The following is a 72089-nucleotide window of genomic DNA, read 5'->3' as shown; positions in this document are numbered from 1 at the left end:
CCCTTCCCCTCTCTAAAAATAAATAAATAAAATCTTTTTTAAAAGACTCATACCTTTCTTTCACACTACTTCCCATGGTTCATAATAGAATATTTGATCAATCTCTGTCAATTCCATGAGAGCAGAAAGAGCATTGGTTTTCCCATCACCATTGTAGCCCCAGAACCTAGAACAGGAATTGGCACAAAGTAGATGCTGAATAAATAAACATGTCGGTAATAGGGTTTTACTGTTCAAGGCAGTCAATAAGAAGTAAAGAAAGATATTAATTCTGTGCCTTGCATAATATAAATTTAAAAAGGCTCAGGGGAGAAAAAATCAATATGAATAAAATTTCCAGCAACATATTTATGAACGTTTTAGCAACTGAACCAAACGGTGGTTGGGAGAGGATATATAATTCTATGCCATGTCCTTTGCTGTGCTGTCAGACTTAATCTGAAAATATTAAAAGATCTCCTAATAATAGATTATATAATAAAAGTGGGAAAAAGGAAATAAGAGAAGAATACCAGTTTACATTAAAATGCTATATTTTTAACTGAATTGTCCTTGGATTTCTCTGTAAAATAGATCTCTTTTCCTCCTACCCAAAATACCTAGAAAAAATATTTTCAAAAATAATTAATCACAAAGTAGAAAGGTCTGATTAGACTGACAGAAAACAGAAAGTAGAAAACCATCATCCATATCATGTGCAGAAAACTTCTCTATAAATACAGTTTCAGATAAACTCTAAGCCAGGAATACAATTTCTGTTATAAGCCACATAACAGTTTTGATATTAGGCTTAGTGAGTTATGCAGTCTCTGTAGCAATTACTCAACTCTGTCATTGAAGAATAAGAGCAGTCAGAGGTAAGTAAATGAATGAACATGGCTGTGTTCCAATAAAACTTTATTTACAAAAACAGGTGTGTGGGGGGGGGGGCCTGAGAGCCATAGTTTTGTGACCCCTGCCCCGAGCTCAAGGTCCGCAAATACAGTGAAGCACAATTGGCAAGATTACAAAAGACAACAGTAAAAAAGAGTTAGACCAGAGGAGAACCTCCCCTTTCAGCATGGTTTTCCCTACTCCATATTGAGCAGGGTGCAGCAGTACAATATCCCAAGTCCTATAGAATCATGACATGTTCAAAACTCTTTTTTAAAATCCTCTCCCATTTTAATGCAGTCACATTTGACTGACTGTACAGTTCTAATGTAAAAATAATTTCCCCTCAGAACTAGCAACACTGTTCTCTTGTCTTCCAGTATTCTGTATTGATGATGCAAAGTCCACTGATATTCTGCTTCTTATTCTTTTTTTAAATAGTTTTTAAAATTATTGTTCTATTACGGTTGTCCCAATTTTCCTCCATTGCACCCCCTTTCCCCTCCCACACTTGACTCCCACAGTCAATCCCTACCCTGTAGTTTATGTCCATGGGTTATTTATAACTGTTTCTTAACTAAACCCTCCCCCTTCTTTCCCCCCTTATCCCTATCCCCACTCCCCTCTGGTCACTGTCAGTCTATTCCTTGTTTCCATGCTCTGATTCTATTTTGCTCATTTGTTTGTATTGTTCATTAGGTTCCACCTATAGGCGAGATCATATGGTATTTGTCTTTCACTGCCTGTCTTTTTAATTGTATTTTTTATTACCATTTATCCCCATTATGTCCACCTCCTGCAATCACCACATTGTTGTCCTGTCCATGAGTCTTTTTTCCCTTTTGCTCAATCCCTCCATACCTTAACATCCCCCTTCCAGAGCTATCTGCCCACTGTCTACCTATTAGTCTGTCTCTACTTTGCTTGATAGCTCAGTTTGTTCATCAGGTTCCACATATGAGTCAAATCATGTGGTATTCTTCTTTCTCTGACTGACTTATTTCACTTAGAATTATGTTCTCCAGGTCCATCCATACTGTTGCAAAGGGTAAATTTTCTTCTTTTTTACAGCCAAGTAGTATTCCATTGTGTAAGTGTCCCATTGTTGTTTTATCTGCTCATCTACTAATGGACGTTTGGGCTGCTTCCATATCTTGGTGGTTGTAAATAACACTGCAATGAACATAAGGGTGCTTATGTTCTTTCAAATTAGTTTTTCAGGTTTCTTTGGATAAATTCCCAGAAGTGGAATTTCTGGATCATACGGCAGTTCCATTTTTAATATTTTGAGGCATTTCCATTATGGTTTCCACAATGACTGCACCAGCCTGCATTCCCACCAACAGTGCAAAAGGGTTTCCCTTTCTCCACATGTTTGCCAAAATTTGTTGTTTGTTGATTTATTGAAGATAACCATTCTGACTGGTGTGAGAAGTAATCTTTCTTTTTTACTTTAGGAACTTTTAGGATTTTCTCTTCTCATCTTTGGAGAAAAGAAAAAATCAGCAAGAATTATAACAGATGGGAAACATAAAAGTCAATGTCAAGATATGATCTGATTGCATGAATCGATTAAGTTCCTCTATCAATGGGAAAAAAGCTCTGTGTTTTTTAAATCCAATTACATATGTCAATTAACTAAAAAATGTCTGGAGGCTTTGCTAGAAATAAATGATAAATATTTATTCAAAGGTTTTAGAGTTTGAAAACTTGAAAGAGAGCTAAACAGAAACTCAAAAGTGTCCCAAAAAAGCAAAGCAAAATTAAGAGTTCTTATAGGAGAAAGTACATTTTTGAGAATAAGCAGTTCAGTATTCTTAGCCCCAAGAATGGTCCAGGGCAGTTATTAGTAAGATGTTAGGGGTCTGGATGATAGGCACCAGAAGGTCTTGTTCTAGCCAATGGTCTAGATAATGTCAGGTGGGTGTCAGGTTGTCTGGATTCCTTCAGGGAGTAATCAGAGGGTTATCTGGAGGTTTCGTATATATCCAAATGTATTGATGCAGGACTAAAAACTTCAAAAAATTTAAGTTCTCAGGCTACTTGAAACAAGAATGGAGTCTTTCCTCATATGCTTTTTATAAGAGACATACTTTAAGATAAAAAAAAATCACTAAATGAAAAACAGGAACATTTTCTAGTAATGAAAAGAACAATCAACAAAAAAAGGAAGAACAGTCAAAACCTTTTACCTGATATAACTTATAAAGTATAAATTTGAAAATATTATTAATACAAAAAGAAAATCACAAGTGCACAACATAGTGGGACACTATATATACACATATATATATATGATCAAGTTGTTAAGTAAATTATTCAAATATTTTACCTTTTTTCTTAAGTTCTGTTTATTTGATCTATCAATTTCTAATATATATAATTTGAATAATTTAATAAACTTGACTTAATATATATTTAATTTCTCTCTAAAAAGAAAAGAGCATGCACATTGTTTTAAAATACCAATGGAATACCTACAAAAATTGAGCATGAATCAAATCAAAGAGAAATGCCTCAAATTTCAAGAAATTTTATAAGGCTTTTAATATCATGTCTATTATCAGTGCATCCTTATGGAATACTTTATAATGATTAGTGATATGTGTATACCAAGTTGTTTCAAATACCAAGTGCCAGTGTTTTCTGGAAAATTTCAAGTTTTTCCCCAAACAAAATAAGAAAAATAACACAGTTTCAAGAGATTGTGATACCATCAGCATAATTTACCTAAATTACAAAAATGACAATACTTAAAATCATGCACATCAAACTTTCCTAGTGTAAAAAGACTCCTCAAAACTTCATAATAGTCCTGGCCAGGTGGTTCATTTGGTTGGAGTGTCGTACCATGCACCAAAGGTTTGCAAGTTTGATTCCCAGTCAGGGTACATACCTAGGTTGCAAGTTCTATCCCTAGTCAGGGTGCATGTGGGAGGCAACCAATCAATGTTTCTCTCCCTTCCTTTCTCTCTACAATCAATAAACATATTCTCAGGTGAGCATTAAAAAACTAAAAAAGACTTCATAATAACATTAAACTACAAAATTCACTCTGGAAATATAAGAAGTTACTTTTCAAATTTTGACTTAAATATTTCTTTTTGCGTTAAAAAAATTGTGAGGAGTGTGTTGAGAGAGATGGAAAAAAAAGAGAGCTTCCAGTTGATGAATTCAACATGTCTGAAAATACTTGGAAAAACTTCAATAACGAGAATATGTTACACGCAAGTCTTTCAGCAAGAGAACACACAAGCAGGTCTTGCATCAATTTTGCACCCATAGATGAGACATCTTCTTGAAGAATTCTGGCTTATAGGATTTTCTGTAAGACAAAGTTATCTACCTCCAATGATTTATCTCTTACTAGAACAATATCATAAGAGTCCATCTTCTTATCTAAAAGCTCATCCAATCTATCTTTTAGATATCCAATCTTCAGAATGTGATCAACATTAGGTACTCTATCTGCCATTCTTAAGTCTCCTTGGGAGTCTCCTAGCAGAATTATGTTGCTATTGTCTTTTTGTTGATTAAAATACTCTGTGTTCTTTGAAGCATCATCATGTTTGTTAAATACCATGAATGAGATCTCCTTGAAATCCTTTGAGCACCCATTGTCATCAAAATCCATGAAATTAGACACTATTTTAATATTTTGATAATGAACACCAGGTTGGTAAATAATCTTTGCTAGTACATAATCTATATCAGACAACAATATGAACACAAGGATTCCTCATTTTTGGAGCTTATCAAAGAAATTCTCATATCCTTCCTTGAGCATAATGTCAGATTCTGCCACAACTTAAGTTTAGCTTTCTGTAAAGTCTGTTCAACAAGCAAACCATGTGATTTAGTGTTCCATTCTACCATGTAAGGCAGCAATTTTCAACCTTTTTCATCTCATGGCACACATAAACTAATTACTAAAATTCAGCAGCATACCATAAAATGTTTTGGTTTTTTTTTTTTTTGGTCAATCCAAAAAGAAATAGATATAATTTTGATTTATTCACACCAGATGGCTATTGCTGTGTTGGCTGTTCTCATTTTTTTTTTTTTTTTACTTGACAATCTAAAGGAAAAGAGGTCAGTGCCTCTCACTAGTCAGGTATCGCATGTGGAATACTACGCAGCAGAAAGAAAAAAAGAAGTACTAAACTTTGCGACAGCATGGATGGAACTGGAGAGCATCATGCTAAGCGAAATAAGCCAGGGGGCGAAAGACAAATACCATATGATCTCACCTATAAGCGGAACCTAACCAACAATGCAAAGAAGCAAGGAAAATATGACCAGCAACACTGAAAGGAAAAGAAATCAACAGAGACAAGAGGCAAGGGGGGGGGCAGGGAAAGGGAAGGGAAGGGGAAAGTCAAGGAACATATAGCAAGGACTCACGGACAAAACCAAAGGGGAAGAGCTGAGGGAGAGAAGGTGGGAGGGGGCAAGGGAAAGAGGTGGGGGGAAGGCAGAGACAAATGTATTTAAAAAGTAAATAAATTAATTTAATAAAAAAAAAAATTCTTATAGCACACCAGTTAAAAATTACTGATATAAAGGTATTCCTCTTCTACAGTAAAAACAAGATCAAATTCAGTAACAGTACTTTTCCTTTGGTTGCAGTAACTTTTTTTGACATTCATCTGAAACCAGCTTACAGTTGTGAATGACATTATGACATGTTAGATGTCTTTTCCGTTCATAGGAAAATCTACTCAGTCACATCAAAGTCTGGTGTTATCTGAAGTTTCACAGCTCTTCCTGTGATAAGACAACATAATTTCTTCTACTTTTAGGTTCTTGATGCAAAATGAACTTTTCTAGAATTCTGGCATTATCTTAATGATCTTAGTCTTCCACCCCTGTCTTCCTCCTCAATGTGATTATGCAGTAGACCAGCACCACCACCCCCTACAATCAGGGTGCACATGCTGACCCATGGGTCACATGTCCCACAAGCATCACCCAGTCCATGGACTGAATCTTGTGTGCCTCCCAGGCTGAAAAGAAATCGAATTCCAAGAAATTCTTGAAAACAGAAATCATAGTCTTGATTCTCTGATCTCAAATAAAATTAGAAAATAATAAGATAATAAAACAGTTCAATATGTTTTTAAACAACTCTTAAAAAGGAAATCAAGGAAAGTAAAAACAAGCAATTAATAACACATTAATATAAAAAATTATTAAATAGAAAGTATAACTTGTTAAGTAATATTATCAGTTATTTCCTTAAAAAGAGCAGTGAAATAGATTTTTAGCAAGTCTGATTATGATAAAAAGAGAAACAACAAATAAAACACATTAGGAAACGAGATAATTATATAGATGGAGGAAATTTGTTTTAACTTTTGGAGATTACAAAAGACCAATATTTCTATAAAGTGAATGATCTTGTTGGAAAACAGATATAACAAAACTTTTGTTAAGTTTCTGTGTTATATACAACAAACCTTTTAAAGAGAGATAGAGCAAGAATTTGAAAAGATGAAAAACCACAGGAGAAACTTAAAAGGTAACCAAAAAATCTGCTACTACAATGTTCCCTGGGGGACATTGTAGTAACAGCATTGTCTTAAATCTTTCCAAGTTTTTCCAAGATACAGAGATAGCAACTAAGATAAAGTTGAAATTCATAGGAGAAGTAGGAATTAACTGGGTAAACTTGGGTGAGGAAAAGGTATTTGGTGAAGAAGTTTCACTTACGCAAATGCTCTGAGGCAGAGCAGAATTTTAAAAGGAACAAGAGAAAGGCAGGTAGTTATCCACAAAGAAGCTTCCATAAGACTGTCAGCTTCTTTCTCAACAGAAATTCTGCAGACCAGAAGAGACTAGCATAAAATATTCAAAGTGATGGAAAGCAAGAACCTTCAGTAAGACTACTCTCCCCAGCAAGGGTACAATTAGAATCAAAGGGGAGATAAAGAGTTTCCTAGACAAGAAAAAGCTAAAAGAATTCATCACCACCAAACCAGTATTATAAGAAATGTTAAAGGGACTATTAAAGAGAAAGAAAAAGAAAAGGGAAAAGATAAAAAATATGAATAAGAACAGGAGGTCAAAAATATGGATAAGAAAATATTACAAAGAAAAAATTTCACTGAAAAAGGCAAACATATAATAAAAGCAGTGGATCGACCAACTATAAAGCTTATAAAAAGGTTAAAAGGTAAAAGTAGAAAGATCACATGTACTGCCAACAGTAAATTAAGGGATACACACAAATACATACACAAAAGAAGTAAAAAAAAAAAAACAAAAACATAAAAGTGTAGGGATGAGTAAAAATAGTAGTGATTAGAGAACATGTTCAACCTTAAGCTTCCATCAACTGAACTTAGTTATAAAAACAGTTTGTTGTATATAAAGCACATGAAAACCACAAATCCAAAATCAATAGACATACAAGAAATAAAGAGAAAAGAATCCAAAATGTAACATTCTTAAATTCATCAGTATAGAAGAGGGGAAGAGAATAAAAAAGAAATGGAAAATTATAAACAATCAGAAAATAATTAACAAAATGGCAACAACTAAACACCTATCAATAATTACTTTAAATGTAAATGGACTACATACTCCAATCAAAAGGCATAAGGTGGCTGAATGAATAAGAAAACAAAGCTCATACATATACTGCCTAAAAGAGATCCACTTCAGATTGAAAGACACTCAAACACTGAAAGTAAAGGGATGGAAAGATATTTCATGCAAATGATATTTTAAACTGGGGTAGCAATACTTACATCAGACAAAATAGACTTTAAAACAAAGGCCACAACAAGAGACAAGAAGAGACATTTCAAAGTGATAAAGGGATCAATCCAACAGGAGGATATAACCCTTGTAAACATTTATGTAACCAACATAGGAGCATCTAAATATATAAAGCAAATATTGACAGACATAAAAGAAGAGATCAACAGTAATACAGTCTTAGCAGAAAATTTAACACTCCATTGACATCAATGGGCAGATCACCCAGGCAGAAAATCATCTAAATGACACATTAGACCAGATGAAATTACTTGATATTTTCAGAACATGTCACCCCAAAGAAACAGAATATATATTCTTTTCAAATGCACATGGACTATTTTCCTGGATAGACAATATTAGGTCAAAAAATAAGTCTCAATAAAGTTAAGAAGATTAAAATTATATCAAGCATCTTCTCCAATCGCAATGGTATGAAACTAGAAAACAATTACAAAAAGAAAACTGAAAAACACAAACACTTAGAGGCTAAATAACTGCTACTAAACAATGAATAGGTTAAAAATGAGATCAAGAAAGAAAATCAAGAGATCACTTGAGAAATATTAAAATAAAAACACAATAACCCCAAATCTATGGGACACAGCCACAACAATTCTGAGAGAAATTCACAGCAATACAGGCCTATCTTAAAAAACAAAGAAAATCTCAAATAAACAATTTAACTTTATATCTATAGAAACAGAAAAAGAAAAACAAAGCCTAAAGTGAGTAAAAGAAAGGAAACAATAAAGATCAAAGTGGAAATAAATTAAATAGAAGTTATTTAAAAAACAATAAAAAGATCAATTAAAAAAGAACTAATTCTTTGAAAAGGTAAAAAAAAAAAAAAAAGGATAAATCTTTAACCAGACTCATTAAGAAAAACAGAGAGGATCCAAACAAATGAAAGAGAAGAAATGACAACTGACACCACAGAAATAGAAAAAAATACAAAGAACTATGCCAACAGATTGGATAATCTGGAAATAATGGATAAATTTCTAAAAATATACTATCTTCAGGGGCTAAGTTAACAAGAAACAGAAAGTCTGAAAAGACCAATAACTACCAATAAAATCAAATCAGTAATCAAAAATTCCCAAAAACAAAGTTTTGGATCACATGGCTTCACAGGCGAATTTTACCCTTCAACAAATTAACAATTATCCTTCAGAAACTATTCCAAAAAAACTGAAGAGGAGTGAGGGGTCTCAAGCTCACATTATGAGGCCAGCACTACTTTGATGCCAAACCCAAAGACATTACAAGAAAAGAATATTATAGGTCAATATCCCTGATGAACATAGATACAAAATTTCTCAACAAAAGATGAGCAAACTAAATTCAGCAATACATTATAAAGATCATACACCATGATCAAGTGGGATATATTCCTAGAATGCAAGATTTGTCCAATACCTACAAATCAATTAACATTATACAAAATAAACAAATAAGAATAATATAATCATATCAATAGATGCAGAAAATGCATTTAACAAAATCCAGCAGATATTTATGTTAAAAACTTTCAGCAAAATTGAAATAGAGGGAGCATACCTCAACATAGTAAAACCACATATTATAAACCCACAGTTAACACCATAGTCAAAGGGGAAAAGCTAACTGCCTTTTCCTCAAGATCAGGAACAAGATAAGGATCCACTTTCACCACTTTTGTTCAATACAGCATTGGAAGTCCTAGGCACAGTCATCAGACAAGAAAAAGAAATAAAAAGCATGCAAATTGGAAAAAAAGAAGTAAAACTATCATTTGCAGATGACATGATGTATATGAAGAATCCTAAAGATTCCACCAAAAAAACTATTAGAACTGATAAATGAATTCAATAAAGTAGCAGGACACAATATTAGTATTCAGAAATTGGTTGTATTTTATACACCAATAGCAAACTATTAGGATGAGAAATTAAGAAAACCCATTTACAATTACACCAAAAAAGAAAATAACTAAGAAAAAATTTAACCAAGGAGAGCCCTGGCCAGTATGACTCAGATGTTTGGGCATCAATCCGCAAAGCAAAAGAGCACCAGTCTGATTCCAGATCAGGGCACATGCCTGGGTTGCAGGCCCAGTCCCCAGCTGGGGTGCATGTAAGCAGCAACTAATTGATTTTCCTCTCTCACATCAATGTTTCTCGTCCTCTCTTTCTCCTTCCTATCCCCTCTCTCTAAAAATTAATATAAAATATTTTTTAAAATTTAACCAAGGAATAATTGACCTGTACTTAAAAACTGTAAGACATTGTATAAAGAAATTCAAAAGATATAATGAAAAGGAAGCATATACCATGCTCATAGGTAAGAAGAATCAACATAATTAAAATGTCCGTACTACCCAAAACAACCTATAGATACAGTGCAATCCCTATCAAAATTATAATAGCACTTTTCACAGAACTAGAACAAATGATCCTAAAATTTATATGGAACCAAAAAAAGACCCCAAATAGTCAAAGCAATCGAGAAAGGAGAACAAATGTGGGCGTATCACATTACTTGACATCAAACTATACTACAAAACTATAGTAATCAAAACAGTATAATACTGGCATAAAAACAGATCATTGGAACACAACAGAGAGCTGAGAAATAAACCCATACTTATATGGTCAAATTAATGCATGACAAAGGAGGTAAGAATATACAATGGGGTAAAAACAGTCTCTTCAATAAATTGTGTTGAGAAAATTGGAAAGACACATCCCCCTCAAAAATGAAACTAGAGCACTTTCTTTATTTTTTAATTTTATTTTATTTTTTCAAATACATTTGTCTCTGCCTACCCCCCACCACTTTCCCTTGCCCCCTTCCTCTTTCCCTCCCTCAGCTCTTCCCCTTTGGTTTTGTCCATGAGTCCTTGCTATATGTTCCTTGACTTTCCCCTTCCCTTCCCTTTCCCTGCCCCCCCTTCCCTCTTGTCTCTGTTGATTTCTCTTCCTTTCAGTGTTCCTGGTCTTATTTTCCTTGTATCTTTGTATTGTTGGTTAGGTTCCACTTATAGGTGAGATCATATGGTATTTGTCTTTCGCCCCCTGGCTTATTTCGCTTAGCTTAATGCTCTCCAGTTCCATCCATGCTGTCGCAAAGTTTAGTACTTCTTTTTTTCTTTCTGGGGCATAGTATTCCATTGTGTATATGTACCATGACTTTTTGATCCAGTCATCTACTGATGGGCATTTAGATTGCTTCCAACACTTGGCTATTGTCAATTGTGCTGCTGTGAACATTGGGATGCATAGGTTCTTTTGTATTGGCGTTTTGGTATTCTTAGGGTATAGTCCCAGCAGGGGAATCACTGGATCAAAAGGCAGTTCCATTTTCAGTTTTTTGAGGAAATTCCACACTGCTTTCCACAATGGCTGCACCAGTCTGCATTCCCATCAACAGTGGACTAGGGTTCCCTTTTCTCCACAGCCTCACCCAGCACCTGTTGTTTGTGGATCTGTTTACGATGGCCATTCTGACCTGTGTGAGGTGGTACCTCATGGTGGTTTTGATCTGCATTTCTCGGATGGCTAGGGATGCTGAGCATCCCTTCAAATGCCTCTGGGCCCTCTGTATCTCCTCCTTGGAAAAGCATCTGCCCAGGTCCTTTGCCCATTTTTTGATTGGATCGTTTGTCTTCTTGGAGTGGAGTCGAGTGAGTTCTTTATATATCTTGGAGATCAAACCTCTATCTGATGTATCATTAGCGAATATATTTTCCCATACGGTTGGCTCCCTTTTCATTTTGCTGATGTTTTCTTTAGCTGTGCAGAAGCTTCTTATTTTTATGAGGTCCCACTTGTTTATTCTTTCCTTTATGTCCCTTGCTTTAGGAGACATATCAGTGAAAAAATTGCTGCGTGGGATATCTGAGAGTTTCCTGCCAATGTTCTGCTCGAGGACTTTGATGGTGTTGCGACTTATATTTAAGTCCTTTATCCATCTTGAGTTTATTTTTGTGTATGGTGTCAGCTGATGATCCATTTCAATTTTTGGCATGTAGCCGTCCAGCTCTCCCAACACCATTTGTTGAAGAGGCTGTTATTGCTCCATTTTATGCTTCTGCCCCCTTTGTCAAATATTAGATGTCCATAGAGACCTGGGCTTATTTCCGGGCTTTCTATTCTGTTCCACTGGTCTATGGGTCTGTTCTTGTGCCAGTACCAGATTGTTTTGAGTATAGTAGCTTGGTAGTATAGTTTGGTGTCCGGTATTGTGATCCCTCCAACTTTGTGTTTCTTTCTCAAAATTGCTGCGGCTATTCGGGGTCATTTAAGGTTCCATATAAATTTTTGAAATGTCTGTTCTATTTCTCTGAAATATGTCATTGGTATCTTAATAGGAATTGCGTTGAATCTATAAATTGCTTTGGGTAGTATGGACATTTTGATGATATTAATTCTTCCAATCCATGAGCATAGTATATGCTTCCATTTATTTGTGTCTTCCTTAATTTCTTTTTTCAGTGTTGTATAGTTGTCTGCGTACAGGTCTTTTACATCTTTGGTTAAATTTCTGCCTAGGTACTTTATTTTTCTTCTTGCTATATCGAATGGTATTTTTTTTCTGATTTCTTCTTCTTCTATTGCATTGCTGGTGTACAAAAATGCCTTTGATTTCTGAATGTTGACTTTGTATCCTGCTGTTTTGCCAAATTCCCTTATTAGGTTGAGGAGTTTTTTGGTAGAGTCTACAGGGTTCTCTGTGTACACTATCATGTCATCTGCAAACAATGATAGCTTTACTTCCTCCTTTCCTATTTGGATGCCTTTTATCTCTTGCTCTTGTCTGACCGCTGTGGCTAGGACTTCCAATACCATGTTGAAAAGAAGCGGTGAGAGTGGACATCCTTGGCGTGTTCCTGATCTTAGTGGAAAAGCTTTCAGTTCTTGCCCGTTGAGTATGATATTGGCTGTAGGTTTTTCATATATGGCCTTTATTATGTTGAGGAATGCCCCATTTATTCCCATTTTGCTGAGTGTTTTGATCACAAATCGGTGCTGTACCTTATCGAATGCTTTTTCTGCATCTATTGAGATGATCATGTGGTTTTTGTCTTTTCTTTTATTTATGTGATGTATCACGTTTACTGATTTGCATATATTGAACCATCTCTGCATGCCTGGGATGAATCCCACTTGATCGTGGTGGATAATCTTTAGAATGTACTGCTGGATGCAGTTTGCCAATATTTTGTTGAGAATTTTAGCATCTATGTTCATCAGCGAAATTGGCCTGTAGTTTTCTTTCCTTGTAGGGTCTTTATCTGGTTTTGGGATCAGGATGATGCTGACCTCATAAAAAGAGTCTGGGAGTCTTCCCTCCTCTTGGATTTTTTGGAATAGTCTGAGAAGGACAGGGGCTAGCTCTTCCTTAAATGGTTTGTAAAATTCTCCTGTGAAACCTTCCAGCCCCGGGCTTTTGTGTGCCGGGAGTTTCTTGATTACTGCATCAATTTTCCCAGCTGTTATCGGTCTGTTCAAGCTTTCTGTCTCTTCCTCCTTCAGTTTGGAAGAGTATACTTTTCTAGAAATTTGTCCATTTCATCAAGATTTTCAAATTTCTTGGCATATAATTGTTCATAGTAGTTTCTGACAATCCTTTCTATTTCTGTGCTGTCAGTTGTTGTTTCTCCTCTTTCATTTCTGATATTATTAATTTGGGTCCTCTCCCTTTTATTTTTGATGAGTCTGCTTAAAGTCTTGTCAATTTTATTTATCTTTTCAAAGAACCAGCTTCTGGATTGGTTGATCCTCTGAATTGTTCTTTTTGTCTCTATGTCATTCAATTCTGCTCTAATCTTGACTATTTCCTTCCTTCTACTTGCTCCTGGATTTATTTGTTGTTGTTTCTCCAGTTCTTGAAGTTGTAGTGTTAGGTCTTTCATTTGAAATGTTTCTGTCTTTTTTAGGTAAGCCTGTATTGCTTTGAACTTCCCTCTCAGGACCGCCTTTGCTGTGTCCCATAGGTTTTGGACTGTTGTCTGTTCATTTTCATTTGTTTCCAGAAATTTTTTAATTTCTTCTCTTATCTCATTATTGACCCATTCATTGTGTAATAGTCTACTGTTCAGTCGCCATGAGTTTGCAAGTTTTTGAAGTTTCTCTTTGAGGTTGATTTCCAGTTTCAATCCCTTGTGGTCCAAGAAAAAGTTTGGTATTATTTCAATTTTCCTGAATTTGCTGAGGCTTGCTTTGTGTCCTATCATGTGGTCTATCTTTGGAAACTGCCATGAGCATTTGAAAAGAATGTGCATTTTTCTTCTTTGGTACGTAAGGTTCTATATATGTCAGTTAAGACTCTTTGATTCAGTGTGTCATTCAGCGCCACGATATGTTTATTAATGTTTTGTTTGGAAGATCTGTCCATTTTTGACAGTGGGGTGTTGAAATCCCCTACTATCAGTGTGTTGCTGTCTATATCTTTTTTGAAGTCATCCAACAATTTCCTTATAAACTTGGGGGCTCCTATATTGGGGGCATATAAGTTTACAATGTTGATGTCTTCTTGATAGATTCTTCCTTTAAGTATGATAAAGTGCCCCTCTGGGTCTCTCTTTATGGCCTTTGTTTTGAAATCTACTTTGTCTGATACAAGTATGGCAACCCCGGCCTTTTTCTCATGCCGGTTTGCTTGGAGCATTTTTTTCCATCCCTTTACTTTCAATCTGTGTAGGTCTTTGGCTCTGAGGTGGGTCTCTTGCAGGCAGCATATGTGTGGGTCATGTTTTCTTATCCATTCAGCTACCCTGTGTCTTTTGATTGGGGCATTTAGTCCATTCACATAGAGAGATATTACTGATAGAAACTTACTCATCTTTTCTCTTTGTACCTGTGTTCCTCTCTCTCTCATTCTTTTCCTTCATCTGCTTAAACCAGTCCCCTTAGCATATCTTGGAGTTCTGGTTTGGTTGAGATGTATTCTTTTACCCTTCTCTTGTCTGGGAAACTCCGTAATTCCCCTTCTATTTTAATGGAGAGCCTAGCTGGGTAGAGCAGCCTTGGCTGTAGGCCCTTGCTTTTCATGGCTTGGAATATTTGTTGCCATGCCCTTCTGGCTTGTAGTGTTTCTGTTGAGAAGTCAGCTCCTAGGCGTATCGGGGCCCCCTTGTATGTGACTTTCTCCTTCTCCCTTGCTGCCTTGAGGATTCTCTCTTTGTCTTTGACATTTGCCATTTTAATGATGACGTGTCTTGGAGTGGACCTCTTTGAGTCCCTCTTGAGTGGGGTCCTCTGTGCCTCCTGGATCCATGAGAGCCTTTCTCTCCTCAAATCAGGGAAATTTTCCATCATTACTTTTTTGAGGAGGTTCTCTATCCCTTGCTCCTCTTCTTCTCCTTCTGGTATCCTTATTATATGGATATTATTGCGTTTCAGGTTATCCTGCATTTCCCTAAATGCATCTTCATTCTTTTTGAGCCGTTTTTCCATTTCCTGTTCTTTCTGGGAGCTTTTTTCTACCTTGTCCTCCATCTCACTGATTCGATCCTCAGCTTCATCCAGCCTGCTTTGGATTCCTTCTACTGTGTTCTTCAAGTCAGAAATGCTATTCTTCATATCCTCTTGTGTCTTCTTGATAGTTTCTATGTCCTTTTCCAGGCTGATATAGTTTGCTGTAAGATCCTGATAGTTTCTCTGCAGTTTCTCATAGTTATCTTTGAGCTGGCTGAGCTCATTTAGCTTCCTTAGAACCATTGTTTTGAATTCCATATCTGATAGTTCCCTTGCCTCTATTTCATTTAGCTCTCTCTGTGGGGAGTCCCCTTTTCCACTCATTTGGGGGGAACTTCTTTTTCTTCCCATTTTTGTGAGAGTCTGTTAAGTATTTTTGTCCTTTACTTTTCTTTCTGGGCCTGCCTCTGATGATGTCAGTTGTTGACCCTATATGACCTGGGTTGTTTGTTTGAGCCTTCCAGGAGTCTACTGTCTGTGTCTGACTCCTGCTTGGGGCAGCTCTGTGACCCCTTCGGTCAGGGCTCGGCTATTTTTTGGGATCTCTCTGCACTCTCGCGCCAGCTCCTTGAGCGCACTTCAGGCGCAGCAGGATCCCCTGCCTGCCTGGGCTCGCATGTGCTTGCCCCATACCAGGGAGCTTATTCGCGACCTCGCGTACTCATCTGGCCCCCCCGTGGCCCGCGAGCTCCCCGGCACTGGTCAGTTTAGGGTCTTCTATTGTGTGTTTTCCCCGCTTTTGGCTCTTTGGCTACGTCGCTTGCCCTCGCCAAATGGGGACTACAGAAATGGGAGGAAGTCAGCTCCAGGACTCTCGGGTTAATCCTGTCTCCAGTCTCTCCTCCAGGGACTCTGGGCAGCTCTACTAATTTTGTGGGCCGCTCTGCAATCGTGGGCGGGCAGGTCAATTTACGCCTGCCCTTGCCCCTCTGCGCACTCCCTTGCAGGCCGTATCAGTGCCAATCTGTGGGAGGCCTTGCCAGCCGGTGCAAGCGTTCGCCAGCCCACGCGGGTCACACACGCGTTCGCCAACCCTCACCAGTCACTCGGCACAAGTGTGCGCGCCTGCACTGGGTGTTTTTGGGGTGTATGTCTGCTTTTCGGCTTTTGGCTCTTTGGGAGTGTGGCCTCTTCTCGCGCAATGGAGACTATGGCAAGGAGAAGGAGTCTAGACTCCCCGGTTCTTCCTCCCGTTCTTTCCCCAACCCCTCCGTTTCTAGTCTCTCCTCAGGGGTTTCTGGGCAGTTCTGTGACCCCTTCGTCCAAGGATCCACCACCTGTGCGGCCTGCATTTCAATCGCGGGCAGTCTGGTCCCTGCACGCCCCTCTTCTGCCTCTTTGGGGGCGCGCCTTTCCAGCCCACAATGGAGACTACAGAACAGGGAGGGAGTTGGGGCTCCCTGGTTCCTCTTCCCGTTCTTTCCCCAACGCCTCCATCTCCAGTCTCTTCTCAAGGCTCTCCCAGCCAGCCTGCACTCAGCCCCGCAACTCACAGGCGTACAAGCTGTGAGATGAGCACACAAAAGGCAGGTTAATTGATTCCCTTATGCCTGAGCGAGATGGTAGCTGCAGAGTGGGAGGGGCATTATCACCTGGGCTCCACGGCCTGCTGTGTCAGTACTCTTCACAAAGTTTTCCTAACCAGTCTTTTCCCAGGCACCAGCCCACCCTGCTGTCACCTCTATCCAGAGATATAGGAGGGTGGCTGCCACTGCAATTTTTGCGTTGGCCCTTTAAATGTCTCTTTGCATCCCCAGCCACCTGTCTCTGGCAGAGAGCGCCCCTAAGCTTTTCGGGGTTACGTTTTGTCTGTATTTTCTTGGTTTTAGCTGCTGTAGTTTAGGGGTCCCCGTTTTTGATTCAGACCCCATTCTACTCGGGGGAAGCTAACTGGCCGTTTCAATGTCCCTCTGGTGCTAGTGTCCGTGTGGGCACCCAGCCCACCCTCTCGAGCCTCCACCACGCTTCTCACCCATTGGGATGTGTGAGAGTCGAATCCACTGTCCACGGCACCAAGGCTCCTCTCCCGCTATCGTTCCATTGTTTTCCTGGTGATTACTCCACTATTTAGTCGCAATTCCAGTTTGGTCTTGGGAGGAGGTCAGCGTGCCTCCCATTCACTCCTCCGCCATCCTTCTCTCCTAGAGCACTTTCTTACACCATATACAAGAATAAACTCAAAATGAATTAAAAACTTAAATGTAAGATCTAAAACCATAAAACTTCTAGAAGAAAACATAGGCAGTAAACTCTTTTACATTGTCCTTAGTAAAATTTTCTTTAGTATGTTTCCTCAGGCAAGGGAAACAAAAGAAAAAAATAAACAAATTGGACTACATCATTCTAAAAAGATTTTGCACAGCTAAGGGACACCATCAACAAAATGAAAAGAACCCAACAATTGGAAGAAAATATTCACTAATGATACACCTGATAAGAGATAAAAGCCAAAATGTATTATATAAATAACTCGATGTGATACCAAAAAAATGAACTATTCAATTAAAATATGTGAAGAGGAACTAAATAAACATTTCTCCAAAGAGGGCACAGAGATGACCATAGACATATGAAAAGATGCTCAACATCACTAATCATCAAAGAAATGCAAATTAAAACCACAATGAGATATCAGTTCACATCTGTCAGAATGGCTATCATCCATAAATCAAACTACTAGTGTTGGTGAGGATGTGGAGAAAAGGAAATCTGTGTGAGTAAGATTGCAAATTGGTACAGCCTCTATGGAAAATAGTATGGACAAACTGACAGAACCAGAGGAGTGGGGGGAGAGGATGACAGGGAGAAATAAGGGAAGAGTAGTCAAAGAACTTATATAAAGGACACATAGACAAAGCCAAAAGGGGATAGGATTGAGGGTGGGAGGTGGGGATGGGTAGGGCAGAGGGGAGTGGTGAGGGAAAAATGGACAAAACTGTACTTGAACAACAATTTTTAAAAAATTTTTAAAAAGAAAGAAAATCTAAAATTAGAAACAAAGAAAATAGTATGGAGTTTCCTCAACAAATTAAAAATAAAATTACCAAATAACCTAGAAACCCCACTTCTGAGTCTTTATCTAAAAAAGTCTCAGATAGTAATTTGAAAAAACTATATGTATCCTTATGTTCATTGCAGCATTTACAATAGTCAGGATATGTAAGCAACCAAGGTGTCCATACATAGATGCATGGATAAAGATGTGATATGTAATGTAATATATACTCAGCCATACAGAAGGATGAAGTCTAACCATTTGCAACAACATGGATGGTCCTAGAATGTATTATGCTAAATGAAATAAGTCAGACAGAGAAAGACAACAAATACCATAGGATTTCTCTTACTTGTGGAATCTAAAAAACAAAATAAACGAACAAATAAAATAGACTCATTGATACAGAGAACAAACTGATGATTGCCAAATGAAAGAGGGGACTGGGGATCTGGGTAAGAAAGGGAAAGGGATTTAGAAGTACAAATTGGCAGTTACATAATAGGTATATGAAGTAAGCATAGGAAATAATAGTTAATAATATTGTAATAACTATGTATGGTGCCAGGTGAGTTCTGGACTTATTGGAGGATCACCTTGTAAATTATGTAAATGTCCAACCACTGTGTGCTGTACACCTAAAATTAATATTGTCAACTTTAATTAAAATGTTTTTTTTAATTTTTCAATAAAAATAAAGTTTATGACAATTTTTTATTCAGTACTGGATAACCAGAACAGGAAATAATAATAACACTTACTGATCTAACTTGGAGGATATCAGAAAATTAACTCATTATTTTGAAAAATAGCACATAAAAAGAAAGAATTGAGTGTTTTATCTCCTTTTCTTGTGCAAGCTTGAAATTGGTATCCAGATACCCAAATATTTTGTGATGGGAAGTTTCTCCTTACAGACATATTTCTGCTAATAGATGAAAAGAAGTGCTATAATCTCAAATAAATAGATCTAAACATTAAGCATCTATGGCATCCAACATCATAGGAGTGACAACTAGACATTTGTGCCCCCTTATGCTTCCTCACATACCACCTATGAGGTAATCTTGAAAAAAATAAAAAATAAAACTTCTAAGGATCAAGCCTCTTCATTTACAGGAAATACAGAGTCCAGAGGAAGACATGAAACACCACAGGGTTGCAGTCCACAAAATCCAGACCTACAGTGTCCAATACTGTAACCTCTAGACACATGTGGTGATTGGGCACCTCAAATGTGGCCAGTCAAAATTAAGATGGGATATATGTGTAAAATAAATATGCACTAGGCTTGTATAAAAAAAGTAAAATATCTCATTAAAAAATTTTATATTGATTACATGTTAAAATAATATTTTGGATATATCAGGTTAAGTAAAATATATTATTTAAATAAATTTTACTAGTCTCTTACTTTTTTTTCATTGTCACTACTAGAAAATTTAAAGTTACACATATGGTTCTCAGTTTATTTCTATTGTATAACACAGATTCAGGGCATAGGAAACTACACAACAACATAATTTTTTAATAAGTAAACTGCAAGAAAAGATACAAAAGAAAAACCCATATATTAAAACAGACTTTAGAATATATCAGCCAATTGCAATATGTCGACCTTATTTGTGATTCATCAAACTATAAAAGACGATTTGTGAAGCAATTGGAAATTTGAACTCTGATTTGATTAAGGAATTATTACATTTTTGTTTGATAATGATCTTGTGGATATTTTTTAAAAGAGTATTTATCTCTTAGAGATCCATATTGAAATATTTACAATTGGAATGGTATATTATCTAGGATTTTCTTCAAAATAATATTTAAAATAGTCGATTTAATAAGATTAACCTTGAGTTGACAATTACTGAAGCTGCGTGATGGGTGCATCGAGTTTTATTATGTTATACTTTTACTTTTGTAAATGTTTGAAATTCTCAATAATAAAAAAAATTATTTAAAATAAAGAAACAAAAGGAAGCACTAAGCCAAATTCTTTCACAGAAAAATCCTAACAAGGAACTGTTATGTTATATAAACTTTCCCAGAAGATAAGGAAAGATGCAAAGCTTCTCAATTCATTATTTAATTTTAATGTTAAAACAAGACAAGAATAGGATTGAGATAAAGAGAATTCTAGGCTAATGTCATTCCTGAACGTAATTGCTAAAGTTTAAGTGTAATATTAACAAATTGAATACAAAGTCAACACCCATTCATATTTAAAAAACAGAAATTCATAGCAAGCCAGAACATAAAAATCAACTTATACTTTTAACTCTTATATATACTTCTGAATTTTAACAATTTTATCGATCACTTATGTGCTCCATGCTTGTTTCATTAAAAAAATAAAAATTCATGCACAAAATGATCAATAAGTTGTATCAAATTTATTACATAATTTTCTGTCTACTTTTATATCTCTGTCAACACAGACTTTGTCACAAGATCAAATGTAATACAAACTTCTAAATATATAAATCTAATTAAATGAATAAGTATAAGTTTATTTCTTCTTTGATTTTTAAAATATATACATATACTAATTAGAATTCAGGGCTCATGGAGCATTTATGTCCTCCCAAATTATGGAAGTCATCATATTTCAGTGTATTTACACATGTGAATAATTTGTATGAATAATTTTATTGTGAATGAACTTGTGAATTCTTAGTAAATGTAATGGTTCTGGCACACAACTATTTTTTTTTTTAGTATACTTGTTGATTATGCTATAACAGTTGTCCCATTTTTTTCTCTCCTTTATCTCCCTTCACCCTGCACCTCCCTCCCTCCAGCTCCCCTACCTCCAGTATTCCCCCTCTTAGTTCATGTCCATAGACTAAGTTCATGGCTTATAAGTTCTTTGGCTTCTCCACTTCCTATACTATTCTTAACCTCTTCTATTTTGTATCTGCAAATTATGTTTCTTATTTCCTGTGCCTTTTCCCCCATTCTCCCCCTTCCCTTCACCATGGATAACCTTCTGTGTGATCTCCATTTCTGTGATCCTGCTCCTGTTTTCATTGTTTGCTTAGTTTGTTTTTGTTTTTTTTAGGTCCAGTTGCTGATAGCTGTGCATTTGTTGTCATTTTACTGCTCATAGTTTTGATCTTCTTTTTCTTAGATAATTCATTTAACATTTTATATAATAAGGGCTTGGAGATGATGAACTCCTTTAACTTTACCTTATCTAGAAAGCACTTTATCTGCCCTTCCTTTCTAAATGATAGCTTTGCTGGGTAGAGTAATCTTGGATGGAGGTCCTTCCCTTTCATGACTTTGAATACTTCTTTCCAGCCTCTTCTTGCCTGTAAGTTTTCTTTTGAAAAATCAGCTGATAGTCTTATGGGAATTCCTTAGTAGGCAACTCTTTTCCTCTTGCTGCTTTTAAGATTCTCTCCTTATCTTTATTCTTGGATAATCTAATTATGATGTGTCTTAGTGCATTCTTCCTTGGGTCCAACTTGTTTGGGACTCTATGAGCTTCCTGGACTTGCATGTATATCCCCTTTGCCAGAATGGGGAAGTTTTCCTTCATTGTTTTTTCAAATAAATTTTCAATTAATTGCCCTTCCTCTTCTACTTCTGGCACCCATATGATTTGGGTGTTGGAACATTTAAAGTTGTCCCAGAGGTTCCTAAGCATCTCCTCATTTTTCAAATTCTTATTTCTTCATTCTGTTCTGGTTGAATGTTTATTTCCTCCTTCTGTTTCACATCACTGAGTCCTGGTTTACTTCCCTTCACTGTTGGTTCCCTGTACATTTTCCTTTATTTCACTTTGTACTGCCTTCACTTCTTCCTTCATTTTGCAACCATACTCAATTATTTCTGTGAGCATCCTGATTCCCAGTGTCCTGAACTCTGTATCTGATAGGTTGTCTTAGTTCTGCATCTCCTCATCACTTAGTTCTTTTTCAGGAGTTTTGATCTGTTCTTTCATTTGGGCCATATTTCTTTATCTCAGTATACCTGTTACTTTGTAAGGGGTGGAACCTTAGGTATTTGCCAGGACAGGGCAACCCACTTCTCTGTGTTGTGGCACTGCATGTGGAGGGAGGGGTCAAAGAGAGAACAATGCTGCTTTCTCAGCTCTCGCCCCACTTTGTCACTTCCCCTGCTACCACAAGTGAATTGGGCCCTTCCGGTGCTGATTCCCAGGTGGGTGGTGTTGTGTACATTCTTGGACCTCATGGGCCCCTCTAACTGACTCTCCTGTGATACTGGGAGTTTCTCCAGCCACTGAAACCCCCACAGGTTTTTCCAACCAGAGGATTTGAGACTTTATTTCCTCAAGCTGGAGCCCTAGATTGCACAGTCTGTCTCACTCCGCAGTTTTTCCTCATGGTTTATCCTCACGTGAATGTGGGACCACCCAGTCTGTCAGCCACCACCTTGTAGTGCATTCTCTCTGTCCAGGCTGCCTGTTTCTCTCCCCACCCTCAACAGTCTGGATGAATGTTTCTTCTTTAACTCCTTGGTTGTTGGACTTCCATACAGTTTGATTTTCTGGCAGTTATGGTTGATTTTTGTTTTTAAATTGGTTGTGGTCCTTCTTTTGATTATGCAAGGAAGCAAAGCATATCTACCTACACCTCCATCTTGGCCGGAAGTCTCTCGTGCACAGTTTTAAAGTCATTACAAAATTTTAATATTATGGGCCCATGAAGGACTACACTAGAATATCCAGAACATGGGGATAGATTAAGGAAAAGATCATCTTCTGAAAGTGAAAACAAAAAGCGATGCATTGATTTGGCCAAAAAGTTTGTTTGGTTTTGTTCTGTAAGATGGCTCTAGTAGCACTTAGTTGTCTTTAACCTCATTTGAAACAATTTTTTTAGATTGTGTTGTGACAGCTGTCATATCAGCATGCATTTAAAAAATTATCAAAATTGGTGAATTTTTATATAGCCATTTTAAATTTGAAGATGGAAGAAAATATGCAGCATTTTCAGCATGTTATGCTTTATTATTTCAAGAAAAGGTAAAAATGCAACTAAAATGAAAAAAAAAAGACTTGTGCAGAGTATGGAGAAGGTGCTGTGACTGATAAAATATGTCAAAAGTGGTTTGTGAAGTTTTGTGCTGGATATTTCTCACCAGAAGATGTTTCATGGTAGGGCAGACTGGGTGAAGTTGATACTGATCAAATCAAGACATTAATTGAGAATAATCAACGTTATACCACACATGAGACAGCCAACATTCAAAATATCCAACTCGATAGTTATTGGTGAAAATGAAAAATGTGTCTTTTATTATATGGAAAAAAATACAGACTTTTTGACCAACCCAATAATGATTATAACACCAAAAGCTGAAGATACAGCTTACAAATGTGCTGGTGGAGGACTTAGAAAATGACCAATCCCCACGTCAAGAACAAGGCTCAAATATCACTAATATAAAATGAAACTTACCTGGGACATTGAAATGGTACCTGTGGAATTTGTCACTGTTTTCTGATATTACCCAAGTAGAGGGTGCATTGATTCCAGAAGACCAACAGCCCTAACTTTGACAGAAATACCCTCAGAATAAAGAAACCTAATTTTTAAGACTTAGATGGCTTAATGGAGATATCTTTTGAGAAAATCTAACACTCAGTGTCTTACCTGTATCTGCCAAACAATTTATTGATATGTAAACTGCTTTTCAGAGGGAAACTGGTATACAGATAACAGGATCCCATTGTCAAGTCAGGTTTATTTCACATTGCAGCTACTTAAATTTTCCCTCAAAGAAACCAATATATTGCTTGTCAGTTTAGTTAATGTTTTGCAATCCTCTATAGCTTGATCGCCTTTCAGCAACCTGACAAAATTATTTCTGGACCAGTGTCTATGGGGCATCCAGTCCATGTGCCCAACTTGAGAATTCTGAATTTCAGAGAAGCCCACAGGGATTCCTCTTTGCATGAGGAGCCTCTTGTCCTCACATAAAAAAAAAAAAAATGGGGAAAAGCTTTTTCGGATTGATAGTTGGCCCCAGAATATTACGATTAACATTTTTACAAAGATAGGATCCAAAATGTTCCCTTGCCTCTGATTATCAGGTGTTTCAGAGGACCACGAAATTTAACACTGGGAAAGAAAGGGATACCTAGCCCAGACTCAGATAAATTTTAAGATAGATAACAGATGGTTTCTTCTGGGACCTACAGTCAAGTTCAATGGCAGATAGACTTTCTTTGGAGAAAACATTCTCTCGCCCTGATGTCAGAAGAGAAAACAAAAGGAAAAATGATTCAATGAAGAAAAGAAAAAGAAACTTTCTTTTACTGGTGTAACGAGCCAATATCTGTGAACTACAACCATTGGGCTTGCCAGCTTATATGGACACACAGACAGAGGTTGGTAAGGTGAGGAATGAAAGTAGTAGAGATGAGAGTTAGAGACCTCTTTTTCTAGAAGAGGAAAGAGATATTGTGGTAACTGGAAAAGCAAAGGGTTTTTTGTTTGTTTGTTTGTTTTGTTCTTTATGATGGAAGAGATTCAAATATGTTTATATGCCAAGGAGAAGTCAGGAGGAAGTGGATGTTTGAAGGTTCAGAAAAGAGAATGGGTGAGGACTAAAGAACAGGACATAAGAAGATAGGTAGGGAAGGGGAGCAGAGAGTGTGGAGTGGATCCAAAGCACAGGTGAGAAAGATTAACCTGGGGTAGCAGGAGGGCACCTCTTTTCCTGAGCCTGGAGGAAAAATGAAAAAACATGTATGGATGCTTATATCTGTCAGGATAAACCTGGTCATGCTGTGGTGACAATCTCCAAAATCTTCAAGGCTTACAATAAGAAAGGTTTATTTCTCACTCACACTACATGGCCAGTGCAGGTTGGCTCTGATTTGCTTCTGTGTTGTCCACATTTCAGGATTTAGGAGTGTGGATCAGCCCCCTACCTGGAATATTGCAGTCTTTGTGACAAAAGAAAAAGAGAGAGCGGCAAGCCACGTATGGTCCCTTAAAACTTCTGAAGGGAAATGATGCATATCACATCAGTTCACATTCCATGATGATGCTTGAGTTCAATAGAACAGGGACATAGGATAGGAATAACGAATATGGATGAACAAACAACAGAGAGGGGCTTTGAATATGGGCAAACAATGCAATGTATCACAAGGCCCATCCTGCTTTTGTTGGTGATAAAATTTACCTTCATTCCTTCCATAAATATTAACAAACTTCTCTGCTTGTCCTAACCCCAGTCTCTGAAAATCGCTGATCTACTTTCTTTCATTATAGAATTTCTAGAATTTTATATAAATGAAATCATAGGCATGTAGCCTTTCATGTTTAGCTTTTTCAAAGAAACAAGTCTTTTGTTGATTCTATGAAAACAACTTACAGGTTAAAAAAGGCAAGGAAAATAGTAAGGTTTCACCAGTCTGAGTGCCCACCTATTTTGGTATCATCCTAACTAGTAATTCCCCAGGAAAAAAATCGAGTTTTATGTGGTAGTTATATTTTTCTAAAACCTATTACATGATTATTAAAGTTAAAAATGTTTATCTGACTGCCACTGATACACATCTCAAATAAGCAAGTCTCACATAGGAAAACACTTTACTAAAAGATCTTGACAATTTTTTATACTTCTAACAGTCTCATTCTCTCAGTCACTGATTTTGGCCATTGAGTCTTAAACAAAGTGACCATCAGCAAAATTTATAAGTAATTATAACACCCAAATCTCCACACATAGCATCATAGCATGTACATCTACATTTACTTTACTTTTAAAGATGAACTCAAACCTTTTCTCTTTGCTTTCTACCTTTATTTCCCATTTTATTTGGTTGGAGTCAGAAAAATTTATGTTTGGATATAATGGAAACCAAAAACACAACTAATAAAGGTGGGGAAATTGAGACTTGCCATATAGCATACATACATTGGGAAGACTTTCTGCAGGATGTGAGATTTGAAGAGAGTTTAACAATAGATAGATAATCAAGCCAGTGTTGCCCAGGAAAACAGAGAGCATAGCACAGTCAGACCACAAGGATAACATAGAAAGTGTACAGTGATAAAGACTAAGTGAAACTTTAAGGAAACATAATTAGTTGGGAGGGTCTACGGGAGGAGCTACAGTTTATGGAAGTTCTCATACTCTATCATACTCTATGTAATCGCAAGAACCCTATAGAAAGAGCTCTATGGCTGTAACTTCTCCTTCCTTAAACTTCCTTTTTTTAATATAAATACTCACCCATCTTGGCACACAGGCCAGAGTGTGCATGTGGCTTGCTATGTCTGCATGCACTGGGTTGCAACCCCTTTCTTTTTTCTGAATAAATCCTTTCTGGTGATGAAATAACCTGGTTGATAAGATTTTTTTTTTAGTCAACAACAGGCACTTTTGCAATGCAATGCCTGTAAATAACTCAGTACATGCACTAATTCTTCCCACATACGGGTTACAGTTACTCTGTCACTCCCACACTTGTAGGCTGAGACTCAGCAGTTTTTCTGCATGTCCCTATATGATTGTAGAGGACCCAACAGACTGAGTCATTAAAGAGTGCTTCCAGGGTGGTCAGCACTGGTAATCGGATCCATGAAGACTCATATCTTTCTGTAGATGAGGCCTTTTCCTTAGGAAACTAGAACTCTGGGAGGTCTCTAAAAAACAGTCAAAGTTTGAACAGGAAAAAGGTGTAACTTTAATTTAAAACTTCCTCTGTCTTGTTTGTCTTTTTACAATCGTTGCGTTGGTAACACTGAAGGAAGTTTTGAAGAGTGATGGACAGGAACATTGTCATGACCTGCAGGTAGGTAAGCCCTATATCTACTTCTCCAGTGTTTTTTACTGAGGTGATATCAGGTCAGACTGGAATTCTGAGGCAATTTAGAGATACAAAAGTATACCAAAGGCTATCTGGAAGGGTGTGGAGACAAGAATGGTGTAGTAACATCCACTTTGCCTGATCAAATGCATGGGTCCAGAAGCCTTTCATAGTATTCTGTGGGATATAAAGAAAGAGTTGGATACCCAATTCACTCTGCTTGACTGACTGTTTGGTAGGAATGACAGATTAATCCAGGGCTTTGAATAAAGTGACAGGGTCCATCTGAGTCTTTGTACTAGTCGGGTTTTGTCATTTTGTGGGGACATTTGAGAAAGTTTCTCAGATTTTTTACGTGCTACTAGGTATGCTAGCTGTTCAACTGTCTTTCAAGGTGGGGGTCATTTCAAAATTAAATCTTGACTTTATATTTGGTGATAACTTCATGGTTCTATTTCTGAATGCTGGTTACTTCAAAATTGGTCTGGGTAAGCACAAAGTTATATATAGAGTGTACCTAATTCTATCATAAGCAAATGGTGCTTTTCTATTGGAAACATGACTGAATTTTCCTCTGGAGATTGCTCTGAGGATTTAAGTCACTGATATGTGTACAGGCCTTATCACTGTTCCTACACTTAACATGTGAATGTAATATTATCATTTTAACTTGCATTAATATTAAATTTTCTCACCTTAAAACTTCAAATCCATTTCAAATACTGCAAGATCAAAATTTATTTTTCAAAATTTTTATTTTTTTTAAATCCTCATCAAGGATATGTTTACTGATTTGAGAGAGAGAGAGAGAAACATTAATGTAAGGTAGAAACATCAATTGGTAGGCACTCCCCTAGGGATCAAACCTGCAACCTATGTGCCCTTAACCAGGGATCTAACCCACAATCTTTTGGTGAATGGGAGGACATTCCAACTAACTGAGCCACCCAACTAGGGATATTTTGCTTTTTCTTTTTTTTAAACAAAAATGTTTCCATAAACAAAGCCCACTTTGTATTCAGAATTTTTTTTCTTCCCCCTGTATAAGGCAGCATAGAACAATGGTCAGTTATACATATATGGATTCCAGGAAGCTAAGCAAAAAGAATTTGTCATTTAAACAAAATAGTTTATGGAAATTTTAAATGAACAAAGAAAAAAGCACCTAGCTGAGTGGGGCAAAAAGGATCACTTTCCTTCTTTGAACTGCAGTGCTTGAACTAAATTGACAAAACCTCCCAAAATAAAAAAAAAAAAATTTAAATAATTTGTTTTTAAAGCAATTTTCCCCAGAAAATACAGGATCACACCAAAAAAACAAACCAAAAAACCAAAAACTTCCTTTGTTTTAAACCTGTTGCTGAAAATTACTCTAATTGTATTATTTACTAGTTCAGGGAGCGTCTAGAGCTATCTCACCACTTCTGTGAATTTTGATATGAAATCTATATCTAGATGGAGGCAACTGTCAAGAATCTGTATGTGGCTCCAAAACGTAGACCTAAGTTACTTTTAGGTCTGTTTTCTTCCAATGAGTCTCTCGTCACACTCCCCTTCTGCCCCCATAAAATGAGACTTCGACTAACTTGAAGGATAGTATATAAAGTCCCTTACCAGTTTTCATTAAACCACTTTTTTCCAGCTACTTGTGTCTTGTAAAACCCAAATCAAAATTAAAAAGCAGCAGCAGCTGCTGGCCACGTGGACAAGGGGAATCTTAGTTTTACGCAAAAATGCACCCACGTATGAGAACTGCGCGAAAGGATGGTCTGCATTTGGGTGAAGTCATCCGACGTCGTTTCACTTGCGTATTTGGTGGCCAACCCGTTTCCCAAGATGTAGCGATGGTAACAATGATGTCAGTTTCGCACCGTCAAAGACTTGGACCGTAGCGGTTTACTTCTCGGGAATATTAGATTGAGTAAAGTCTTGTCATCCCTGTTATCTGTGAGGACTGAATTCAACCCCTGCCTTTCGGCGGTTATTTTTTCCAAGTCAAAACATCCCTCATAGGATCAAAGATCTCGGCCTTAAAGACGGAGGAAAGTGGGGTCGATATGTCATTTTTAAAGGAGTCCCTCAGTCCTTATTCCTCATAGCAGGTCTTCCTATTTGAAAGCGAGGGTTAGAAGGATCAGGAAGGACAGGTGAGATGGAGGTAAAAAGCTCGATCCTTAAGCCAAGCCGGAAACAAAGGTGAGTAACTGCGTGAGGGGAACGAGAAGATGTGCAGAAGAGGCTCCTCGGCCCCTAGCCGAGTAGCGTGACTTCAGGAGGACTCAGAAAACCGGCCAAGACTGGGTAGGACTAGAAGGTGTGCGCCAGGCGGGCCAAACGGTGATTGCAGGAGTGGCGATGATAGAACACCCCTCCTCCAGGCTCCTCCTTGCCAGGCCGAGAAATGAAACCCAGGCGGAGGCCCGGGTCAGGAGCCGGGGCGGCCCGACAACCTCCAGCTTCCCCGGGTGGGCGTCTCCTAAAAGAAGCGCGTGCCTCACGTCGTCCTCGCCTGCCTCGCCCCCTACGCGCTGCGCAGGCGCGGCCGCGCCCCGCCCCTAGCGTCCCCGACGGGATAATGGGGCGGGGGCGGGGATCCGAGGTGAAGAGGCTATCCGAGTGCCCAAACTGCGTGTGCGCTAGCCGCCGCCACCGCCCCCGCAGCGTCAGTGTTCCCGGGCCGTCCCTCCTCAAGCCCCTCCTCCCCGCTTCGTTTCCCCCCTCATCTCCCCCTCCCCCTCCGACCGAGCGGTGACTTAAGCAACGGAGCGCGGTGAAGCCCATTTTTTTCTTCTTCCTCGCAGCGGCGCCGGACAGCCCGCGGCTCGCGGCCCCCACTCCGGCCCGAGATGAATGCGGCAGCAGAAGCCGAATTCAACATCCTCCTGGCTACAGACTCCTACAAGGTAGAGGCTAGGGGCGGGGGTAGGTGAGGGAGGAGGAGAGGGCACATTGGGAGCGCGCGCGAGGTTGGGGGGCTGGGGGCGGCCGCCGGTCAGGGTCGTGGCGCCGGGCAGTCCCAAGGGAAGGCGCGGGCAGCGACGCGGGGCAGGTGAAGCTGGCGCTGCAGTGGGGAGGAGGTGGATGGAGGAATGGATGGCAGGAGGCGGGGCCTGGCGGTGGGTGGGGGGGCGCGGCGAGGGGCTGAGGCGGGCCCAGCCGGCGCCGCCTGCGTGCGGGTTCGCCCGCTGCTTGGGGCTCGGGGCTCCAGCCGACGCGGCGGGCCCGGGGCCGGGTTGTCTTGGGTGTTACTGGCCGAGCGCACGCCTTACCCAGGAGCGCGGCCTTCTAGCCCTGGGCCGGGCTGGAGGCTCGCCCCAGGAGCGGGTCAGTTGTTAAGTACCAGCCCTTGGGGCTCGGCGGTAGAGAGAGGGAGCAGGGTTTGAGAAGTGGGGTTTTCCCCGTGGAGCTGAGTTGGCTGTGCTCAGCCCTTAGTAGGCAGATAATGTCTCTTCTACAAGAAGATGTGGGTGAATTCCTAGTAGGGGTACCAGAGCAGCCAGCCACCATTCCTCTGCCGGTGGCCCGAGTACGGAGGACACTAATCTGTCCCCGGTAGCCGTGTTGGATTTTCTCGTCCCACTCCACTGGGCTCCGTTTCAAACTCTCTTGCTCCTGGCTGATCCCTCATGAACCTTAACCACTTGTTAAAAGCAAAAGCAGATATGCCCTTAAGGCCACTACGGGATTTCTGTGAAAAGGAAAGTGAAACACAAGGTGTTAAATGAACTTGTAGTTCTAACCCTGGAGAACTTTTATGCGTATTGGACTGTTGCACATATAGATGCCCCATTAATTTTATATGAAACACATTAGAAAGGAAAGAATGATTAGAAAAATATCTGGCAGATATTCCTCTAGTTTCCAAATTATGTGACATATGAATTACATGACTACTTTGCTAAGCTTTGTTTCCAAGACACTAAAAAGATGAAATGCCAGACCAGAAACGCCGCTTGTGCAAAATATATTTTAGTTTTTATTTGAGCAACATGTTGGTTTGGAATACATAAGCATAAGGCTTTCATGTTTTTGATGCGTGTTGTGATTTTTTCTTTCTTTTTGTTAGTTTTATTAAACATTAAGAAATATTTTGGAGAATCACATTTTACTTTAGTTTTGTTTTATCTATTTCTCCAGAATTGGCTTAAGATTTTACTTAGAATAGTTTAGATGGGTTATTCCTTAAAATAGAATCAAGTCATTAACAAGTGGTCATCTTAATGGACTTTTAAAGTGGAAATCTACACTACAGCAAGATCATGGTATTTTCAAGTGTGGTTTACTCAGCCCTAAAACTTCCTTGTGTTCTCTTAGTTCAGTCATAGTGTTTTGAGTATCTTTAATAGTGATTTGAAAATGGTTTCATTCATAGTGTTTTTTCGTAAAATTTTTAACTCAGTTTCTGGGCTACATATTTAAAATAATTTTCAAAAATTTTTATGTAATTTATGATGTGATTGAAATATGAAATGTAAATGGATTTTGATTGCTCTTTTAAAAACAAAACAGTCCAAGTTTGTAGTTTCTCTAGCCATTATACATAAGGAATGTAAAATTGCTTTAATATCCGTTTCCTTAAGTAGAAGAGTGAGTTCGTTACCTTTGAGCTTTCTAATAAATATCCTAGCAGGGCATGCTTAAGTGCACTATTAGGATTTGCATCAATTTAATAAGGTTTATTGCTGTCGATTTTCAAAGCAGACTGGTATATTTATCCCCTTTCTAATAAGAAAACATTTTAGAAGATTTTCACCTTAGTAAGATTTGTCCTTTTTCTACAAAAAATTCCCTGAAGAGGGTTTAATCAGCTTGATAAGTCTTTATACCAATGGTTTACAGTAGTACAGGAAAAGAGATTGTGTATTCCACACTCATATTTTAGTCTTTATTTTCCTTGTATTTTTAGTGGTCCTTATAACCTATATTCCATTTTTGCCTTTTTATCTTCTTGGGTAAAGAAGAGACAGAAATGATCATCTTGAGATTAGAAGTAATGAAATTTTTATTTGGAAATTGCATAGTATTACATACACGTATTTGTACTTACACACTATTGGCTAGTTAGAAAACTAGTGGCTTTAGATGTGTTGATGGAATAGAGCAGAATATTGTTGATTTCTTTCTAAAACTGAAAAAAGGATCATTGGTTGTCTAAGGGTGTTTGCAGGTAGATGAGGTAATGTTCAAGCACTAGACAACATTTGGATGTGTTTTGTTATTTTGTTTTGTTTTGTTTTTTTACTTGTATCCTCTTCAAAGAGTTCAGGACAGTTTGGACCAAAGGCAGAGCATTTAAAATACATATTCATTTCTGTAATCTCATACTTTATTATACGTAATAAAGAACTAGGACAACAGGTAAATATGATTGTTCCATTTTCACTCTAGATTCTTGTTATAAATAAAAAAAAAAAACACTTAAATCTTAAGTGTTAATCGTCGTCAGTCATTTTCAAAATGGCCTACAACAAAATTATCTACTGGATTGTATTTATATTGTGCTAAGCCAGGTAGGAAAGGTGCATTCGGTCTGGCCTTAGCCATTGCAGTGCTTAAAAAGCATTTCGTAAAGGAGATACGACATTTTTTTCCCCCCACTTTCTCTGGGCTAGCCTTAGATCAACTTTCTAATAAGTATGGATCATTAAAAGAGTCATTTGTTTCATTCTTCCTTTCCTTTGCTTTTATGTAGATAAATGTTCATAATAAATTACTGCAGATAATAGTTTTAACATTTCTGAACATTCTACTTATTAGCAGATTAAAATGAAAGATGTTGCCCATTGAACTGTTGTTGAAAAAAATATATAGTATATAAAAGTAATCCCTAAGCTGCTTGACAGTTTAAACCAACCACATCACACATTAGTTATGAACTCTGCTGTCCAGTATGGGTTACCTCTCAAAAGGTCATTCGTAAACAGGTTATCTAGACCTCAGCACATTTTCATCATCCATTTAATAAATATTGGAGAACTTATGAAAGGCTGTATAATTTATGTATGGTGATTAGGCACTGAAGACAGCTTAAAAAAAAAATAAAAAGATTGTGCCTCCTCGTTAATGGCAGAATAACAAATCTTAAAAATTTGGGCTTTTTGGAGGAAAAGATTTGGGATTAGATGAGACACATTTTACAGCCAAGTTAATCTGTCTTGGGTTTTAGCTACCCAGTGTCTTCCTCTGAGCTGTTCCTATTTGTCATGTTGCTTCTCTCTCACTGCTTCTGAGTGGACACTTAAGTATTATCACAGTGGCTCTCATGGCAGCCTGAGCTTTGTGAGGAATAGGATACTGCTATAGTTTGTATGTTAGAGACTACCTGTGTATCCTTATGATGCAGTTCTTAAAAATCCTCACCTAAGGATTTATTTATTGATTTTAAAGAGGAGGAGAGGAGGGGTGGCGGGGGAGGGGGCGGAGAGAAACATGGATTGGTTGGTTGCCTCCCTTACGTGCCCTGACTGCAGATCAAACCCACAACCTTTTGGAGCATAGGACAGTGCTCCAACCAACTGAGCCACAAGCCAGGGCTTAGGATGCAATTTTCCCAGTAAGTTTTTATTATAAGTTATAGGAAAAATTCAGGCAACAGAAATAAATCCTATATAAATCATGAATATACTTCATAAGAACATTAATTTAGGTCAGTAATAATTGTATAATATCTTGCAAAACAAAAATACCAGAAACTGGCATCCTCTTTGTTGTTGATTAAATCTCTTTTTAAAGTGTGGAGGAGGGTACACTTTGCCAGGAATTCTGTGTCAGAGGGTTAAGGGAAGAGGTAGTATAATGGTTATAGCTGATTTTATAATTTCTCCTCTTCCCCAAAATAATGTAATCCAAAAGAATCCATAAGCCGTATTTTTTAAGTTCTTGCTTTAAAAGCCAAATAGCAGTGAATTATTTTCTGAGGAAATAGAGATATTTCCAGGGCTTGAGAAATTAGGTTATATTGAAAAGAAGAAAAAATTCAGTTGTGTTTTTTGCTATTTGTTGCACATTAGCTTTTAGAGGTAGAAAGTCTAAGCCAGAGTGAGGCTGAGTGGATCTTCTTCTGAGTGCCCTTAGATATATGCAGATAACTTACTCTGTGACTTTGGGTATGTAGCCCATGTGCTCTTTATGTACATGGTATTGTTAAAACGTTGGCTTGTGATTATTTATTAGAGGTTAAAAATAAAATTATAACTGGAAAAATAGGTTAGTAGTAGTTGCATTTCATCATGCGATCCCATTGTGACAGGAAAGCTCTTGGAAAGATAACAAATCAACCTTACAGAAAATCTAGAGAAGCTCAGGAGAAAGTTAGACTTTGCTCTCACAGAAGTATTTCGTGCACCTTAAATGTTTTTCATGCTTCTCTTTAAATGTCATACTTGGGATTAGAATTTTTAGAATCTTATCATTTCATGAAGTAAATCAATGACATAATTGAAATTAAGTTTTATTCAAAGAACTACATTTTCCTGTGTCCCTCTCTGTCTTCTTCACCACACATACATATATCTACTGGCAGCACTCTTAGCTGCAGGACAACCATACCAGTTTAGGAAACATTGTAAGGAAAAAGGTTTGCTGAGGATATGAGAAATCTGGTATGTTCTCTTCATTTGTAAATAAATTTATTGTGGAGTCATTTTCTCTGGTGACTGAAGTCAAAACAGTGCTTAAAAATAGGATTTGAGCTCCCTTTTTGTAGTTCACTTTAATTTTGAGTACTATGAAAATTTATTAGTATTTCTTCACATTTAAAACTGAGTTCTTAATTTCCATACCCCTTCCTCCCAAAGCCTTCCCCATCTCAGTACTTGCCACCATTATTTACCCTGTTGCTCAAGCCAAAAATCTAGGAGACATTCTTACTTCTTCCACCTCCATATCTAATCTATCAGCCAGTTCTCTCACCTAAACTAGTCTTTGGCAATAACCTCTTGTCTGATGTTCCTGCGTCCACTCTGGTCACCCTGTATTCCATTCTCCACTTACCACCAGCCTGATCCTTGTAAAATGTGAATCACTACAGTTTAAACCGTATTAATGGCTTCCCATTGCACTTGATAAAAATTCAAATTAGTTATTGCAGCCTGTAAGCCTTACCTCATCTTTTCTCTTTGTCTTTCTAACTTGTACTCCATACCTCCTCCTCCTCCCCATTCTCTAAGCACTAATCACTCTGACCTTCATTCTTTTCTGTCCCTTGAGTCAAGTTATTTACTTCCTCCTTGTCATTTAAGTCTTGCTCACCTGTCACCCTCTCAGAGAAGCCTTCCTGGCCACCTATTTAAAGTAGTCTCCCAGGTCCCTCTAGCCCATGAGTTTCTTTTAATTTTTCATAGTATTCACCTAGATCTGAAATGATTTTGTTCATATATTTATTGTTATTTTTGACTTTCCAGTCTTTATTAGCCCTGTGAGAATGGAAACCACTTTAATCTCTGTATTTCCCTGTCCTCAGCATCTGAAACAGTGCCTGATACATAGTAGGTACCACATATACAGGATGGGGCAAAAGTAAGTTTACAGTTGTGAGTACCCAAAACACAGTTTATTCTTGTATTACATGTTAATTATTGAGTTATTTTCCATATGAACAAACAACTGTAAACCAACTTTTCACCCCACCCTGTATATTTGTGGGTGAACGAACTATTTATAAAATAACAGTCTATTTATTGATTTCAATTTCTGCTGTATCATCTCAATTTTGGTGAAGGTTCTGAGGGGTTCAGAGTGACCAGTTTAGCCGAAGGTAAAACGAAGAGGACAAAAATACCTAGCAAAACTAGAATTACTGTAAATCATATTGGCTGTATTTTTAGAATAATATTAAGAAGCTCTGTATAAAATGTTTTCCCGTAAAATAATGTTATATGCTGGTAAAAATAAATGTGAACATACTTTTTTATTCTTTTATAAAAGTATTGGATGTTAGTAGATGGTTAATAGTAAATTACGTTTCATGGTTAATTACCTGAGAGTTTACCTAGATGGTTTAGATTCTTTAGCTAAGTTCTAAAACTATTCTCTTGAGTTTTCCCAAAGAAAATTTTAGAAGTCATACTTCATTTCTAATATAGCAGCCTAGGTAATTTTGTGTTTTTACAGTTTTTTTCAGAGAAAGCATTCTGAGTATTTATGTACAGGTTTTAAGTACCATAATTAAAGAACACAGCTACAGTAAAGCTTTAAAATTGTAACATATTTAATTGTTGTCCAGAACTGGAACTGTATTCGTAAGATCAAAAAATTTTACTATACTTATAGACCAAGATGGAGTTACATGGTTTAGAGACATTTCCATTTAGATTTGGCCTGCTTGCTCTACTCAGAAGATGAAAGTAATTCATTTGCATTTTGATCTGATATAGAAGAAGTAATTAATAAAGATTCATCATTAAGTATCTGAACTGGTAAGAAGGTCAAACTATAGACAATCATAACAGTGAATCTTTATAATCTTGGGTCATGTGATCCAGACCCTTATTCAAATTTTACTTCATCATAATTGGCTTTTCTTTTATCTCCCTGCTTATTCCCATTAAAATAGTTAGAGTTATTTAGACATAAACTGGATATTTTCATTTTCATATACATCTTATGTACGTTTTTAGGTAGTAGTATCTTTTTCCGTCAATTAAGTAGTTGAAATAGTCATCATTTGTTCTAGGGTATCATATATATGTGTTTTTGTATTTTAGTGAATTGCCTAATAGATTTAACAGCTCTAGATTTACAGTGGCATCAGTCACTGGGTTCCAACCTGAAACTAGTAAATACCTCTAGGCTTTGATGAAGCCTTCCTGTGCCTTGTAGTATATAGGTATCTATGGTACCTGAGCAAAACAGAAAGTTCTAACTCTATTGCCTGGCTTAGGCAATCAGACCACACATTAATATAAAGATTTACCTCTAAGGTTGCCTAATAAGGAACATGAGGGTTCTATTTTTATAGACTTGTAGGTTGCTTCTTTGGGAGAGAAAACACTTTAAATATTTGTGTTTTTTCTCTTTATACAAATTATATTTGTTTTAGAATTTTTGTGCTAAACTTAAAAGGTTCTTTAGATTAAAATCAAGTTTTACTAGGATTAAGATTATACAGCCAAACAAGGAAAATGTTGTTTTTCTAAACTTCAGATCAGAGCTAAACAGGAAAAATGGTTAATGTCCACAGTGGTTGTTCAGGAAACTTGGTCTGCCAAGATTTATTCCACCATTACTGATTCACCACCCAATTAAGGCATTATTCCTGCTCTTTCAACTGGACAAATGAATACACATTATTCTTCTAGTTATTTCTTATTGGTAAAATGATTTAACCACAATGAAATATAATAAAATTCAAATTACAAATAAACACTTTCTTTTTCTTAAAACAAAAACAGGTAAATTTTTAACAGTGACTCTTAACCAGATTCATGGAAAAGAAATTTGTGATCATACCTCTTCATATTTTTTAACTTATCGGAATTTGATGTTGCATTGTATAGACATTTATTTCGCAATTTAGAGGTAATTTGAGCAAAAGAAAAGACTACAAAGCAAATTTTTTTTTTTTTTTTTTTTTTTTTTTGCGCTGCTGCTTTTGTTTTTATTTATTTAGGTTTTCAGTGTCACATTGAAGACTAGAAGAGATCATTCTCACTACCTCATTATACGGATAAACAAGTAGCGTTCTGGGAAGTCACTGGCTATTGACTTTTCAAACATAACACATTTAGATAGTAATAGTACCAAATCCTGCTTTCAGGTTATTCTTTTATATCGCGTGTGCTGTGTCCTCGCCTCCTAACCCCGACAGCTGCATATCTTTTCGCTTGAATAAAGACTGTTCCCAAAGATCGAATAAGATACCTGTCTTCGTACATTTGTTCCAGGTGTGCAACTTAGAGGCCTTGTACTTCCTTAAGATCAGTCTGCTTCTTTAGAAAATGTAATGGCATCCCGTGGTTTTGAATTTAAGATACTGAACTATTAAAAGCATCTTAATAAGTTTGTTTCTTATTTTTTATTCTCTATAGCCAGGAAAAGAATTTGATCAGTTGAAAATAAGTGTACTTTCTCTGATTTTAAATAATTTCAGATCCTTGCTGTTGTGATTTATGGTCTATTCTTCTGGTGTTTTCTAATTCAAGTATTTCTCTTTTAGGTTACTCACTATAAACAGTACCCACCCAACACAAGCAAAGTTTATTCCTACTTTGAATGCCGTGAAAAGAAGACAGAAAACTCCAAAATAAGGAAGGTTAAATACGAAGAAACAGTATTTTATGGGTTGCAGTACATTCTTAATAAATACTTAAAAGGTATCATTTGTCCTAGTACACTTAAAACATTGCTTTCATATAACTCTTCATAATTTTTCTCCTGTGTTTTGTTGTATTATCTGACGTAACTTTTTGAACAGTCTAATTTTTATATTTATTTAATTAATTTAACTACTGTAGGAACTCTTTTGGAATTTTTATTTAATGTTATTTTGGATACATTCAATCGTATTATTTTGTATAGGTGCTTGGTGTACTTAATATGAGAAAGATTTTCTTAAACTAAGTTTGGGAATAAGTTTAGAAGAGTTACTAATTTTCTAAGGCTAATCTGGTTTGTTAGTAAACTTTAGTCACTGATTGAAAATAAAGGATTTGTTATTGACCTGGGAACTCATTTTGAATTATAGTAGCAATTATAATTGGAATATTTTTATGCTAGTCAGTTTTACCTTAAAGGCCTATTTTTCAAAACTATTTCTACCTATGAACTTAGTCTCAAATGCATTTAAAGCAGAAAAATCCCCAAAATAATTTCTTTGCCTTTATACTTGGAAGTCCATTTCTAGTCTGTTTTCTAATGTTATTTCTAGGAGGCAAAATAGTTCACAAGGGTTTTACATATTTTGGAAAATTTCATCTTTAACGTTTTCAAATAAAAATAATCTTAGAATTAAATACAGATTAAGTTGAATTTTATGTAATAACCTTTTTCCATAATCTTGGCAATTTTAAGATTAAACAGTCCAGATATGTTTTACTACTAAAAAACCTACTTGATGTCAAAAGTACTTCTTTGCGAGCAAGACTACCCAGGGTATTTTAAATGAGTTTACTAGTGACCTGAAGTTACCAAAGACTGATGTCACACTTCAGTTCTGCAACTCAAAAACTTCATAAGATATTAGTTCTTAATTATAGTTAAAACATATTGATTACCTATTATAGGTCAGCATTATTTTAAATAACTCATATTTCATAACTCATTTAGTCCTCACAACCAAAGTAGGTATTCCTGTTTTATCCTCATTTTACAGATAAAGAAAATTAAAAGTGTATTTGAGGAGCAAAAATGTAGTAATTGTGAAAATTGTTGGATTATCAGCCCCGAAGTTATCTTTTATGAATAAAGTGAGAAGGTTCACTTGGAAAATCATTTGTATCAAAGGCTTACTCTCTCAAATTTGAAGGATATAGAAATTAGTAAAGACAGAAAAGATATCTTCTACGTTAATATGTTGTGATTTTTAAAAAGTACTATCCATGTTATAATTTCTTCTGCACATTTACTTTTCAAATAAAAAATTAATATACTTAGACTGAGTTATTGAAAGTGCAGTCATTTTCTGGCTTTGCTATTGACTGTGGGTGAGTTATTTAATCTCTCAGATCTTGTTTTTTATCCATAGAATGGGTGAAATATCTAGAGACATTAATCCTGTGACAACTCAGCAGTTGACAGAATGCCTTTCAAAATGTAAACAGAAGATGTTTATGCTTTTAGGTAAAGTAGTGACCAAAGAGAAGATCCAGGAAGCCAAAGAGGTATACAAAGAGCATTTTCAGGATGATGTCTTTAATGAAAAGGGATGGAACTACATTCTTGAGGTAAAAACTGATTTCATGTTTTTGGTCTACTATTTTGGTTTTGCTTGTACTTTAAAAATTCTTGCAAAGGAATTTATAAGATTAAGACTAAAGCTGCAACTCTTTTTTGTGCCTATGACGTAAGCTTGATGGCTATTTTAGACATTCTTGTGAAAAGTTATGGGTAACGTTTAAATATTTTTTCTGGTGGCAAATTATTACTATGTGGAACCTACAGCAGGTCAAATTAGTTATAATATAAATGAATTATAATTTAATATTTTTTAAGAGAGATGATTTAACCCTTTCTTTGAAAATAGACTATACTTAAGAAAGGGCATGGTTATTTGGAAATTTCAAAGTCTAGGTGTGTTTCCTTAACTGTAGGTTATCAAAGAAAGTAGACGCTATGAGTCTATCACTAGACAATAATTCTAGGAAATTTTCCTTACTGAATAGTTGGAATGGTTTGGCATAGATCCATGAAGTTGATTTTTATTCTTTGTTGTACTGTAATATTCATATCTAGCATGTTTGAAACCATCGCTTAAATTTTGAGCGCCCAAACACATCGGAATTAAATTATGAGAGTTGAATGTCCTCTCGTGATTTTCTTTATTGCAGATAGCTTGGGAATGGGATCTATTGGCATCTTGTCATGTTAAGTATTCATTAATTAATTTACATTTTAAAAATGAGTATCATTTCCATTGTAGACTCTAAACATAAAATAATTAGAATTCTTTAACTTTCATGCCTATCTAGTAATAATGAGTTTTACTTTTTGGTATTGATGGGTCTTTGAAGAAGTCAGGTAAGCACTCTGTACTGTAGTTTTCCCTTATCTGAAGTAAAATCTGTCGGGTAACACCTGCACTTAACTCCATATGGTTTTTTGTGAGGATAATAGTAATAAATAAGTTAGATGCTATGCTTATAAGTAAAATTTCCAGTGGCCAGGTAATAAGTCTTTTGATTTTATGTTCAGAGAATCTTAGTGATTCATAAGTTCTTTAGAGACAATCTTGTCTAACCCCATTTTACAGGCAGAGTCTCAGACCTAGAAATGTTAAATGACTTGCCAAAGGTCTCCTACCTGCTTTTGATTTCAAGCAAGAACTTCTAAGGAAGTATTCTTTCTGCTATTTCATGAGACCTTCAGTGCTCCTTATTAAATGGATTTTTCTTTTATCTAGTTGCCTTGTTCGAAATCACATAAATAAACTATTAAGAATTCTGAAACAACTTGCTTTCCTAGCCAAAAAGTTAGCCACAACTTTTAGCTTTAAAACTAGAGAGGCATAATTAAATATATAGTAACATACCATGTAGCAAATATATTCTCAGCCTAATTTTGGAGAGAATTAATTGTACTTTTGATATTGATTGCCAAAACTCTAGAAAGTATACTTAATGTATCTATCTACTATCAAAATAGTTTCAGGTCTACACCAAGAGTAAAAAGAAGACCTATTTAAGTCTCTCTCTCTCTCTCTCTCTCTCTCTCTCTCTCTCTCTCTCTCACTCTCACTCTCTGATTTGTTACTTTGTTTTATCTTTCAGTCTTTAGCCTTTCTTTTATGAAAATGGCCTACTTAGAAGAAAGATAGTGTTTTTGGAATAAAGTCTTCTCTTTTTTTTTGAAGGAGCTGGAGAAGAACAAGCTTTATAATCAGTTTGAAATTATCTGTATCTTTTAATGATAAATGTTCATAGCAGAAGCACTTTGACAACATGAAATTTAAAAATTGATACTACTGCCTAAGCTGTTTCAGCTAATTTTATTTCAGGAGGATAAGGATATTCTGACCCTGCTAGTAACATTGTAATACATTCGCAGTTGCCATTTCTATCACAATAAGTTTAGCCTCTGTAAAATACAAAGAATCTTATAAAAACGGGTAACTGAACACCATTTGTTGAATGAAATAAATTCATTATTGTCTCTTACCAGAAATATGATGGGCATCTTCCAATAGAAGTAAAAGCTGTTCCTGAGGGCTCTGTTGTTCCGAGAGGAAATGTTCTCTTCACAGTGGAAAACACAGATCCAGAGTGTTACTGGCTTACAAATTGGATTGAGGTGAATTGTTTTGTTTTTATTTCTTACTTAACATTAATTGAAGTTGTAAAAGTCATTCAACTGGGACTCTAGTCTTAAAAATGCTACTAATAAAGCAGTGTTATCTTCCACAATTTAATAAACCTTTCCAGTCCTCAATTTCCTCATCTATAAAATGACAGTTGGACTAAATAATCTTTATGGTTCCTTCGAGTGAAATCTAATGTTCTGAGATTTTATCTAAATCAAATTACTAAGAATTACTACTATTAAAGCCCAGTTGGCTTCCATCTTATTTGTTGCGATCCTAAATGTATATCATCATGGAGAAAAGTTAGAAAAACAGGACAGGTACATTTTTAGTAACTTAAGACATTTTTTGGATATTCTGTTTCAGTTAATCTGAAGGAATTTTGTTCAGATTTTTAATAATTGCTCTCTCTATTCTTTCTTACCGTAATCAGGTAACGGCCTAGGCTCTGCTTCCTGATATTTCTCATCTAAATACATTTAAGATTGACTGGTTATTTTGTTTAATTTCTAAGGGTAAAAGGAGGTTACATGAGTTTGTATTACAAGGCTTTTTGTTTGTTTTTCCTTGCATCTATACCTAAGCAATCATGTTTTTTTCACACGCTTAAAACTTTGATATTAAATATCTACTTAGCTCCTCAACAGCTTAATTTACACTAAATCTTAACCGAAAGGCAGAGAAGCAATACCAACCAGCCTCATTTATATTTTCTCTGTAAGAAAAAATATTCTGGAAAGTGACTGTAGAAATACCACATTTCTTTTTCGTTTACCTAGTGCATAGAACTGTCTCTTTATATTAGTAGTTTATTGTTTAAACTAATTTGTTATATTGTAAAATAATATATTTGAGTTTTATTTATAAAACTGGAAAAGATTTAGAAAAAGTAAGAGGTCCAAAAATATGTTTGAAATTTATTTTTCCCTAAGTTGACATGAAATTTAAAACTTTCATATCAGATTCTTAGTGGGCCATCAACTAATAATAGGCTAATAGGCTCAGAAAAAAATTACAATTAACTAAAACAGATATTGAACAGTTCACCACTGTGTCTTAAAACTTTGAATTAACTGTGAACTCAAAAGAAAACATAACTTATTATTAGTTTTTGTATAATTGTTATAGTATTTGTACTGGCAAATAATTGACTTTAAGGGAATGGTATTATAAAAACAAAAGAGTAGAAGGGTTCTTAACCAATTAATCTAGTCTTACCATTTTACCTTCACTGCCAAAAGACCCTAAATAGATAAATATTATGGTGAAAATCATCATTTTCACATAACTTTTCTTCACTTTTTTTCTTGTTGGTTTTCTGATTGAGGATTTAGTCATTCTGTACTCTTTCCTTGCATCTCATTGAACTCCTGTAAAGCAGATATTTATGGACACAAAGAACTAGTTCCCAGTCTACCTTGCTTCATATAGATATATATTTTTTTTAATCCTCTTCAGAAGGTGAAAAAACACTGGCCTAAAAAAACAAAACAAAACATTGTTTTAATAATCATTATATTTTGGTTTATTTCACTAAAAAACCATAAAGTAAAAATGGTTATATATAGATATCTTAGAGCAGTAGTTTGTTAGCAAACATATAAACATTTTTAATTTAAAAATTTTTAAATGTAATATCCAGTATGAGACTTAGATTTGGGAGGAAAAAAAAATACATAGTTCCTTGTTTTTTTTCCTTAAACCTAAAGTGACATATCAAGTTTATCTTATATTCTAATATATATTATTTTCAATAATTTCAGGTATTTTTATCCAGGCACAAATATATATGGTCTGAAAATTCCTTATCGTAGTTTCCGATCAATCTATGCTGTATAAAATACTGTGTTTATGCTCAATACCAGGTCTCTAAAAGAGACTTTGTGGGTTTTTATGCGGGCTTAGAGGAGACTCATCTTACTCTTACTCATCCTCGGCACAAGTTTACCATTTTATAATATGAAATCTGTTACCAAATTCAGTAAATTTGTTGTTTACAGACTGGAAGATTTTCTTTAGGCAATTCTTGGTTTAAAACATTTTAAATAATAGTACTCAATAGTGCTCCTCCCAGTTGTCTCTCCTAGTTTATGTTCAAAGTTATTAATAGCATTCTTTCATTGTTATGAACCATACACTGTTATTCAACCAGATAGTGTTAAAAAACACATTAAAATTATTGCTTTATCAATTTCATTATTAGTGGTAGAAGAAATTTTAGTCCTCAAATCAAATTTCAAAACGTATTTATGAGAGTCTAAGTGTACTGTAGTAGTGTCTCAGACTTATAAGGGGCTAAGGATAGAGCATATTAAACTAAACTTACCTGTCTCTTCCAACCAAAAAACAAAACTTTGTGCTGTTAAAAAGAAAAGATAACTTTAAAAACCAGTACATTAATCAAATGCCCTCATTTTACAGATGGGGAAATTGAGCCCTGAGAGATGAAAGAACTGTAGTTAACAGAGTAGGTCCAGTCCCCTTTTTACTATACCACACTATTTTCAACTATAGCACTCTAAAATTCTTCATCCTGCACAGTAACATAATAAACAAATCTTAAATGAAATATGCAGGTGTATTTACTTTAGTCTTAGTTTTCAGCTAAAAATTTAATCTTGATTATTGTGGGCAAATTGCTATTTTGGAAAAGATTCCAACAAGGCCTACTTTATAAGACCTTGGATTAACCCAAACTAACTTGCCTTTTTTTTTCCCTTGCTTACACCTACAGTGATCTTTTTTAAAGGGGACTGATTTTATTAAGAGTATAATTTAAGCTGATTTTGTTGGACTATGGAAAGGAAATGGTGATGTGAAGGATCACTGTGTCTGATAGTTATTTCCTTCTTTCCCTGGCATTTTTCGAGGGGTAAGGTCAATCTTCTACCTTTATAACTCAACTAGAGTTGTTCACATTATGCTTTATCTTTCTCATACTCCTAGATAATATCAATCTAAGTTAAATTAAAATGTGAGAATTCATTGAATTAAATTTAACAAGTGAACATTGATTGAGTACCAGCTATGTGCAAAAAAATGCTGGGCACAGAAAGTAGGGCAAGGTGTGTCTTATGTAAGGGCCTTTGGGGGAGGAGCAATTCATTCTGAACTAACCACTAACATAAGTAAGAATGCAGAATTGGTAGCAGAAAAATAGGTAATTTTGTCTAAGGAGTCTGCATTGGAATACATATTGGGTTGGCCAAAAAATCTGTTACTTTTGTTTCATAAAATAATAGACACATTTTTCATTTTCACCAATAACTTTATTGATTTGTATATTTTGAGTATGTCAGCTACCTCCTGCTGTTGGCTTCTACTGGGTAGAGGCCAGGGGTGCTGCTAAACATTTTCCAATGCATAAGACAGCCCCACAGCAAAGAATTATTTGGCCAACATGTCAGTAATACCAAGAAACTGTGCAAACCATTTTGACATGTTCAATCAGTCACAGCACCTTCTCCATACTCTACACAAACCTTTTTTGCATTTCAGTTGTGATTTCACCTTTATTGAAATAATAATGCATAATATGCTGACAATGTTGCATATTTTCTTTCATTTTTAATATAAAAATGACTGCACAAAAATTCACCTATTTTGATAATTTTTTTTAAATGTTGATACAACAGCTGTCACAATACAATCTTAACAAAATTGTTTCGAATGAACTTAAAGACAACTCAGCACAACTAGAGCCATCATATGAAAAAAATGAACTTTTTAGCCAATCCAATAAATAAGTTTTAATAAGGGAGAGGAACAGCTAAGCAAATGGCACAATATTTTTAGAATAGCAAATAGCCTGAAGGGAACTGAAGCATAAAAGTGGGAAGTATAGTAGGGAATCAACCTTTAAATGGTAAACAAGGCAAGATTATAGGAAACCTCAAATTTCTGTTATGAGTTGGCTTTTTTCCCCCCTATGGTTGATACTCATTAAAGGACTGTAACGAATAGCAGCACCTGAATAAAACATTCTTTTATTTGGAACTAGGACAGGACAGTCTAAAATGGCCTCACTTCACACCTGGGGCCTCCCTGAGACAGCAGGGACCGTTGGGCCTCTCTCAATAACTTAGCTCCTTCACAACATTCTAGTCTCAGGGATCCAGGAGACTGAAACCTGCAAAACCTCTTGATACAGTAACTTGAAAGTTATACAATATGATTTCTGTCACACTCTTTTGGTTAAAAGCAAATCATAAGTACAGCCCAGAATCAAGGGATGAAGAAACAGATTCCATCTCTTGATGAGAAGACCTGCAAAGATTTGGGGCCATGTTTAATCAGTCATAGGAGTCTAATGCTACAGTTTGTTTTCTTTTTCTCTTTTTAGGTGTCCGAGTTGGAAAGTCCAAGGTTAAATAAACTTTTGTTTTTACTTATTTTATTTATTTATTGATAACTAAACTGGTATTCAGTAAAAGCTAGTTTTGTAAAACTTAATTCGTACATTAAAGAGCTTTTTGATTGAGCTCAGACATTATTGTTAGGTCTTTCTGAAACATCTTTGAGACTGCTTCTAATAATAGACTGACTGATAAAGATAGAAAATTATGATTCTGTTATGGAGAAGGAATGAATTCCCAAGCCATAATAATTAATATGTTTGCCATGATTAAGCATCAGACTGACTTTGAGTTTCCTGGCATCCAAGAAAAAAATGAAAACCAAGGTGCAGTTCTTATCAGAAAGTAGGAACCTAGCAATTCTTTCATGTCCTCACTTGGGAACTTACATAATAGGCACTAAGTATAATATAAACAGTGGTCTTGCAGTTTTACAACATAAGCAGAAGTATTTCATGCAGCCTTCTTATAAGGACTTTTGATAAAAACCATGGACCTAAAGCATAACTCAGTGTATGGAATTCTCTAGTGTTAAGCAAAAGTATTCAAGTAAATAACCTAACAATAGACATTAGATCAAAGTCTACCTAGAAGAGTAAATGAATAACCTTAGACCCAGACTATACTATTCAAGGTGTAGTCCATGGACCAGTGCTGGTGCATGAACTGTTGATGAAGCTTCATATTAAATACAGAAATCAAGCATAAGCATTTGGAAACTTTTATGATAGTTGCCTCACCACCCAAGTGTGCGTGTGTTCTATAAAATTAGTGGTCCATGGCAGATTGAAAGTCTTTTCAAAAGTTGGTCCTTCACCACAGATAGTCTTAACTATTGTTTGCCTCTTTGGAGAGTTGGATAGAAATGTGACGTTCTCAACCGTTAATAGCCTGGTATGCTTTTCTTTCATGTTGCTGATTTGAGAACCAAACTATGCACTGTATCCAGAATGCATGTGTTGGCATACTGTTACACAGTTGAAATTTCTAAATGGTATTTCCAGTAGTATGGAAGTTCAGAACATGCCTCCAAAGAAAGCTAGCATTTTCCTCAGAAAGAACCCAGTATTTTATGTATTAATATTTGTGGTTAATTTTATTACTACAGACTATTCTTGTTCAGTCCTGGTATCCAATCACTGTGGCCACAAATTCTAGAGAACAGAAGAAAATACTGGCCAAATATTTGTTAGAAACATCTGGTAACTTAGATGGTCTGGAATACAAGTTGCATGATTTTGGCTACAGAGGAGTCTCTTCCCAAGAGGTAAGAAACTGAAGTAAACCTCATTGAATAAAATGCAGATTGTCAGTAGATTACCATTATAAACTTTCTGGCAAGTTTGGGATTGATGTTGGTCTATATAGGCCATATTTTGAAATTCCAGAGATTTAGTGAACAGCTAAAGTACCTACTGTGTGTTAGCCTCTGTTTAAAGTTCGTGGAATATAGCCTTCAACAAATGTTTCTATCCTTTATATATGAGATGAGAGGGTAAATTGACTGACAAACAAATAATGTAGCATATGTCAGATAATGCTACAGAGAAGCATTAGGCAGAATAATGGAAAAGAGCGTGATGGGAAATGGGGGTGGGTCAGTATCAAATAGTTTTCTTCAAGGAGGTAACAATTGAATCCTTAAGTACTTAAGAAAAACTGGATCTTTGTCAAAGGAACTATTATCTCTGATAAAATATTTCTCTAAGAGTAACAGAAGATGATAATTCCTTGGGGAGCTATATGATCTATACCTCAAGTGTGGGTCTTTTTTTTCTTTTTTTCGATTTTGGTTTTTGGTTTATTTTCCAGACTGCTGGAATAGGAGCGTCTGCTCATCTGGTGAACTTCAAAGGAACAGATACAGTAGCAGGAATTGCTTTAATTAAAAAATACTATGGAACAAAAGATCCGGTTCCAGGCTATTCTGTTCCAGCAGCAGAACACAGGTAAAATTCTGTTTCCATTCTCTTGTCATCTCAATTTTGTTTTCTATAATCACTAAGTTTTTTCCTTCATGTATTTGTAATTCAGTGATAATTTTGCTTAACTGCAGAGCTGTGTTCTCCAGTAAATCTTCATGAACTTAAGTAATAAAAAATTCATTACTTATAGTTTGTATAAAGATTAGTATCAGGGAGGTAGAGAACATCTAACCATCCTAATAGAAACAGTTTAAGGGCTTTTTTCAACTCATATATTTCCATATAGGTTTTTTTTTAAAGGACTTTTTCAGCTGCTCAATGGCCATGTGCAGATAGATTTTATGTGTTAAATTAAGTCTAGAAGCACTGAAACCTGATCACTATTTTCCCTTTCCCTGCTCCTCTACATGACTTCACCTATCTTTGCCTTGGGAATTGTCATCTGGACCCAGTATCCTTAACTGTACATGACCAAGTAAGCCCTTTCAATGAAAGGAAAAAAGTTCAGAGTCTTCTTTTGCTTTCTTATCTAATCTTACTAAATCATCTCAAGTAGAACTAGAAGGCAGTTGTAATTTAAGCAGCAGCTGGTCTGATCCTAGAGTTAACTTGTTTTTAAAAGACCTGCCAGATTGCTGGGATGGGATGGGATGGGGTGGGGTGGGGTGGGGTGGGGTGGGGTGGGGAGGTGGAAGAGGATATGGGGGCTAAATGGTAAAGGAAAAAAATAAAAAGTAAACAAACAACCACATCAAACCGTATTTCTGGTTCTTATAACAAAATTTATGACTGGGGAGGTTTATTAAGTCCTACTTATACTAGAATATTGCAGTGTGCCAAAGCCAATAGTGAGTTTAGAATAAAGCTAAGCTTTTTTTAAAAAAAAAGCTTTTATTTATTAAGCACTTGTTTTATATGACGCAAAAGCTGTATTTATTCAAGCCAGTCTACTGAACAGTACAAGGGATAGAAAGGAAAAGTCTGACTCTCTTCAGGATAAAATAGTACAGTAGTGACATTCTACTCTACTGATTAAGTACTTTTAAGGAGGTACAGTTAAAGTGCTCTAGTGGTGCAAGGGAAAGAAAGGAAGGATTGTATTCCAATGACAGAATCAAGAAAGGTTCTGTAGAGGTGGGATGTGAAATCTTGACTTTTGAAGGAATGGTAAAATTTATATGGCAGTCATGGGGATCATTCATTCTCTAAATGAATATTTACTGCATGCGCACCATGCATCAGGCATTGTCCTGAAAGAGGAGACTGATGTGGTTAGGGAATCGGGTAAAACATGGAGACTGTAAGGAACATAAGGTAAACTGGGAAGACAGGTTAGTGAAGGCTCTCAGATTTATGGTAGGTTATTCTAATTCCATTTTCAAATGCGAGTGGGCATTGAAGTTTTTGAGCCAAGAAGAGATGTCAGAGAAATATTTTAGGATCATTATTTTGATAGGATTTCTATCTGTTTTTAAAAATTGTTGTTCAAGTGCAGTTGTCTCCATTTGGAAAAGAGAAACGAGAAAGTAGGAAGCTTTATATTATAGGAAGCTATTGCAGCAGTTATGGGAGGTAACAAGGTTCAAAACGAAGTGGCAAAAATGAATGGAAAGAAGCAGATAAACATGAGCAATAGCTTGGGATGAAATTGCTAGAACTTGATGTTTTGAGGCTCACTAGAGAGTAGATTCAGCTAACATTTATGAGGATTGCCATATTAGTAGGGCCTTACTGAATACCACATTTAAGACAAGTGAAACCAGGAAAGTTTATCAACAGATAATGGTTTTAATGTTAACAGTATTGTTATTTCAGACTTAGATGTCTATAGATTTTTTTAAAACTTACATAGTATCCATTTTTAGACACTTCACTAATGGTTTTGTTTCAAAGTAATAACATGAGTATGGTACTATAAATCTGAGAATAAAAAGATAGTATCATCTTTAGGGCCTTCATGTTTAAACAGTTAAAATCCATTTACTTATACAATCACATAATATTTACCACATTTTTAAGTGTTTAACTCCTTCTTATAGATTATTTCAGATGTCCTTAAATAGAAAAGTCTTTTAAACAACAGTACGGTGAATAGAACTTTACAGCTGACATACTAGGTGGCCTTGGGCAAGTCACTTCTCTCTCTGTTTTTCAGTTCCTCCAGTCCAACAAAAGGAGGAACTAAAATTTTACCTCTATAACATAAGAAGGTCATTGAGAATAAATGAGCTAACATCTAAAATAACATTAAAATAAAAACTCCAAATTTTACAGCACTGCCATTGTTATAAATTTTTCTTAAGGAATCTGGATTTAGAAATATTCAGTTACATAACTTTTCCCTCAAACTTGGGAAAGGTATCTAATTTGGTTCTAGAAATGTGAATACTAGCATGAATAGAGTTCATTGAATAAATATTTTGGTATATTATCTCCAAATATACCAAATACTATACTAGAAGAATAGGTGTAATAATTGGATTATGTAGAGGGTGCATTAGGAAATGTCTGGGATAATGAAATGAAGATAGTCATCCTCCTACCTAACAAAGTGCATCTGGAGTAGAGAAGCAAAACCTGGGCTACGGTAGATTTTGGAAACCCTAATCACAGGGTATTTTTAAAAGCTTAGAGTGTTTTTCCATACACAGAGTGTGTATAGGGAGATAAGTGCCCAGATCAGAGCCCTTGGTCAGATTGAAGAAAAGAAAGAGCATAGCATCTGTTGGAGACTAAAAAGGAGCCGTAGAAATAGAAAAAAATTGAAACGTTGGAGGTATCATTGCAGTTATGGGAGAGAAAGCTTCAGGAAGGTTCAGATGCCACAGAGAAAACAAATAAGATAAAGGCTGAAAATGAACAATTACAGTTGCTAGACGTGATGAACATAAGTAGCAGAGTTAGATGACTTTATTCATACAGTGCTAGTAAAACATAACTGCATAAGGAATGACCTCTAACTAGGATTTTTTTTTCTCTTCAGTTAGAAAGCTCTCCAGTAATGATATTCTTTGCCCTTAATTGTGTCCCTGATAAAGAGGACAGTAGCAATTCTTTTTTGTTTTTTTAATCCTCACATGAGGTTATGTATTTTTATTGATTTTAGAGAGACAGGTAAAGAAAGACGCGCACACGCACGCAGGCACCACTGTGAGAGAGAAACATCGATTTGTTGCCTCCCATATGCGCCACATCGAACCTGCAACCTTTTGCTGTTGGAACTGAGCCACCTGGCCAGGGCAACAGTAGCAATTCTTGATGTGAAGAATGTTTCTCTTCATCCTGTCTTAACTTTCCCTTAGCTGGCATTATAGCTACTGGCAGCCCCTGTAGTTGTTTAGAAGAGTGTTCACTATGTAAATAGGCTGTTTTTCCATTTCAGACGAGAATAGTGTCTCTGGGTAGTTAATTCTTTTAAGCCTGAATTCCCCAGCATACCATTGACAGCATAGAAAAAGTTGTTTACTCCAGACCTTCAGAAAAAAAGTAGAAATGAAATGACAATTTCAAACATAAATTAGTATAACTCTTAAAATAGTTTTGAGATAAACTTATGCCTGCATGGGTTCTATAGTAAATGAATGGGTTGTCTTTTCATTATTTTACTTCTGAAAATTGGGGTAGAGGCAAAATCTAGAAAATTAGGGAATAAAGAAAAATTGCTTGGCATGAGGAAATGACAGTTTTCAAATTCATTATTCTGGTTAAGAATTTGAAAAATTGTATTCAGGGGTGGGTAAAAGTAGGTTTCTGGTTGTGAGTATGTAAAACAGTTTATTGTATTATTATTAATTTTATTATTATTATTGACCTACTTTTGCCTACCCCTGTATTAGTAAACCCACAGGTACTTAAGTTACATAGTATTAATCTATTCAGTAAGAAGAACCATTATTGAGGACATTATAAAAATCTCTATAACCATTCTTGCCTCATAGAAACTCACATTTTATTTCCCATCTAAATTATGTTCTGCACAAACTAAATATTAAAATTCTTATTCCCTGGGCATATATTAATTAGTAGTAGATAATCTATAAATGAAATAAATTACTTACTGGCCACTTGAAGATATAATAGGTAAAGATTTAGTTGACTATACGTATTGGTGGTATAGTTGAAGTAATTGCCCTTATGTGTTAAATTTTGAAAAATAAAAAAGGTCAAATATATGTCTGCTGTTATAGGTACATGGTTTTGAAAATTCACAGGTGGAAGCTAAGTGCTTTACATTGCCTAGAAAATAATGGGAGCCCGTGTTCTTTCTTCCTAACTTCATGGCATAATGAATTGAGTGCATTCAGTAAGTGCTTTTTAGTTCACTGAGTTTAAATGAGTAGGTTCAGGAATATCCCCCAAAAAAGACGAATATGACTTAAAAGCTAAAACAACTTTTGGAGAGGAAAAATATTATTTTAAGTCTTTAAAGAAATTATTCAAGGGGTGGTTTGGTCCAACTATTCAACTAGCCTGCTGCGCATTCAATAAACTAAATCACTCACTTTCTGCGAAGTGTTGATGGTATAGTATAGTAAACATGAGAGATGATTCAGGGACAGGTAATGTGTCCGCCTAAGTAAATCTGTATTTTCATTTTGTTTTCTAGTACCATAACAGCTTGGGGGAAAGACCATGAAAAAGATGCTTTTGAACATATAGTAACACAGTTTTCATCAGTGCCTGTATCTGTGGTCAGCGATAGCTATGATATTTATAATGCGTGTGAGAAAATATGGGGTGAAGATCTAAGACATTTAATAGTATCAAGAAGTACAGAAGCACCACTAATTATCAGACCTGATTCTGGAAATCCTCTTGACACTGTATTAAAGGTAAATTTTAATACATGAATTGATTATTAAAATGCCTGTCCACCAGCTGCATCAACACTACTTTTGATTTCATTTATACACATACCATTTCAGAACAATCTGGACCTTATTTTAGAGTTGCAGCCAGGAGACGGTAATAGATTTGCCCAAGGTCACACGTTAATAACAAAGGGTACCCAGAGTTATGGGTTATTTATATAAATTCTGAAATACACACTTAAGTATAGTTGATATTTTCTACTTACTTTCAAAATTAATAGCATTACCATTTTAAGGAATCCTGTGACTTAGTCACCAAGTTTATAGTTTGTGTATTTTCCTTTATCACAAGTCATTGGTATACCTTTGACATTCTTAGTGCAAAAGAAATACATGCAGGGTGATGTGATTAAAAAAAAATGGAAAATACTCCTCAAGGAGTGATTCCTTTAAAGGTACTTCAGCCCTCAGTGTAGCAGTGTTGTCTGTTTTTAGTTTTCAGGACTTGGCTTGCCTTCTTTGAAAAGCACTAAATAAGAGCAGGTTATTTGATATTTACTACTAGAAAAATATTGTGTTAGGTGCTTTACTTAAGCTTTCATTTGCTCTCTATAATAAATATTACATTCTCTCTTAATAGACAAAGAAACAGACTAAGATAGAGAGGTTAAAGTAACTTGCTCAAGGTCACACGACATGTAAAATAGCCAAGTATCTATTGTCACCTTCTCATTTTACCAGTTTCCCAACTAATGATTAGATGATAAATTACCACTTAAAAAAGGGGGATAGAGAATCAAGGAAGTCTTTTCTTACCCTGTTAATGTAATAAGCCAGTCGTAAAATCTTATCTTAGCCTGAAATGTTAACAGATTTGGTTTTAGCAAACTTAAGAGGTTTTATGTTTTTCTTGTTAACCTAGAGTGAAAAAAATGTGTAGACTTAATTTTAAGAGAAATATCATCACTCCAGAATTTTCTCATTGTTGGAATCATAAAACTATTCAGAAAAAGGGAGTGATTGTTGGGGAGGAAAATTGTCTGATAGGTCTTTTGAATTTCTGACTAAGCTTTCTGAGAAATCTTAAATCAATTTATGTATTTCAGATGCTACACAACTTTTAGTATTTAATGAATGAGTGGTATGATTTGCATATTATACAAGTTAGCTTAAAAATTATGTGTCATCTTTAATTGAGGAGAACTTCAGAGAAACTGGGTTATATGTGCTTTGTTTCCAACTTTGCCTTGCATATCATATTCCTCTGAATTTTGTGATTCAAATGGATTTATATTGGTTTTATCAAAATTAAACCAAACAAAACTATTAGGGACAAGCAGAATAAATCGAAATCAAAAGTATAATCATAAGTTTGTTCTCTATACCTTCTAAAACTATTATATTTACTGTTGTAAGCTCCTCATGTTAAAGGGTTGGTTTTTTTTAATGAATCTATGTAATTTGAAAGATGTAAGGGAAAAATATGTGGTGAGCCACTTTACTGTATAAAAATGGCTTTATAGAAAATAGAATGCCTGTTCCTAACATAATCAAAAGGAATTGAGACTGAATTGTAGGAGGTTTATATATAGTATTGTAAAATTTTTTAGGTAAATTGATTAATTTTTATATCCTAAAGATGGTCTAGCAAAGCAAAGTCACTTTTTAAACATTGGAAAGCTTTTACACTTTTTTTTTCCATTTTTAGTTATTTTGTGTTTGTATTTTTCTGTGCAGGTTTTGGATATTTTGGGTAAGAAGTTCCCTGTTACTGAGAACTCAAAGGGCTACAGGCTTCTTCCACCTTATCTTCGAGTTATTCAAGGGGATGGAGTAGATATTAATACTTTACAAGAGGTATGTGTTTGTATTAAATGATCCAATAAGATAATCATAATTAAGCTCCTTTTTATTAGTTTGATAAACAACTCATTTATAATTTCAGCACAGTTGTGATTCTTGTCACAGTGTTTATAACTGGTTATAAACAAGTTATGTTATACCTTGTTTTCTGAAGTCTTTGAAAAGTAAGAACTACTGAATATAACGAACAGTATTTCTGTGGTGGTATGGATTTAGAGTTCCAAAAGGAGGTTATCTGGAACAGATTTATTTCAAGAAATCTTGAAATAACATAAATGAGGTTTTCTTCCACCAACTCTCCCAAACTGCTTTGCCTACGAAAAGTGGAAACTCCCCAAAATCCTGTAAGACATTTGGTGTTGGGACATTCGGGGCTTTCCTGTGAAAAGGAAAGAAGAAACAGAAAAAAAGTCTGCAGTGAGGAGGAGGACCTGATTGTAGAAATCTCAGTTGGCATGTGTAATTGTTCTTCTCTCCGTAGCTCAGCTGAATTAAAGGTTTCTTACCTTGGTATCAGTAAAGAACCCTTACCCATTTCTACAACTTAGACAGTTTAGTAGGTGCCTTCTTTATCCCCTTTTTGGAGAAAGAAACATGGGCACGGTTCTTGTGCCATTTCAGAAAAACCATGAGCTCCTTGCCCTTCCCGCTAGTATCTACCCTTCCGTGTTCAGTGGTGAGCGCTTTAAGTTCAATCAGGTATTTGAATTTCCCTTTAAAAACTGAAGCTCTTGGCTTTCCTTTCTTTTTCTTTTTCTGTTTTTTAAACTATGAACAAGAAGTCAAATATTGAGACAGATATACAAATACTCTTTGGCATTGATGAAACCTTAAACAGAGTGATCAGAGAATGAATAATTTGTGTAATGCAAATGTACTCATGTTGATTTACCTAAAGAGTGAAACCTGCTTTCTTCATATTGGAGGTGGGTCAAAATAAGTTTTTAGAAGCAGAAGGAAGAATTTATATAGTGGTTTTGCTTTGTATATGTATTAAAGTAGATGCCTTAATTTTGACAAAATTAAAAATCTGTTTAATATCAAACAACTAACTTCTTTCATTGACTGTCAGCCTTTTTAGACTGCTTGTTCATACAGTCGGTCTTCCCTGTGGCATCCCCATGAAATTAACAACATAAGCTTGCTCTAGTTTGTGTGTACCAAAATCAATCTGCTTATTTACGAAAGAAGCAAAAATCTCTCTTGTTGGACAAAACACAGATTGTCTTCTCTTTCTGTTTGTATCTTGGTTAGGGATTCAGACATCTTGATTATCATGGAAACCTCTCCATTGGAGTGGTTCATTAATGACGTTGAAATGATACTAAATTCTCGAATTTCATGAGATTTCTTTGCAAGTGAAGTCCCACATATTTTAAACACTTTTATTTCCTTTTAGCTATCCTATTTTTTCCCTAGAATCCTTTTCTCTACCTTTCTATGAAATTTCTCCTAACCCTCACAGCTTTGGTCCATAGACTAAATAGAAGATTTATGTAAATCTTAATGATAGGGACACATTAATTTTTTATCTAAATAAATGTATTGTGAAAACAATTATAGATCATAGGGTATGATTCAGATGTATGGATATGATAAAAATATTTAAAATGTTTTTAATTGATTTTAGAGAGAGAGGTGAAGGGTGCAAGGAGGGGGGAGGAGAGAGTTACTGATTTGTTGTTCCACTCATTGATGTATTCATTGGTAGATTCTTGTATGTGTCTTAACAAGGGATTAAACCTACAACCGTGGTGTACTGAGACAATGCTCTAACAACTGAGGTATCCATCCAGCCAGGGCACAAGAATATTTTATTTAAATACTGATGGTATAGTAGAACTCTTCTCATTTTAGTTAGATAACTTGGGCATAAATAGGAACATGAAGAGTAGTGTCTAAAAGTTAAATTTCATCAATTTATGTCTAGTCAGACATTCTTCTGATTGTATGTGTAAATATTTTTAAGTAGTAATTTTCTCCCAAATTCTGTAATTTTCTGTACTCCTAGCAAAACAGTTCACTTAAACTTTAAATTATCTGAATTTTATAACTTTCTGTGCAGCTGTAGTGGAAGAATATCTTAAAGAAACTGGGCCAGAAGTACAGAGATATGACATTACGTCATTACTGTTCTTTGTAATTTCCTGATTCTTACTCTTCTGAGGCATATCTAAAATCATGTGACAGGTCTGAAACTATTTTCTGGTTTTTTTTGTTGTTGTTGTTGTTTTTTTTTTTTAACTGAACCACCTTACCCTCCATTTATCTGTTTCCCATTCTTTTCCTTCATTTTTGTTTTCTACTCTTTACATTTCTTCCATATTGAAATTTACTTTTTTGGAACATGTCTTAATTTCATATTTTTATAAGGTTTTTATTGTTGTCTTAGTTATACTTTGTTCACAGTTATTTCAATGAAAAATCTGAATCCAGGACCTTTGAGTACTTTTAAATTCAGGTTTAATAACAACAATATGAGACTGAGTTTATATACAGCCTAAGGAATCACTTTAAAATAAATTGTGTATGTTTTCATCTTGATGCCTCACATATAGTAGTAGAATTAGATGGTATTTAAGAAGAAACTTGCCTTTTTAAATGTGGGATTGTTAAAATATTTTTATTGTTCATTGTTGCAAATAATACATATGTCAGGTTAAGGCTTATACTATTTGAGGGGAATATGGTGAATTTATATTAATGATTTACATAAAACTATTCAAGCTGCTTATGATCTAATTATTTCTGAAAATAATTCTGTTTTAGTAAAATGGAACTAGACTTTCTAATACTTCCTTTTGACTATTCTCATGAAATTAAAGGAATGGTTACTCGCAACCGTCTACCTTAAAAGTGATTCAATATCAATATGATACATAAGACAGATGCTGGATAAATAAGTCCTACTTAGGAAAAAGAAACGTAAATGTTCATACAGGTCTCTCTAGCTGACTCGTAAATAATCTTTCTGCCAAAAGTGATCCAATGATAAATGTTAATGTACAGTCCGGTCATAATTCTGTTTATGGCACTGGAGTTCTAGCCAGAGTAAAATGACTCTGCCAGTGTCTGAATTGATATGTAGGAGAGAATATTTTATATTGTTTTGCCACCAATATCTGTTGATTCTTTTTAAATGCCCCATTACATCAAACATGCATTATAACATGTGATAGATAACATGTAGTAATTTGGGGCAAATGTCCTGGTCTTATTGCTTGTGCTACTGGCATCTGGGCCACAACTACAGGAGGCAGATAAGAGTTTACTCAAGTAACTTTTAGATATTTATAGCCAATTTCTTTCCTCACCCTCTAATTTCCTTTGTTTCCTCAATTTTAACACAATTACAATGATGACAACACAAAATCCCTTTCAGGTTGCCCTTTTTGTATGGGTAGATTTTTTAAAAGAAAATGTGGGGTGTAATTCTGTATATGCCATATTATTTACTATGTTGTAACTCTAGGATGGGTTATTTATCAGTATGGCCTATGGAAAATTACCTTCTTTCCCTTCCAAATTATTTAGTTTTTGTTGTTTTTCTCTTCCAAATTACTTAGCATTTGTTTTATTTTTTTAATCTTCTAGATTGTAGAAGGCATGAAGCAAAAAAAATGGAGTATTGAAAATATTTCTTTCGGTTCTGGTGGAGCTTTGCTACAGAAATTAACAAGAGATCTCTTGAATTGTTCATTCAAATGTAGTTATGTTATAACCAATGGCCTTGGGGTATGTCCTTTAACCTTTACTCCTGTGTTAGTGCCTTCTTTATGTGTCTAGGTAGAATGCAGTTACAAAGGATAAAAGGTCCTGAACTATAAATATAATATTGTCAAGTGTCACTCACCTTGGCTCAGAAAAAAGGAAAGAAAAGAGACATTAGGTAATAAATAACATGGTTTAGGAGAATAAAGGAGACCAGGGAAAATAAGATGAGAGATTAAGAGACAATGCAGGTCAGTCATTTTCCTCTGCTGCTTATAGTATGTAACTTTGAATGAAAAACCGACCATAGGTGATTAGGAACATCAGCTAACCTAGAAAGGTGGAGTATGATGTTGGAATTGTGATACCAGAATCATGTAGTAGCCTTAGAATAGGGGAACCCAAGCTGTGAGGCAGCTGAACAACAGTCCCCTTAGCTCTTCATACACTCAGGTTTCCAGCTTGTGGCCCAACACAAAATCATAAATTTACTTAAAACCTTTTTTTTGCTCATCAGTTTTCGTTAGTGTTTGTGTATTTAATATGTGGCCCAAGACAGCTCATCTTTTTCCAGTGTGGCCCAGAGTCTCCAAAAGGTTGGACACCCCTGCTTAAGAGTCTATAGGTCAAAGAGTGGGAGTGGGGAATACTCGCCTAAGCACACATGGTTTTGGTAGCCTACTTTATTCACCTACACCTTTCTTTGGAGATTACTGGGATTGACCCATCTGCTTCTTTCAAAGCCATCACTAGTTGCTTCTTACTATGTTTTGCCTCCTATCTTTCTGATGGTGAAGCAAGCATTCTTTTCTTAGGTTCTCTAGGTCTTTTTTGCTTATGACAGTAACAAGGTAATAGAGTAGAAAGTAACAAAATGGAAAGGTTATGAAGTAGGAAAGCCTTTACCTTAGTTAAAACCATAGTTCTGGAGCCACAGGTTTTATAATTGAGTTGACCTAGATTTGTTTTTCAGTAGCATGCCTGTGCTATACCTAGATCAGTTTAAAAACAATTTGTAATATAAAAGGAAATATTTTAAGGATTACATATTAACCTCAGTGACTTCCTGCAAAAGGAGTATTTGGTATTCTGCAATGATAAGAAAGGATAGCCAAGATTTGGATTTTGTTTTTTTCTAACAGAGGACTCACTCTGTCCTCCAAAACAGATTAGAATTATGTTTCTAAAAGCTCGTTGTGGATTGGTTTCTTTATACCTATAAAACGCCTTAAAACTTATACGTCAGTTATGTATACAGTTTTTAAAAATAGAGTTGATTGACCATTTCTGACTATTAGTCTTTTTCTCTTTCTGAATTTGGGTTCCAGATTAATGTCTTCAAGGACCCGGTTGCTGATCCCAACAAAAGGTCCAAAAAGGGTCGATTGTCTTTACATAGGACACCAGCAGGGAATTTTGTTACACTAGAGGAAGGAAAAGGAGACCTCGAGGAATATGGTCATGTATGTATCTATGCTGATGGGGTTTGTTTTGTTTTGTCTTGTTTTGTTTTAATAGTAATAGCTTGGTTCTCCAAATTAAGAAAGGAGGATTTTATATTGTATTTTAGTTTTAAATTATTTTCAGAACAATTTTTTTGAAGGACAAAGTAGTTTTACTATAAACTATACAATAGCTGACGTAGCCTATGAAAGTAAGATGAAAAACAAAAAGTGGTTAGATCATAAATGTGAGACTTATATATACATTGGGTGAAATTTTGTAACATTCAAAAAAAAAGTGAAAATTTTTCCAAGTATGAGCAGCAGGGTAGTGACTGATAAACCTCAACAAGCTCTTTGAGATTTCTCTTACTGCCAATTAGCAGTGAACTTTTTTCTGAAGAGGAATAGTTATAAATACTTAAAGGATACTCTTACACTTCTCAGCTATTTATATTATGGTAAACTTTGGTAATTTTAATAGTTAAAAGCTATCCAAATTCTAAAATGTTGTTAAAGTTAACTCCATTTTTTAAAAACAGCAGAATCCAGTTTAGGTGGTTTTCTGTAGTCTTATTTTATTGTCACATCAACTCCATGGGCTAAAAATGCAAATTATATTCTTTTATTAATGTAAGAGGTGAAGATTATGTGATTACATAAGAAATAAAAGGTGAAACCTAGACTTAACCAAGTTTTCTGATTCAAGTCAGCCAAATTGGAAATTTTCATAGTATGCTAAAGTAGTCCATATGATCTAATGGTTTTTAACATACTAAAATACATTTATATTTTTGAACTCAAGAGTTATAAAATCTCTATTTTTTAAGCGACTGGATTGAAAAAGCTACTCATTTTCAGAGGGGGAACTGCTCATGAATACATTCTTGGAGAAAATTTACATTAAACATAAACACTAATTTATTGCTTTAGATTCATTATACCATAGCAAATATTCTGCTTATTTTTACTATATTTTAAGATTTTGAACCAGAATGAATAAAATAACATTTTTGTTACCTTTAATAAAAAAAAACATGTTTATAAACAAATTTTAGAATTAGATCCCTGTATGTTGCCTGTTAATGCAGTTCTTTGAGTAGTCTTTACTTAATAATTGTAGCTACCAGGACTTTGCTGAATTACTTTATGCAGAGTCATAGCTATTACTTTAAAAAAGGCATTGATTTTAAGCATATGTGAATATTTAAGGCAGTAATTAATTTATAATTATCTAAGCATTTTGACAGATTATATTTAACATTATGAAAAAAAATTCTATGGCTAGAGTGGTACAATTTGAAACAGCACAATGATAAAACTGTATCATGTCATATGTAGCACAATATTCAGACTAGATGGAAAATTAAGCATGGTAGATTACTTAAGGTTTTTTCAAAGAGAAATTAGAAGCCGATAATTCTTCAGTAAGACTGGAATGGCTTTACCAGACCCAGAAGGGAATTTAGTCCTAATTTCTTAAGTTATCTTTGCTAATGTATCTGTACTACCCTTGTAGGGATCAAATGGATTACATATATCAGTGACTTTTGGATATACACAAAGGCTCTTTAAATCAGTCACTATGCATTAGTTAAGAAATCAGTAATTATTTTTTACTTCTGTTTAGGTTTGCTTTCTCTTTTTTTAGGGGTTTTTTGTTTGCTTATTTTAAGTCAAAAACTCAGTAACTAACAAATTTATTAAATTCCAGGCTTATGCATTTCATTGGTGTTCAGTCTGTTGGCTCAGAACAAGGGAAAGTCTGGCAGATTTTTCTTGTTGCACTCTTAGTGGTGACTGTCAGTGACAGCCAGAGCTCTAGGCAATGCATGTTCTACCTGGAAAAAAAAGAAATGGGTCAACTAGGTGTTTTAGTTTTTCCTTTAAGGCAAACTGTCCTAAGAATGTAATATTAAATCATTCCTGTTCATAAAAGTTAAATATTTCTACATAACCATTTTAGATAGTGCCTTGCTCTCTGCTGCTCCACCAACATTCTTTGTATATAAAACAATTTCATAACCTGAACTCCAGTACATCTCTGTGTATTTGACTAGTCAGTCTAATTCATCAGGCATTGCATAAGTATTTTGCTTGATAGTCTAATCATTAAATTTTAGTATTGTTATATTTGTGCAGGATCTTCTCCATACTGTCTTCAAGAATGGGAAGGTGACAAAAAGCTATTCATTTGATGAAGTAAGAAAAAATGCAAAGCTGAATATTGAACTGGAAGCAGCACCTCATTAGGCTTTGTTTTATGATTGCGTGTGTGTTCTTGCCTGTGTGATTGTGCGTGTGTGCATTCACACACGTATACACCTGTGTGTGTGAGTGTGTGATACATAACATTCATTGTACAGATGTGTGGGGTTTCTTTGTTTTATGATGCATTACAGCCAAATTATTTGTTGGTTTATGGACATACTGCCCTTTAATTTTTTTCTTTTTTTCCAGTGTTTAGGTGATCTCAAATTAGGAAATGCACTTGACCATGTAAAAGATTAATGCTAAAGTAAGCTTTTTAGGGCCCTTTGCCAATAGATAGTAATTTAATCTGGTGTCGATCTTTTCTCAAATAACAGAACTGAGAAACTTTTATATATAACTAAAGATCACATAAAACAGATTTGCATAAAATTATCATGATTGCTTTATGTTTATATTTAACTTGTATTTTTGTACAAACAAGATTGTGTACGATATATTTAAAGTTTCAGTGATTTAACACTTTCCAACTTTTCATGATTTTTATGAGCACAGACTTTCAAGAAAATACTTGAAAATAATTTACATTGCCTTTTGTCCATTAATCAGCAAATAAAACATGGCCTTAACAAAGTTGTTTGTGTTATTGTACAATTTGAAAATTATGTTGGGACATACCCTATAGAATTACTAACTTCACTGCCCCTTGTAGAATATGTATTAATCATTCTACATTAAAGAAAATAATGGTTCTTACTGGAATGTCTAGGCACTGTACAGTAATTATATATGTTGGTCATTGTATTGTACCAGTGAAATGCCAAATTTGAAAGGCCTGTACTGCAGTTTTATATGTCAGATAAATTGCCTGTGGCTGTAATATGCACCTCAAGATTTTAAGGAGATAATGTTTTTAGAAAGAATTTCTGCTTCCACTATAGAATATATACATAAATGTAAAATATTGACAAAAGTGGAAGTAGTGTATTTTAAAGTAATTACACGTCTGAATTTATTTTTCCTATTCTATAGTTGATATGACTTAATACTGGAATGGGTAGTCAGTGTACTTATTTTAAATTTTTTGATTCTGTTATATTTTTCATTAAGATTTTAAAAAATTAAATTGAATATTAAATTGTATGGACATCATTTATTAATTTTAAACTCAATCCCTTAATAAATAATATTTCATTAAGTGTTTAAATGAAGATGAGTGATCCCCAATGAAAAACATGATGACATGTTTGAAAAGAAGAATCTTAACCAAAAGCAGAAAGATGGCTAAATTCAAAGTGTTTGACATCACAATGTTCTAGAGTGATTAACTGCTAGATTCTGAGTCACTCATCACAGCTGACAGGAGACCACTTTTTTGTTTTTTGGGATTTGTAAATGATTCCTTTACATTTAGGTCTGTTTTTCTAAGGTAAGGGGTTGGACATCTATGGCTCTACAGGCCAGTGTGGACTGCGGTGGTTTGTCTTTTTTGTTTGGTTAAAATTTTGTCTATGGCTGCTTTCTTAGACAGCAGCAGGAATAGCTACAGTAGTGACCACATGGCCCAGAAAGCCTAAATGTTTCTTATCTGGCCCTTTAGGAGTGTGCCTTGAATTTTAAGAGAAATGTTGGTTTTCAGGGAAGGGAGGAGGCTAAGTTAATACAGAGTTCGTGTCTCTTTTGTCCTTTCTTTTCTCATCTAAGAATTTGCTATTGGAAGACCGATTTAGAAAAGCTTTAACAACGTGATATTTAATGTGAAATTTTATAAATTGAAAAGCCATAAATCATCTGACCTGAACAGTTACGTGAGAAAATATTTTGTGAGAATAATCTGAGAGGTGAGTTATCTTTATTAAACATCTTTTATAAGCATCATTAAAAAGAATACAGGTTTTTGCAGATCATTCTAAACACTTGTTAATGAGAATAATAAGCAGTATTCAGTTTCAGTAAAAGTTTTCATCCTGTAATTTCGGATACAAAATTTTAAGCTGATTTTTTTAATGTATCTAAGTAAAGATGACTAGCATTAAAAAGAACATATCTTCACGAAATATGCTAAGGGGCTTATAGTGAATTAAAAGAAAATATATTTATTACCAATCAGTAATACCTGTGATAACTACCCGTAAGTTTGATTTTTGTTTAAACACTGGAATTATACTACAGACAACATTCTTCTGTACTGTGAATTTCAGCAGTTTCAGAGTATCTAGAGGAGTTTTATTTTAAAACTTTCAGTGAATGCTAAAATCTGTACATTTGGATATAGCCATAGATTGGGGGGTGGAATGATTAATTCCATTAGCTGTTAGCCACTTGTAACTGATTAATCCTGACTTTCCATCACTAAGCACTTCGTATTAGCCCATCACCATTCTGAGTAGCAATGGTTAACATAGGTAATTAGATAGAACTCTGCTGTGTCACCCTTAAATCAGTCTAACTATCCCCGACAAAAACAAATGGCATGTGTGGGTTTGCTTCAAGTTTTTAGATCGCAGCTGACACCAGTTAATCCTCCTCAATTCTTAACATCATGAAGTATTTGTATTTTAAATAGGAGATAGGAGTTCTGTGTTAAGACTCTTTATTTGTACTCTGTACTTACAGTAAAATGGTTTTAGTGATTATCCCTTATTTCCTTTCTTGAAGTAAATTGTCATGACATATATTTTATAATTTGGAAAACTAGAAAGAGAAAAATGGCAAGGTATTTATTGTTCTGTTTGCCATAATTTAGAATTCAACATTTAAACAAGTATTTTGTAGTTTTACATTCCTTTTTAACCCATTCAGTGGAGAATGCCAGCTTTTCTCCAGAGTTGTATGTTAAATCAATTCTAATATGTATTCAACATCAAAGATAAGTATTTAATAAACATGGAAATAAAGTTTAGCTCTATTAGTGAAATGTTAAATTTGATTGTGTGCTTCCAATAATGGCATATTTCCCGACTTGCCGTTTTTAGGTATTCCTTCAGTTCAAAGAATTAGAGAATGAGGAGAGGTGTCAAAGATAACTCCTATTTTCTACTTTGTGCAGCTTTATGAATGGCAGTGCCTCTTAACTAAGAGAGAACACTGGAAGGAGACCAGCTTTGAGGAGAAAGAGCACAATTCCTGTATTAATATTTCAGATGTCTTTGAGGCATTTAAATGCGTATATTAGGTAGCTGGATATACAGATTTGGGGGGCAGAAGGGTTCCAAGAGAAGAATTGGGTGTATAGATGGCCCTCAGAGACACAAGAAAAAGTTCTTCTCTAAGGAGAGTATAGAGCATGGCCTGGCAAACCATGGGCCAAATCTAATCCTTCATCTATTTTTGTAAATAAAGTTTTACTGGAATGCAGTTGTGCTCATAGTTTATTGTTTGTGGATGCTTTCATGCCACAGTGACAGAGTTGAGTAGTTGTGACAGAGGCCTTATCACTTGCAAAGCCTAAAAATAATTTACTATCTAGTTATTTGAAGGGAAAAAAATGTGCCAATTTCTGCTTTAGAGTAAAGAAAGAGGACCCAGGGCAAAACCATAGGACCTCTAAAAGTTAGGTGGCAAAAGGTGAGCAAGCAAAGGAGATTAACAAGCAGTAGCTAAAGAAGTAGAAGAAAATCAGGAGTAAAGTCATGAAAGCAAAAAAGAAGGGAGTTTTTCTGCACAGGTGTTTAATTCTGCTAAGAGATAGATAGTGTGAGGAAGCAAAAGCATCTATTGGATTTAACCTCCTGGAAATGATTGGTGGCTTAGAGATTTCATTCCATATATAAAGGAGGCAGATGTCAGAAAGAAGCTGTCTTTTACAGCTCTGAATTTGGGATGTGGAAAGGAGAATGAGGCAATAGTGTGTCTTCCTTTCCTTTTCTTAGCTATTACTTTATCTTTGAAAAGGACCCAAGAAAGAGGAAGAACTTGAAGATAAAAGGGCCAGAAGGGATCAGTAATGGTATTGGGTTCCAGAGAAGGTGGAAGAGGATGGGGTCCAAGGCTCTGGTGGAGGGATTGGCTCTTAAATGGAAGAGGGTGCTTTTATTTTAGAAGAAAGGAAGAGAGGCTAGGTACATATGCACATTTTCTCTGTCAAGTCAGAGACCAGAGGGGATAGGAGTTTTTTAAAATAAGATTTTAAAACAGTTACTGTTGAGAATAAAGTGACCAGAGGTATAGTAGGACTATAGAGTAATGTGGAGGACCCAACTCTTTGGTGATTGAGAACTTAAAGTGAAAATTTTTTCTTTCCCTTCCTGTGTTGCTTGGGTACAGACACAGAGAAAATGGGGATACTTAGGTTTTTGCTAGATAACTTTAAAAGAAAAAGAGACAATAATTGAATAGTTACTGAAATAATTGAAGTAATGGTTCTAGAGTATCTAAACTGGATAGGTAATGATGTGAAGGCAACAGGAAGCATTGGGAAGTTAAGAGTCCAAGGGACATTCTGATGACAGCTCTGATCTTTTGGGAGTTGTTGAACAAGCAGGTTTAGGACAAGAAATGTGAGACCATGGAAGCCTAGATTTAGTGATCTGAGAGGAGCAAGTTCATAGTTACAGTACAGTTCGAGGTATGACCTTGCAGTGACTAAGTGAGCTAAAGTTCATTGGAGACAAGATGAAGAAACCTGAAAGGACAAGTGGGTTGTATGGGTAGACAATAAATCCTCCAGGAAGATGGCAGAAGTTGTAGTGGCGAGGACCAAAGTGAAGTGAAGGGAAGGGACCAAGAGGCAGCAACGAGGAGGGATGCAAACCTCAGAGGGACCAGACGGTGGAAAGTACTGATGCAGGCAGGCCTACAAAAGAAGCTCAGCCTCGTGGAAGGGTCCAAGCATAGGTGACAAGTACAAGCTGATTTAAAAGTTCTTGTGAACAGTTGACAATGGTTTGCTGTCCTTTACCAGGCGCCCAAACAATATTTGATGACTTAAGTGGATGGAGGGAAGGAATAATCTAGATCAAAAATTTCTTGGTTTCATTAGCTTGCTACAAACATCCCTTTTACTGATACAGGCCCAAGTGTTCAAGCCTTTAAATACATTTTTAAATTGTTGTTTTGTTGTGAATGTTTTAAGATTTCCATTTTATTTTTTAAAGCCACCAGCCAAAGCATTCTGCGGCCAATTAAAATCAGTTACCTCTCCCATATATTCAGATTCTTCCCACCTCATTTTAATTTATCATTTTATTATATTCAGAAGTTTCTCTAATTATTCTCTTCCCCAGAGACAACTTTATCTTTATTTGGCTCACAGGTCTTTTCTTTATTCTATTAAAACTTATTAAAATAGTTAAGCTATTCCAGCAAAGAGAAGTATGTTCTTAGGAATTTAAAACCATTTGAGTTATCAACTTCACCAAAAAAGTTTTTTTTAACGTGAAAATAGGTCCTGATGAAAATCAGGAATTTTCTTGCATACTGTCACATGGGCTGACTGATCCCTCACCTCATTGGTATACAGGACTCTTAGTGACTTACTTGGCATAATCACAAGGGACCTGAGGCTTTTACCACTTTTTCAGAGCTCATGTTGCTCTCTTGGTGAGTAGTGTAGCCTACCAGTTGATTTTTCTACCAACTTACAGCATAATCTCTGCAGAAAAATACAATTTTGGTTTATATTGATTTATGTTCATCCCAGAGAAAAGTATCATTCTTTGGTTGGAAACCAATTTAAGAGAGTTATTATCCTGACCTGCTGTTTTTGAAATTTAATTTTGTAGTTGGCTGCTGAGCTGTTAAGTCTTTGACTTACACCAAGGAGATCATTCTGTTGTTATTAAAATGAATTAGCTTTTGTGCTTATGAGCTTTCCTGATGAATTCGCCAAAAGTTTAATTCTGATTAGGTCTTCCTGAGTAACCTGAAGATTTCTACCAGATTTCTGAGGCTGGGAAAAACCAACACCTAACCTTCAACCTCTCCCTTTCAATTCCTTTGTACTCAGCCAATAAACGTGTTTCTATTTCTCCCATCCTTTGGAGAGGGAAAAAAAAAAGTACCTCCCTTGGTAACACCAGCTCTGGGTCTCCCTTCCTGCGTTCACATCCAGACTTTTTGAGCTGTGTGCCTGTCCTCTCCATTTACTGCCTCACTTTCTGTTGAGCTCCAGTCTGGTTCTCATCCCTCATTAAAACTAAACAGTAGCCTTTCAGTTGCCAAATGAATATGCTGAGTTCTCACAGGAGGAATTCTCCTGCATTTATCACTGCTCGTTCCTTGGGAATACTTTGTTTTCTATGTTGTAACATCTTGAATCTCTAGGGCTCTTCTTGACACACCTTTTAAATGTCGGTATGTCCCATTTATCTCCTTACTTATCTTGGCTGATCTCAGCCACTCGTGGTCTTGGCACTCACGTATCTATTAAAACCTCCACGCATTCATATCTCCAGCCCAAACTTTAACTTTCCCTACCTGTCTGTGATGCATTTCCATCCAGTCACCTACTCAAATGCAACAGGTCCAAACTTACCATATTCCTCCAGATTGTCTGCCTTTGGCAGACACTGATGTGAGATTTCCTTCTCCCTTACCCCACCCATGTAATCTACCTCATGGTCATTGATTTACCTGCTGGATAATATTATAATGTGCCTGCTCTCCAACTCCCATTTCAAGCTCCAGATCTCTTTCTGAAACAATATAAAAAGTACCCAACTAGATTTCCTATCCTCAGCCCCCTCTCCCACTTTCCTACCAGAATATGTAACAAAATCTAATAGTTTCAGTCCCCTGCTTAAAGCATGTGGTGTTGTTCCTTTTAGCCTTCCGGTAACACTCAGAATCCAGCCTAACCCAGAGAACCTTCCCTGATCTGGCCCATGCCACACAGGTAGCTCCATGTCTGGTCCTTCATTTTCTGTGCGAGCATCCCTTATTGCTCTGTGCATTCACACACATGCACACAGAAACAGTATACAGTTTTTTACTGCCTTTGCTTATGTTGACCCTTTTTCAGCCAGAATGCCTGCCTTTGGCCAGCTCGTTTTAAGTATTAAGTGATGACACCCAAGAAACATTGTGCCGGCTCATTCTGCTATCCCCACCCCACATGCCCTTCCTCTTTTCCATAGGTATTGAGTGCATTTGTAATACAGCACTCGGAATCCATGGGTCTGTCCTATACAAGACAGAAGAGGATGGTGTTTTATTCATCTGTGCTTCCTGCATTCAGCTTTGAGTAGACAGATGTTGAGTAAACGTCATTAAGATAAACACTTTTCTACAGTGTTTTGATACCCACTATAATATAATAGACCTTGAACATTTTAATAAGTATTTCAAAAAGGTGAAACATTTTACTGTTCTTTTTAGAGATCACTTAAGCATATTCACATATTACTGTCTTTTTGAAAAATCCTTACAGTAAATTCATGAAATAAGGTTGTTTCTTCAAAATGTAGATTAGAAAACTAAGGTATAAAGAGAATAAATTACCTGCCTAAGATTGCCTTGCATGTAGTTCAGTTCAGTAGTTCCTAACTTTCCTTGGGACTTTAAAAAAAAAAAAAAATTTCTCTGCGAATTTACTTAAAGCTATCGCTGTTCTTCACAGAAAAATTGTCATTCACAAATAAAACAATTTGCATATAATCTAAAGGGATTGTCCCACAGATCACATCGAGGACACGAGTTGACTGCAGAGCAGAGTTTAGCATTCAGGGTGCATGATCCTAAGTGCCCTTCCCTCTATTTGAACATCTAATGATGCCCTTGGAAATTTTTAGATTTTAATCAGGTTCAATTGTTTTTGAAATAAGGCAAAGTAAATACAATTTAATTAAACTCCCAAGGGGTTCTATGGACCTCATTGACGCGAGTTCCAAAATTGGTGGCTATTTTAAATGACGTTTTCTACAGATGGTGAAAGAGCTTAGGGAGTAAAATTAAAAAATCAGATCGTGTGCCATGGGAAACTTAGTAAGAAATTCCAGGAATCTTCTATGCAATCCATCAATACTAAACTTTGGACAAAAGTTTTCTTTGTATTTTTATCACTAGAAGATTTTATTTCCAGATATGTAAGCAGGCCAGGTAATTCTGACCACGTTCCGACTGAAAACAAGAAAAACTAATGGGTAACTTTTTATTTTTTTAATTATTTTAAAGGAGGGGGAGAGGAAAAAGAGAGGGAGAGAGACATCAATGTGTGGTTGCTTCTCGCATGCCCCTGCTGGGGACCTGGCTTGCAACTCAGGCATGTGCCCTGACTGGGAATTGAACTGGCAACCCTTTGGTTTGCAAGCCTGTGCTCAATCCACGGAGCCACACCAGCCAGGGCCTTTTTTTTTTTTTTTTCTTTTTTTTTTTTTTTAACAATACCGTACGAACAGGACCCTAAGAAATTGTAAAGTCAAAATCCAAGTGAAAATGGGAGTCTGAAGTGATAGCTAATTGCTCAAGATGCTTTATCTTGGGGCACATACAAAACCTGACTCTTGACCTTCAATTTTTAGAGCCTGACGAGAGTAAACAAAAAATCCTCCTGTTATAAAGCAGGTCCCCCAAAGGGCTGCACTCAGGATGAGGGCAAACCAGTAGCAAGTCCACCCCCACACCACTAGGGCACTGCAAGGAAATTTGCTCTTTTAGCTCTGGGCAAACCAAATTAAGAACAATCGCCAAGAAGTTGTTGCAGACAGGCCCTTACACCTATTTGCAGTCCAATTCACACCCCCTACATGTTACAAAAACTTGAAGCTATAGATATAAAGTGCACTGGTGGAATTCCCGAAATAGCTGACACAATATATATACATCGTCTCCAGAGGAATACTCTCATCCTGATGCGCAAAAGAATTCCTTAAATAATTTTCTAAGGAAAATGGGCAATTCACAAAGTAATCATGCAAGTAAAGACACCATGAATGAGGGCAGCAGAAATAGAATCCTTAAAATATATTGAAATTAGGAAATAAAATATGCTCAATATGTTTTTAAAAAGTAGTTTGAAAATAGCAAGGAATAGAAAACTTTGACCTAACAGATTTGAAAAGGGGATTAATAGAATTTGTAGGAATTTTTTTAAAAAACTGAAATTAACAATCAGACTACACAGTCAGAGAGGGAACCAAAGAGAAGACAAGGTCAGAAGGACTTATTCAGAATGCAGCACAAAACAAATGGACAAAAGTCAAAAAGAAGATAAGCAACACAGAAGTGTGAAAAGGCCTAAGTAAGTCTAGTCCGAGATAGAGAAAAGAGAAAATGGAGTAGAGGCTATTTTTCAAGTTTTAAGGACTCAGGATTTACCTGAACTGATAAGAAGCAACAACCAAAAGATTAAAGAAACTCAATGAATTCTAAGTAAGATAAATTTTAAAATCCACACCCAAACACATTAGAGTGAAACTGCAAATCAACAATAGCAAAGAAAGTGTCTAAAAAAGCAGCCAGAGGAAAAAAGATTGCATTTTGAAGAAAAAGATTTATAGCTGAACTCTGAACAGCAGTAGCCAGAAGTCCATGCTACATCCTAAAAAGGAATGACCACCAACGTAGAATCCTATTTCCACTAAAAATGTTTTTCAAGAACAAGGGTAAAATAAAGACGTTTTCAGATCACCAAACACTGGAAGTTTGCCACTAGCATTCCTGCACTACAGGAAATCCTAGAGATAAAGGAATGAAGAGCAATTAATGTGTATGGGGAAATGAAAGAAAACTGACCATATGAAACTAATGATATGGAATTAAACTATTTAAAATCTGCAAGTGTAGCACAAGTCAGGAGCAAAGTAAATAATTAAAACTGTTCAAAGTCACTTGTCAGGAAGAGAAACTTACTGATCAATTTTAGGCTGGTTAGTATTTATGTTGAACTAATAGGAATAGGAACAAAGTATATTATTTTCAAACTAACAGCAAAAGGTTAAAATTTTTCAAAAGGACCAAAATGAGGAAAAAGGAAAAGTGGGACAAACAG

The 72089-nt window shown here is 35.7% G+C and overlaps 1 protein-coding gene and 1 pseudogene across 1 annotated transcript; one reads left to right on the top strand and one right to left on the bottom strand.

Annotated features, from left to right (window-relative positions):
* Nucleotides 1–4186: 4186 nt before the first annotated feature.
* Nucleotides 4187–5784, bottom strand: LOC129062880 (cytosolic 5'-nucleotidase 3A-like; annotated as a pseudogene).
* A 23746-nt stretch (nt 5785–29530) lies between these two features.
* Nucleotides 29531–62794, top strand: NAMPT (nicotinamide phosphoribosyltransferase). Its single transcript, XM_054564331.1, has 11 exons — nt 29531–29793; nt 38046–38202; nt 39668–39771; nt 41705–41833; nt 47307–47465; nt 48011–48147; nt 52730–52955; nt 54672–54791; nt 58392–58532; nt 59837–59971; nt 62093–62794. Exons 1-11 carry the CDS (start codon nt 29737–29739, stop codon nt 62201–62203), a joined length of 1476 nt encoding a protein of 491 aa, XP_054420306.1. The 5' UTR covers nt 29531–29736; the 3' UTR covers nt 62204–62794.
* The last annotated feature ends 9295 nt before the right edge of the window (nt 62795–72089 follow it).

Source organism: Pteronotus mesoamericanus, unplaced genomic scaffold (assembly GCF_021234165.1).
Source record: "Pteronotus mesoamericanus isolate MK-2021 breed Mesoamerican mustached bat unplaced genomic scaffold, CSHL_Meso_final scaffold_85, whole genome shotgun sequence".
NCBI classification, from domain to species: Eukaryota; Metazoa; Chordata; class Mammalia; order Chiroptera; family Mormoopidae; genus Pteronotus; species Pteronotus mesoamericanus.
Note: the sequence above shows the minus strand (reverse complement) of the source record. Positions and strands in the feature narration are given on the sequence as shown.

Bases quoted from the DNA above. Each gene is read 5' to 3' on its own strand.
- NAMPT (XM_054564331.1), top strand. From the start codon at position 29,737: ATGAATGCGGCAGCAGAAGCCGAATTCAACATCCTCCTGGCTACAGAC. The intron at 39,772-41,704 runs GTAAAAACTGAT...GTCTCTTACCAG, and splicing joins GATGGAACTACATTCTTGAG to AAATATGATGGGCATCTTCC. The intron at 41,834-47,306 runs GTGAATTGTTTT...TTATTACTACAG, and splicing joins GGCTTACAAATTGGATTGAG to ACTATTCTTGTTCAGTCCTG.